Source organism: Mauremys mutica, chromosome 10, assembly GCF_020497125.1.
Source record: "Mauremys mutica isolate MM-2020 ecotype Southern chromosome 10, ASM2049712v1, whole genome shotgun sequence".
NCBI classification, from domain to species: Eukaryota; Metazoa; Chordata; order Testudines; family Geoemydidae; genus Mauremys; species Mauremys mutica.
Window position 1 is genome coordinate 50,295,470 of NC_059081.1, and position 63,648 is coordinate 50,359,117.

Consider the following 63,648-nt stretch of genomic DNA (forward strand, 5'->3'; position numbering starts at 1 on the left):
CCATGTCAATTCTTCATACTCTACCAGTGACCGAGGACACATCAGGATACAGTGGTGTTCACTACAGATGAAACATGACCTGGCGTTCTGTTTACTTGAATAGATATTCCTTTAAAATTCTTGCCAGAACACAAGCACAGACTTCATTGATTGAGAAGTTATCCAAATACTGTAGTTACCATACATGTAGCTTTTTAGTTGTCAGGTTATTTATTTAGCTGATTTACAGTGATGAGTGCAGTATAAGAACCTGAACAGAATATATACTTGCTGTAGCCTGAATGTAAATTAGCCTTTCATTTAGGGAGTTTGTTTTTAACTTTTGGGATCTTAAATTTTAAATCTTAGCATTTAGTCAGTTTGTTTTAAAATCAGCTCTGAAACACACTCATAATCTTAACATCAGCTTTTAAAAAATGCACATTCTTTATAAATGACAGGCTTGCCAGCTGTGTTCATCTTCCTCATACCATTTTGTGGTGATAACCAAGCTTGCTGTAATAATCAGTTAGCTGGATCTTGTAAAATGAGAACTGCTGAGTCACTTCTAGCTATAGCAAGTAATACATCGTATCACTTCCTCAGATTTATCTTGCATAACCGCTTTTTCCTCTTTTAACAATGTCCTTCAAACACTTAAACAAAGCTGGTCACATGAAAGTATATTGTGGAAAACAAAGCCAGTACTATAATACAGTGTAGCCAAATGAATTGTTCACAACTGTTTTATTACTTAAACGTATATGACATACAAGCTTTTCTTGCGCAATAAGTGCATTCTTGGCAACATTTAAAAAAATTAAATGTATACTCAGCCATTATTATAGCAACCAGGATAACATAGGATTGTCCTTTTTTAAAGTGTTTAACAGAGGATTAGAAATGTAAAAGCTGTTTAATGAATTTATGTCTCACTCTGAAGACAAAAGACCAAAAAGGTCACCAAGAAATCTGTTTTTTTAGTGTATATAGCATCTACATCAATGATTTCTAAAAATAGGTGCTCATCATGCTTTTCAGAGTTCATTGTATTAGAATTTTTATAATGCACACAGGGTCAATAATCCCCTCCACAGTAAAGCCATATACACACAACTCCAGGAAACTGAAAGTTTCAGCTCATGCAGTTGACATGGAATCATCTTGTTGGGGTGGATGGGTGGAGGAAATAGTTAACATTTGCACCCTAAGGATTAGTCCACCAAACCCACTGATGTCATCCATAAAGGGCTAGTGAATTCCCATGGTGGAGCAATGCCTCCTCACAGCTCCCTGGGGCCGTGGCAACAATGCTCCTTCTAGACCCTTCTCCCCACAAGCAGCTGCCCCCCATTCCCACAGGGAGGTATTTTGGAGTACACAATGGGAATCACCATAAAATAAAGCTGACAAAGGATTAAAATGGACAATGCATAAAAATCACACACAGGATAGGAGATGTTTAGGAAACTTACAAATAAGGAGCAATTTTTGTCAGAGGTTGGAGTGGCTAATCCTCAATGGCATCATCCATCCTGACTGCATAGAAGCCACTTCCATGAGTTTGGGGCTCCATTGGCCTGGAGGATTCTGGCTGGATGAAGGCTGTTATCTATTGCAATATCTTCCTAGGGGATTTACAATTAGCGTAATCTTCTACTGCTTCCCCCCTCTGTGGCTCTGAAACACAATCTCTGTGGTTGAATGGGGAACCATCAACTGGACGTTAGACACCATGAGAGAAAGGGATGCAGAATCAGTGTAAACTACAGTATACATATGTTTTTATTGATCACCCAGATGTTGGCCTTTGTCTCGGCTGCCTACTCCTTCTTGTTCTATTTCTCCTCGCTGAAGTGGCCACTGCCTGACAGACACAGCCTGGACAATTAGGGACCCTTCCATCAGTTTCTACAATTAAGCTCCATCTTCTTGTTTGGGCGGGCTGTTCTTTTTTGTAAATCCAAAGGGCAGACATCACTGGCCAAATTTTTCCACTGACATCACAGTACTTATATCCGGGATGACTGTAGCCCCACAAGCTCACAAAACATCACCTCCCAGGAAAGAAATCCAACATGAGAACAATATCCCTTTCTTTTCTTTTGGCTGGATCTGAGCCTGGTAACACCGAGTCGAAGGACAGAACTAAAGGTTTTCAAATGTTTTGTCTGGAGCTGTTCTGTGGAAATATAGAGGACTTCAGGGTCCAGTGCTGAGGTTGGCACTATTCACCAGTGCTTCTCTCACTAATACAAACATTCAAGGTTTTGGAAAAGAGAAAGGAAAAACCTTTACCATAGCATAAATAGACATACGATTCTATTGTCAGGCTTCTATCCCAAGCCCCATGGGCATCTGAATTCCAAGTCTCCCTTTGTTCTGCTTTCAAGTGTCAGTACTGTAGCTATGATCAGATATAAGACCGATACAGCATCACTTTGCCTTTGCCTTAACAAAAAGGGTTTCTTGCAAAAATGTGGGACTTGCACTTGCACTTACAGTAATATATAAACTGTAAAGCTAAATTAATATTTGATATTTGTCAACTATGCCTTAATAAAATGGCCAGATCTTCTTGTGAACAGACACTTTACCTCTAATACTTAAACATGGTCATGTGTAAGCATTTTTTTTCAACAAAGAGTAGGAGAGGGGTAAATGGCAACCGTGACATTCCCCAGGGTACAATCTGAAGGACAGCTGTGTCCCCTCAGTTCTCACCTGGGGTGCCTTTTACACTGCTTCACTGTGAGAGTAACCACTCCTTGGCCTGCTTACACACAGCCTCCAGCATGTAAATCACTCCCAGCTATAATGCATGAGTGCTCTAGCCAGCCACTCATGAATTACATTGCAGGGTAACACTAGCAGACTCCCAGTCCCAGACTTTCTGCCCAGAAATGTCTGTCTTGTACTGCCCAGCACCCTCCTGGACAACAAGAGCTCATATGAAGTCTGTCATTTCATTAATAGAAAATGATACGCACAAATCTTATCTCAAATGGAGTTTCCCAAACACTTCACTCTAACACACACTGGTTTAGTTAAAACAATAAAACAAGTTTATTAAGAGAAAGATAGATTTTAAGTGATTACAAGTAATGTGGCATAAAAGTCAGAATTTGTTACAAAGAAATAAAAGGTAAAACACAAACTAACACCTACCTGAACAAGCTAAGTGATTTCAAAGCAAAAGTTTCTCTCACCACACGCTCTGGAATCCTTTCAGCCAGCATCCCTTCCCAATCCAGTGATGCTTTTTGTCCTTCAAGTGTTGTCGGTGCCATGAGTAGAGATGAAGGAAGAGATGATTTGGGGCCTCTGTTCCTCATTTTGATCCTTTTCCTATTCTTTGAGAATCCTTTCCAGCTGGAGTTCAGGAGACAGAAAGTCTTAGGAGATGGGAACCTCCAGCTGATTTTTGCTAACAAGTAAATTTCTCGCTCACATCCTTTTTCCTATCAAAGAATGGCTGCTTAACCAGATGATAGTCCGTTTGATTTCGTTGACACCTGGCTGAGCATGAGTTTGCCTTTTGTATAAGGAACTGGTTTGTGCCTGCTTTTTTTAAACTTTGAACATGTCTTAGTAATGTTTTACAGTAAAATCTTATAACTTTGCATACAATGTTGCCACACATATTTTACCAGGACAATAATGATCAGCAAATTATGAGTTTTCAAAGAATACTTCACAAGGCATACTTGTGTACAAAATCCATTATAGTTTTTTAAAAGGGGTGAGCATATGGATATAGACTGTCACAGCAACCCATCCTGGGTTTTGTGCATGTGGTTAAGGGGATAATGTATGTACTTTGGGGTAGGGACTGTCTCTTATTATGTGTATAAATAGCACTTAACACATATGGTTCTCATTTCAGTTGGGGCTTCCAGGTATGACTGGAAGTAATCACAAAAATGCTAGTCCAGCACAGAGTTCCATAAACTCTGTATGTACAAAATAATTGCTGTGTTTGTATAAGGTCATTTATAGCTTATAAATTATTATATTATGCCTTGCACAGACTGAAGAGAAAAGTTATGGTTTAAAAAAATAGCTTCATGACACAGATGCATTTGTCAGATATTTCAAATGGGCAAGGAAGCTTGTTGCAAAGCTTCTAGAGGTTCTAGGTACAAAAGAACTACGTATCTCTTCCCCTGAAAGGAGCCCTTAGGCATGACTGGGTACATGTCACCTCAGGACGGGATGCAGAGATAAAGTTTCTAGACACCTTAAATGACTGCTTCTTTGAGCAGCTGGTCCTGGAACCCACCAGAGGAGAGGCAATTCTTGATTTAGTCCTACGTGGAGCACAGGATCTGGTCCAAGAGGTGAATATTGCTGGACTGCTGGGTAATATAATTAAATTTAATATCTCTGTGGCAAGAAAAACACCACAGTGGCCCAACACTGTAGCATTTAATTTCTGAAAGAGGAACTACACAAAAATGAGGAGGTTAGTTAAACAGAAATTAAAGGGTACAGTGCCAAAAGTGAAATCTCTGCAAGCTGTGTGGAAACTTTTTCAAGACACCATGATAGAGGCTCAGCTTAAATGTATACCCCAAATTAAAAAACATAGTAAGAGAACCAAAGGACCCATCGTGGCTAAACAACAAAGTAAAAGAAGCAGTGAGAGGCAAAAAGGCATCCTTTAAAAAGTGGAAGTTAAATCCTAGTGAGGAAAATAGTAAGGAGCATAAACGCTGGCAAATGAAGTGTACAAATACAATTAGGAAGGCCAAAAAAGAATTTGAGGATCAGTTGGCCAAAGACTCATAAAATAATTGCAAATTATTTTTTAAGTACATCAGAAGCAGGAAGCCCGCTGAAGAACCAGTAGGGCCAATGGACGATCCAGGTGCTAAGGGAGCACTCAAGGACGATAAGGTCATTGCGGAGAAACTAAATGAATTCTTTGCATCAGTCTTCATGGCTGAGGATGTGAGGGAGATTCCCAAACATGAGCCATTATTTTTAGGTGAAAGATCTGAGGAACTGTCCCGGATTGAGGTATCATTAGAGGAGGTACTGACTTCAGTAATGGGCAAACTGGTTGAAACTATAATAAAGAACAATATTGTCAGACATATAGCTGAACATAATTTGTTGAGGAAGAGTCAACATGGTTTTAGTAAAGGGAAATCATGCCTCACCAATCTACTAGAATTCTTTGAGGGGATCAACAAGCATGTGGAGCAAGGGGATCCAGTGGATATAGTGTACTTAGATTTTCAGAAAGCCTTTGACAAGGTCCCTCCGCAAAGGCTTTTACGCAAAGTAAGTTGCCGCGGGATAAGAGGGAAGGTGCGCTCATGAATTGGTAACTGGTTAAAAGATAGGAAACAAAAGGTAGGTATAAATGGTCGGTTTTCAGAATGGAGAGAGGTAAATAGTGGTGTCCCCCAGGGATCAGTTCTGGAACCAGTCCTATTCAACATATTCATAAATGATCTGGAAAAAGGGGTAAACAATGAGGTGGTAAAATATGCAGATGATACAAAATTACTAAAGATAGTTAAGACCCAGACAGACTGCAAAGAGCTACAAAAGGATCTCTCAAAACTGGGTGAATGGGCAACAAAATAGCAGATGAAATTTAATGTTGATAAATGTAAAGTAATGCACATTGGAAATCATAATCCCAACTATACATATAAAATGATGGGGTCTAAATTAGCTGTTACCACTCAAGAAAGAGATCTTGGAGTCATTGTGGATAGTTCTCTGAAAACATCCACTCAGTGTGCAGTGGCAGTCAAAAAAGCGAACAGAATGCTGGGAATAATTAAGAAAGGGATTGATAATAGGACAGAAAATATTATGTTGCCTTTATATAAATCCATGGTAAGCCCACATCTTGAATACAGTGTGCAGATGTGGTCGCCCCATCTCAAAAAATATATATTGGAATTTGAAAAGGTTCAGAAAAGGGCAACAAAAATGATTAGGGGTATGGAACAACTTTCATATAAGGAGAGATTAATAAGACTGGGACTTTTCAGCTTGGAAAAGAGATGGCTAAGAGGTGATATGATTGAGGTCTATAAAATCATGACTGGTGTAAAGAAAGTAGATAAGGAAGTGTTGTTTACTACTTCTCATAACACAAGAACTAGGGGTCAACAAATGAAATGAATAGGCAGCAGGTTTAAAACAAATAAAAGGAAGTATTTCTTCACACAATGCACAGTCAACTTGTGGAACTCCTTGCCAGAGGATGTTGTGAAGGCCAAGACCAGAACATGGTTCAAAAAAGAAATAGATAAATTCATGGAGGATAGGTCCATCAATCGCTATTAGCCAGGATGGGCAGGAATGGTGTCCCTAGCCTCTGTCTGCCAGAAGCTGGGAATGAGCAACAGAGGATGGATCACTTGATGATTACCTGTTCTGTTCATTCCCTCTGGGGTACCTGGCACTGGCCATTGTCAGAAGACAGGATACTGGGCTAGATGGACCTTTGGTCTGACCCAGTAGGGCCATTCTTATGTTCTTATGTACGTCTATGCTACACCAAGTGTGATTTTTTTTTATGGGTTTTCAATCAGAGATCCTCCTGGTTGTCCTAATAATGAAGATGGGATGTTTCCCACTCCTCAAAGGACTAGAATTTGGTTCCATCCTCTCAACCCGCTGATGCCCAGATTTGTGGTGCATCCTAAGATTTCCACAAGGCTTCTGCCAAACTCCCTTAATTTAGCTTCCTCCCAAAATCAGCCTGAAATTAGGTGCCATGTGGACCATGTTGCTAGCTCCTCCAATGCTCCAGCAGTGGAATATATAATGCAGTCAGACAAAACAAAACATCCATACACAGTGAATTAAAAACAATTTTCTCAGTATGGGTTTGCTCAGTTTTCTCCCTTTGAATCTTTAGTCAAAGTTATACCATAACAGTGGTTTCTGTATTTTATTGTTTTGTTTTTTCCCCACATTACCCCTCAAAGGATAACTGGAGTTCAGGGCATTTTATACTATAATCAGTAACTTTAACTGGCCTCACTCCAGGAACAGCTGAACAAATATTTCTAACATTGGCAACTTTCCTCCTTCCTGCTTCTGCCTGCCTTCTTCAGTCACTGTTTATGTCTCGCATGGTCAGCTTGTGGAAATGAACTGCCAGTAATAAGAGGATGAAAAATCTAAGTACTGTTTTTATATGTTAAAGGGACACTTATCTTAAGACCAAAGATGTACTTTGCTTGAAGCATCTCTGGAGTACACCTTAAAATATTGTGTATGTAGACATATAACATACATAGTCTAAGGTCCTCTGCAATGATATTATGGCATTTAAAAGCAAAGCATATTGTGAAATACTTTCTGAAGGTCAGTCAATAGATGTAGGACAATGATGTTTGTGCCTCTGCTAACAAAGGTATGCCCTCATGCTAAGCAATAATGAGGCAGATCCCATTTATTTTGAGAATGTTTACAGGTTTCCCATGAAACGTACACATAAGGACATTAGTCAGAAGGCATCATTCTGATTCCTTGGGCTCAAGATAAAATCTCTGAAGTGGCTTGACCTATATTAAAGGTCCTACATATGAGAGAAGACTCATGCATTATTTTCTGACCTCAGCTTACTTGCACAGCCCAGAAAGACAGAGAATCCTGCTTTAAAAATGTCTTTACATAATGAAGGGGATGGCACCTCATTGCTCTTGTTCTTTTTGTAATTAGAGGATTTTCACACCAGAGCCTGCCTTTGGTCCTTCTGATTCAGCATCCTGTCTTAGGCAGTGGCTATTACCTGTTTTTTAGAATAAGGGTCTGCTGCATACCTGCTGTGGGAAATTTGGCCAAGGTACACTGCAATGTGGGGGTAGCTTTGACTAAGGATATCAAGGCAAACCTCAACTCTTAAAAAGTGTTTCCTGAAATCTTTAATGTCCATGCAGAACAGACTTTAATAGCAAGTTTCACAGACTGCCTATAGACTGCCAGCTAAACTCAGGATCTTAAATGGAGACAAAAGCTACATTTATTGGAGCTATGAATAGGGCAAGCCATCTATTAGACAGAACTCTGGAAAGTAATTGACTGGTGGTTACCAAGCGTGAAAAGTCAATACCTGAATTGGCCCACAGGCTGTACAGTGGTTGTGGAGGCTAAACAGACTATGAAAATATGCTACACTTTGCAGTTTTAGCAAGACTATAGGCTTTTTATAGATCTATTACATATACACAAATTTTCTTCAGACTCTGTGACATAGTATATGTTGGCTAGATGGTAGCAATATTCTATAATCTGTCTTTCCCTCTTAGAAATAATAGACACTGGCTGAACCTGTATTGCTAGCTGCATATATTAAAACATTTCATTTATGGTTCCATAGAACTCTCATAAATGGCTGTTTGTTAATTCTATTGAGTATGTCTTTTTTATGTTGCAGATAGACTGAGGGATGTTTGGTACAGCATAGTGATCAATAAATCTCTAATAGCAATGTTTGTTATAATTTCACACTCATTCCCTTGACTGCCTTGGGATCAGGAATAGGCCCTTTAAGTATAAACGTAGAGAAAGATACTTGCCTTGTAACAGAGTTAGAACCCTACACTTGCATGCGTGACATGTGGATATCCACTTTATTACATGTATTTGGAATAGGATTGCTCTCTGCACTTTGTTGTGTACTTTTCTTCCGGCAAAATGCAATAAAGGAAAAGTTTAACTACAATGAATGTTGACTCACTAGGACAGGTTGAAGTATTTGTATAAAGCATTGCATAACAGCATGCACTTTGTCCTCACGGTTTGCCTGTCTTTAAGTAAACACACTTGTTCAGTTTTCTGTCCTCCACACTTTAAACACTAAGTCTACCTAAGTTAAGGTAGAAATGGAGGGTCTAATCATGCTACCATTTGAAGTCAGTCAAAACTCCCATAGATTTAAAGGGAACAGGAACAGATCCAGAAATGATTCACCCATAGTGAAGTCAGGGGACAGATTACAGACGTGTTGGTTGTGCTAGTTTGACTTCTCTACCAGAAACTTAGCCCCAAGTAAGCTTAGAGTAAAATAAACCTCACTTGCTTGTAGCTGTGAAGCACTGTTTCAGGGCTGTGCTGGATCTAGTCTTCCTGGCAGCTACCAGTGAATGATGTCCATCAATCTTGCAGTTTTAAAAAGCACTGAAATTCACTAATTGTTTGAACAACCAGAGAGGAAAAAGCAACACTCGGATTGCCTATTTCCATTACTCTGTTTGCCTTTAGGTAACTTCCTTTAGGTAGGCTAGTATGACTGGTAACTGAAGAAGTGAGTAGCAAAGTCTGTGAATGCTCCTTAGTACTTGGAGCATACTCTGCTCCCAGGTGGGTGGAAGGGCTTTATGCTGTTCCAAAACCAGCTAAGTGTTAGGCTCAAAAGAGTTCTCTCCACTCTTCCACATGGTGGGAATGGAATGGTGAATACTGTGATGGGGATGATTAAGGGACAAAGTGGGGAGAATGCAGAGGGTACTGATGGGGATGTGGCCAAAATAATATTGAAAGTGCTTTTTGGAAACCAGGTAATTATATTATACATTCTATAGAACAAAAAGCTGCAGTTACAGGATGTTAAGTGAGCTTTTACCCAGCAGCTTTACTCTTAAATTTCTGAACAGTAATAGACATTTTCTTTGAACCACAGGCAGAGAGAGGAGAGAGAGAGAGAGAGAGAGAGAAATTTGAGTGAAAGGGAACAAGTTCATTATGTCCTTTGCTTTTTACCACATTTCAGTTTTAAAACCCACCTTAGAATGATCCCAGGTACAAAACACTCATCTTTAAATTTTAAAAAGAAAATGCATCAAAGTTTCCATGCTCAAAATCATCAACTATGGAATATGGTATTATTATTGCAGAATAGTTTATTGTTCATGGGCTGCTTAGCTTTATCACAATCAGTATATATTTTGATCACACTTCAGAGGATGCACATGGATGTGGTGTATTGAATTCCAGGGGACTTTAGGAAACTCAGCAACTCTCAAGCTTAGGCCTTATGATCATCACTTAGGGGAAGAAAAAAAATCCACTTACATCATTTTACATTATATATTATGCATACTCTGCATGTGTGAAGCACAGCATATTTAGTATTCCAATATTTTCTAAGACTGGAGTTTAATCTTCACCACCACCTCTTAAGGATTGAAGTAACTAACTGTAATTTGACTTTGCAATATAAATTTAATTCCTAAATAACAGTCCTTGTTAGATTCTTCTTTATGGTATACATGTTGATTTCTTCTATTCATATCTTAATTGTGCAACAACTCTAAATTTATAATATTCTAATTCTCATGTGGCATAATTGACTTATAGACTTTAGCATGATGTAACTTTAGAAAAACAGCCAATGGCAGGTTTTCCTAAATATCTGCTCTAGCTCAGGTGTTCCCAAACTGGGGGTTTAGACCCCTCAGGGGATCATGAGGTTATTATATAGGGAGTTGCAAGCTGTCAGCCTGCACCCCAAACCCTGCTTTGCATCCAGCATTTATAATGGTGTTAAATATATTTTAAAAGTTTTTTTTAATTTATAAGGGTGCAGGGAGAGTCACACTCAGAGGCTTGCTATGTGAAAGGGGTCACCAGTACAAAAGTTTGAGAACCATTACTCTAGCTCAAATAGGAAGTATTCAGAAAAGCCCTATGACTTGTGTTATATCAGCAGTCAGACTTGATCACAGTAGTCCATTCTGGTTTTCTAATGTATTTGTTTTTAAATGAATATAACATTTAAGAAGAAGAGAAGAGGCCTTGCATAAAACATCCATGCTCTGTATTAAAGTAATGTGTAATTTTAAGAACACACACACAGTCTGGAGAAGAGGTGTTTGTCTCCATTTGTCTTAATTGTGCTTTAAAGCACCATGGCACATACACATATACTTAAATAGTACATTTGTCTCCTGACATGTTTAGGCTAGGTCCAAAGCATTTTTGTCTATGAAATAATGGGAGTAAGAAGGGTTCTTCAGGATTATCTCTTGGCATCTAGTTGCGCATTGCTTGCCTATCCTAAACTCTCATTCAAATCAGTGGGAGTTTGGTGTGTGCAAAATATATCAGGCCCCTTAACGATACAAAGTAAAGTTCTTAACAAAATGTATGGAGTAGCATTTTAGGCCACAAGTAGTCCCACTGACTAATGAGCACACTAGTAGAGCAAGTAATCTTTATTCACATTCAACATTAGAATGTAGCCTCAACTGAGATTATAGATAATCAGAAATAAGAGGACACATTTAGCAATTCAGAGATCTAAGTTTTATTGTTTAGTCCACTGCCCCAAGTGGACATTCATCTTTAGTATAAATCCATTGTCTTCAGTGTCTAACATTATAGGTATCCATTCTATAAAACATGATTAGACAGTCCACACAAACAAGATCTGATTTAATTTCTTGCCTGAAGAAGTTCTGTTGATGGCAAAACTCAAATTTCCTTCAGGAGTTATAGCCCAGGATTGAGCCACTGATTTATTTTAAAAAAAAATTAACAATGTGACTTTCATTACAGTGCAAAACCAGATTCTTTCTTGGAAAGTAGGAACAATTATAAATCTAATGAAAGAATCCCTGAGTGCCATTCAGAAAAGAATCATCAATGATTAATATTGATCCTTAAGAGGAAAAAAAAAGGGAGGGGGGAGAGATTGTTGTTACAAGCACTTAGTGAATTTTGAGGGCTACTACTTCATTTAAAGTTGAGATTTGATATGGGATCCTCACGCATTCACTTCAGATTTTTTCAGAAAAATATTGGTCAGAAACAAATTCTATTTTAAATAGAATGTAAAAAATTTAGTAATACAATACAAGTTATCACAATTTTGAGGAAAGTGACCCAGATTCAGCCATGGTGTAAACACCAATAGTTTCAATGGAGTTGTGCCTGCTTACATCAAGGTTGAAGTTGGCCAACACAAGGCTATTTGAAAAAGATAGTACAAAAAAGTCGAAAGTGAAAAAAAAGTTTTTTTTCCCCCAAACATTTTACAAAGACTTCTTAATATTGTTTAAAAAAAAAAAAAGTCATACCATAGGAAACTCAGAATACTAAAGCAACATTACTGCAGTTGCCACAAAAGTGCATAAATGGTTAATATAAAAGCTCTGTCCCTACCTGCACATTGAAAAATGACTTTAAAAAAAAAAAGTAAACTCTCCACTGTTCTCCCCAAAATTGCTTTAAAAGGGTCATACAGTCGCAGCTTGTTTTTGTTTTACAGATGTTTAAAAATACAAGTTTCTAGTAATTTAAAAAGTGTAAGATGTTTTACAAGAGAATTTAGAAAGATGTATCAATGTTCATAAAATATTTTAAATTGTCCTTTACATTTTGTTTAGCCTGGATTAGTAATTTTCTAATACGCCAGGCTGATGTTGGGGTTTCTTAAAGCAATGGCATTAGATTAAAATGAAACTCAAGCTGCTCACATTCTGATAATTTTCAGAAAGGCAACCAGTAAATTTAGCCCTTAGCCTATCTTTCTATATCCAAACTCATGACCCTTAACATTATCTGCTCTGTCAAACCTTCTTTAGCACATTTGGTGTGTTTTAATAGAAAAAGCTTTGCTTTACAATGCTACATTACATTTATAGCTTTGGCTTACTTGGTTATACTGTACTTAATGTTATGAAGTGCTACATACATGTAATACAATATTTTGAACTTATTTATACTATAGAATAGTATACGCTAAACTTGCAAAGGTGTTCCTCTAAAGTTAACCAGACAAAGGCAAAGAGATATTTTAGGCAAATGTCAGATTTTAGACAAACATAAGAACTTTAAAATAAAATTAAAAATACACAGTACACACAACCTGTTTGTTAGTATAACATTTCAGCCAGTTTAGAAAAAGAATCCAGTTCTCTTACCTGGAGCAGCATATAGGCAGAAACCACAACATTTATGTAAAGGGGAAAAACCCAACAAAAAGATAAAATAAGTTTTACTCAAGCTAACAAACATGAACTATATTGCTCAATGGGCAAATAATTGCTCTAAAGTCAGGTGAAGACTACACATGTACATCAGCTAAAGAGTACCGTATGTATTTATGCCAGTGAGGCCATAGGCTTCATCATGGTTAAAATGGAAGAAATTAAAAATACAATTATGATAAAATATTGTTGCATTCCTACACTACATATTTTGGTGATTCAGTTTAAACCCTCAACTTAGCAGCAGAGTAATTTCCTTGTAATCCAAATTTGAAACATATGGATGAATTTGGCCAACTTTCTTATCTGGTTTGGAGGTCTCCCTTGAAGTGAGTGTACTATGACTGTGTTAGACTGTAGAGAAACACCTTACTTTGCCCGTTATGGCTACTTTGAAGCATCTACCTGCATACTTGAATTATAATTAAACAGGGGGTGGCAATAGTTTGAGACCCCCCTAAACAGTGGATGTATTACTAGGTGGTGAATCGTTAGAGACTGCTTTGGATTTAAGACCACAGCAAGCAAAGACCTGATTCCCCAAGGTTTTTTGGGCAAATCGGAAGTACATTATGTGGCCCATTGCAACAAAGGACACAGAAATAAGCACCAGTAAGCCGAAAGCTTCAGGGTTGGGGGCCAGGATGACCATGATGAAATGCAGCAGATCAAGAAGGTAATTCATGGAGTTTTGGACACCGTTTATAATGCCTCTTTCAGACTCTATCACATTTTCTTGGAGCAACTGTGTGACAGTCAAATCAAAGGACCAGAGGCCTATGGGGAAAAACAAAAAACAAAGAAAAACCTTAATTTATATCAAAGGTTAGATTTTCAAAGGGTCTCATTCTACAGTTATTTCTTTACCAACCCAATCTTCATTATAATAAGCACTGATTTGAAGTCAAACATCTGGGTCAAGTTGTGCTCTCATCTGACTTGAATAGATTTCCCACCAGTGTAACTAAGGGCAGAATTTGGCCCTTTGCTGCTATTTCTTATAGAGAGAACTGGTGCAACACTGAATCAAGTATGCCTATCAAACAATGCTTTGTACAACAATCCTTTCCTTCTTAAGGAGAGAATGGAAACAGTCTAGGATTGTGAAAAAAAATCTGGATTATATGACACCCACACTAAAACTGAGTAAGGTAAATATTGTACCTTTAACTAGTTTAAATTCCCCATGTGCAAAAGAGAAAAATGTACAGATACAGCAAGATTAATTTTACTTTGGAAAAAAGTTAAAGAAATTTAGAGCACATCATGTAGACTATAACCAAAGTCTACTTATTGTTTAAAGAATTTTTCATTCCAGTTGTCATCTCCATTTAAGGTTTGTGACTGTAATAAATAGTTCTGTCCTGTGGAGAGATTAATGTGTTTGGTGAGGGGGCGGAGGGGGGAGAGAGAAAGAGTGCATGTTTTCAACTGTAAACACTGCAGGAAAGTTTGATTTCAAGGAGAAACTTATTGTAGTAGCTCCTGTGCCTGATTAATCTGTTTATTTAAGTTTTGAGGGTAACCCTAAATGCATGCAAGCCAAGTATTTTTCTCCTCCCAAAAGAACAAAAGTATAGAGAAGCTGTAAGAGCCATACTATAAAATGATAGTTATACGTTGTTTCATTCATGCAATTAAATTGTTCTGCTCTTTGATTCTGTTGAGGTGTTAATACTAGGCTGTCTAGCAAATCCTCAAAGCTTTAATTAGATGTTATCAAATATATAGCAATTTTAATTAAACATCTGCAAATACTTAACTCCATCTCATGAGAGATTATACTACATATGTTTACAAAGGGTACTGAGTAAAGAAACTTACGACTTAATGAAGGCATTGTGCAATATTATACACAAGAAAGTAGGTGCTACGGTAACTACATAGACAAGACTACTGCAATATCGAATACCACTCATAACAAGTCTAAAACTTGTAAGAGTCATGCAGTCAATCCTGGGTTCTTTATTAAAATCTGAGTTTAACAAAAAGGATCTACAACTAATAAAGCTCTAATAGAATTAAAAATAAGCACAGATTAGAGATTTTAATAGACAGACATTACTTACCAACTCTAGCAGCAATGACTCCTGCAAACAGAAGACTAACAGAGATTAAAGGCACAGAGTCAGAACTCATCTCTAGGTCACTGTTAACAGAGCTAGACCTGTTTAACCAGTTGTGCATTCCAGTTGTAAAGGATATTTCAGACATATCAGCTGGAAGTGCAGTAGGCAATGATTGTCCTTCCAATAACCTGGTACGGATGTCAGCAAATGGGGAAACAGTCAAATCCAAAGGACTACCAGGCATGAACACAGAAATCACACATAAGACCAAGCAGGTAAACTGGGCTATTCCAGAGATGAAGCCTGTGCGAACTAGGCCACATTTGCGACGGAGCCAGGTAAAGGCTACTGTTCCCATGATTCCAGTTATGGCCGAAGCCCCCATCAGAAGGCTTAGCACAGAACCACTCAAACCCTGAGTGTATGCATAACCCGTAGTAATGCAATCAAAGCCCAGAACGGTCATATAGAGGAATGCAAGACCCAGGCCTGCAAGAAACACAGGTTGGTTGTAGTATGCAACCCATCCATCACGAAATGTGATGAAAGGTTCAGCAATCCGGGCACTACAGCTGATTTCCTTCTCCTGATGGGGCTCAAAGACTGTTACATCTTTCTCACCAATTAACTGGACTCCTTCAGTGGGCTTCAATTCGCTATCTGTAAAACAGAAACAACTATTAAGTGCTTTCCTGCAAAAGAACAATAGGAGAATAGCTCATTATGTTGTATGTATTTAATAAAGGTGCTTCGTTTCTAGGGAGGTTTGTCATTTTAAATATATTCTGGTTAATTATGTTACAAAAACAGCTTTGTTAAAATTATCATATTTCACATTCTACCCATGCCCTTAAATCCAGAAAGGAATAGGGGAACCAAAAAAAAAATAAAGCTAATTTCCATTGATTTAAAAAGCAGCTTGTTGTGTCACATTGGTGAAGAGAGAGTAGCCTACTCTCTCTTCTCACACTAGGTTTCTTGTGAAATGTGAACACTAAGCAATGGCTTGTGTGAAATAATTTGCTTAATGATGACACAACTAGGTACTTATATATGGGCTTTTAGTGTTCAAAACACTACAACAATTAAAAACGTTCAATGCCCCATGGGGTAGGTAAGCAAATGTTGTTATTCCCCATGTTACTGGTGGCTAAAACCAACATAGAGAAGTTAAGTGACTTGCTGAAGGCTACTTATGGAATCTGTGTAATAGCTGGGATTTTAATACAGACATTCTTGATTTCCAATCCTAGACACTCACACCATGCCAGGTTCTCATTTTGTTGCAAACTTAAAGCCAGGAGAGTTGGCAAAGGTTGAAAAAGCCTTTCAGCTAGAGTGGAAGCCATCTGACACTTTGTGGATGGCTGAACTTTAGTATGTGTTCTGGAGTTTTTTTGAACGTAAAGCTTTGCACAAATCCCTGCAAACTGGAAGGCCTGTGTGAGGCATATTTACAGTCCTAACAAGTCTAGTTTTAAACCAAGTCAAAATAGTGGGGAATGAGACAGGTTTTCCAAACACTGCCAGTTGCTAAGTTTGTCCTTAGTCTTAAGGACCTCAAAGAAGCCTCATTCAGAGCTCCAAGGAGCTGTACTCACCTTTTAACCTCTTAACTTCACCCCATCAACCTGTGTTGTCACCAACCTCTTGGCATAGGAGAGGTGACAAGGTCTGTTTTTGGAGCACATCACCACTGCTCCAGTATTAACCCCAAGGCACTCTCCTCCACAGAGGCTAAATGTGCTCTCTCAGGAGTCCCATGCACTGCTGGTTGGGGAGAAAAGCACTCAGGGAATGTTACTATCTGGGATCTCCTAAACTGTAGTGTGTGGTTCTAGCAGTAGACTGCTACATGGCCTCATCCTTCACCATCTTTTTACTCTAACATTAGATTATAAATCATCCTAGAGTTTACAAAGAATGTATTTCTTCTTACAATGGCCGCACCCATATGTCCCCCAGGAACTACTCTGGGTCCCTTCTTAAGAACCCTAATCAAACCGTAAGTCTTCGAAAGGACAGTCCTCATTTAGTGGTACTCTAAATGTGAGGTATCTTTTTCCAGCTACTGCAACAAATTCAATATCCTTGGTGGGTGTTTGGAAGCTCTGTGTTTCTTAGGTGCTTTGAGGGGTATTTCCCTGATAGACATCTCCCTTTTTCCAAAGGGAAAAATATTCTTTAGACTCCATATTCCAACATCTTCCACATTTTTGATACATTCTATAATTAAAACTGGCTAGTTTAATAAACCAATTCAAGGAGAGAGTACCAAAATGTCCATTTTTTGGCTGCTGTTTATGGGGTATTCCAGCCATCTGCAACCTCAAATATTGTTACTCAAAACTAAGTTAATTGGTAATGACACCCGACACTAAAACAAGTTGCTCTTAACAGTAAAGAATAAAATCCTGAAAAGTATCATTAAGCAAAAACACTAAAATGGTCTATCTGAGAATAAAATGGAAAATCAATAGTACCAAAACTGGAAACCATTCATGTAGTGTATATAATCAATTTTAAAGATATCATTGATACCTTTCTGTACATTCAGTTGTTTCAGCTCTGATTCCTCAATTTTTGAAGTAGCTTTCAAAGCTAGAGCAGGGGTTTTCTGGTAGACTTTCCAGAGCAGCAGATATTCCAAACACATAGACAACAGGTTCCAGCCAGAAATGAAGCCACAGCCAATCACTGGTGAGCCAAAGGTCATTATTTGGCCAACTGCCATTGGGGCCAAGATATTGGTCAGCTGGTCAATTCTTCGTATTGTAGCATTCATATCTATAATATACAATTTGATAAGCAAAATATTAATGAAAACTTACAGCAGAAGTATTCATTTTAATCTTCTATTACATATACATAAGCCAAATCCCAGTCCCTACAAAAACCAATAGCAAAGCGCCTATTGACTTCACTGGGACCAGGATTTAGCCCTTATGTATAATACTTCTGTCTCTGATGAAAATTAGTTTAATTGTATTGGGCTAATCAAACTAAACTCCCACTGCGGTCACAGAGTTTTGTCAGAGATGTTCATGATTGGGCATACTGGGATTAAAGTAAGCGGGATGAAAAATTATCAGATGTCTTCAGAATAATACTCAAATGATTCCCCTTTCATCAAAGATCACTATGTACTCCTGGCCCGATTCTGAAGCAAATCTCCTGAAATTAGTGGGCGCACCAAATACAGAATGGATCATGCCCTATGAAAAAAAAATTTCTGTAATGGACGACAGAAGTTTCTTAAACTATCTGTACAATACTGAAACATGTATTACTTGGCTTCCTCAGCTCACCTCTCTCCAATTACAAATGACCATATAAATACCCATTCTGATAGCAACAGACCTTTGATATGACTAAGTTTCCTTACTGAGGCACGCAGTGGTCATCAATCATTCTTCAATTTCAGAGAGCAAAGTTCTCTCTCTCCCTTCTGTTCCACTCATGCACATTTAGATGCAGTCCTCTTGGGTTTAGATATTAATATATAGCTCATGGTTCCATTCTAATAATGGGAAGAAGAGTCCTCCCTCTTCCCTCCCCTGACCCCATAAACTTTTGCCTTACTTTCCCCACCAAGTTGCTGTGCATATAGCAGTGACTAATCTTTATTTGCAATGAACTGGTGCCATTAGGAATAACTTTATAACTAAAAGCTCTGGAAGAGGCTTCCATCTTTAACTAAGGAGGTAGTGGAATCCCCGTCAATGGAGCTTTTAAGAACAGGTTGGACAAACCTGTCGGGGATGGTCTAGATTGACCTTGGTTCTGCCTCAGTGAAGGGGGCTAGACTTGATGACCTCTCGAGGTCCCTTTCAGCCCTACATTTCTGACTGTTCTGTGGCCAACAGAAGTCACTGCATGCTCAACTCTCTCCACCCCTCTCAACAGGCCACACATGTAGGTGCTTAAATACAGATAAGAGCCTAATTTTAGAGTCCTATTTTGGAAAATCTTGGCCTAAGATTTCTGTAAAAACATGAACCAAGGATAAACCAATATACTGAGGTTTCCCCGAGTCTGCAGACAGCCTGAAATTGCTTGTTCCTTTCAAGGAATTAACTCTGAAATCTAATGATAAATTAAGTGTCAGTATTAATAGCCAATTCACTGCTGATCAAAGCACACAAGACAGAGGTGTCTTCACACATGAAGACCTGCCCGATCTACTGAGAGAGAGAGAAGATTGTTTCAGCAAGAAGCTTGGGAAAGTAGTATTCCCCCCCACCCCAAATGAGTTAGAAGGGAAGCCATATGGGAATCAAGATGGAGAGAACCATCTGGGATATGTGAGGAGAGAACACAATAGCTTTTATTTGCCTGTTCTGCTAAATTACATAGCTGTGTGCCTTCTTTGTGAAAAGAGTATGAACAGAAATATGTTCTTTTGGCCTTTGGTCATTCTGCATATTTCACAATCAAGGTAAATATTTTACCGATGTTCCTTACAATATAATCTTTGTTTTGTTTTAGATACTAGTATAACTAATTAAAAAGAAAAGAAAACCACAGAAACAAAACCCTCCTTGGGAGAAGTTTATAAAATTAGAACAGGTTTTCTGTGTGAGGTATTTGTTTGAACCAGAGTTGCAAGAAGGAATGTGCTGGAACCGATTGCCTCATTTCCGAGGCAATCGTACAGAACACAAATGGTCATATGATGCTGCATTAATCTGTCAGAATTGAGGAAGGACAAAAAAAGGCAATACTGTCTCTATTACATTACACCTATTACATGATAGGTCTCCCCAGGGGTGACATGCACCTCTTCTTGTGTTAGGAAGCAGAGAAGGGATGCGATTTGTCTGTATACAGACAAGAAAGATTATTGAGAACCATAAACATTAAGGCTCTGCAAGGGAACTTCCAACAACTTCTGTGTGTTTGAAGAAACTTAAAGATATTAAGACACTACTGCTCTACAGAAGGTAATTGCTAAGAAACTACTGCAAGGTCAAAATAGGGGACTAAGAGGGAGTTTGTAATTTGAGAAATTAAAATTATACATCAGAAAAGGTTACAAATTGTGCACTTTCTTTGCCTAATAAGAAGGTTACTCTAATGTTCTCTGGATACGGGAATCCCTTGGTAATAAATGTTGATAAATCTTAATAGTAAATGCATTGACTAACAGGATATGATTGAATATTAAACACTAAACACAGATGATTTGATGAAATTATATATTTGGTTTGCAGAAATAAAACTGATCTCTCTCAATAGTGTTAGAGTTGGATTAAAACTAGAACTAGATAGTTACCTAGCCATAAAACTATGTTGTAATCAGAGTTTTACAACAGTCATTTCTAATCTCTGTAAATATAGTGAGGAATATGGTAGGGGGAAAGCTGCCCTTTTAAACTGTTGTTCTCTCACAGCTCCTGGAACATGGAACAATGTGCTGACTTCAGGGTAAAACTGCAGTCTGTTAAAAATCAAGCCCGCATGTTAAGACACTTTTAGATAGTAGAAATAATGTATTTCACCTGCCAATTTGCTTCTGTCTTCACCTGCAACCACAACAATCCAGTCTCTCTGAATTGTGATTGTTGTGGCAGTGCTGGCCAAATTTGCAATATTTGCTATTGTGATAACCAGGATATAGCACATGGTCTGGAGGAAAGGAAAGAAGACGTGTTAAACATGAGTAAAATGATGGACCAAGTTAATGACTGAAAAGACACCATGACTTTCTTGGACAACCAAAATTATAGTTCTGTATTTTAAACCATTTCACATAAACATTACTTTTCAGACAGTACAATGATATGAACATTTAAAAAAAAATTATTAAAGAGGTATGTTCCCTGTGCCCTTTTGCAACAAAGCTAAAAACAGTAAGTAGGATTTAATGGCCTGATCCTGCATCATTGAAGCCAATGGCAAAACCTCCATTGACGTCCATGAGTGCAGGAAGAGACTCACTGGGCAGATCCTCAGTTGTAAGAGCTGTATTGGAGTCAAACTAACTACTGGTAGTTACTTTCCTTTATTAGTGACATGTAAGGAGTCTTAAATTTGAGCACTTACAAGAAGCCATCCAGAGTATAAGGTCAAAAGTTGGGTCTTAAACAAGAAGACAATCATCAGGATGATACCACACAGGATGACAGATGCATTCTGTACAACCAAGGAAGTCTGAGCCACTGTTTCAGATAAAAAAAAAGTTTATAGAATCTGTGGATATTCCCCATCTTCATCTTTGGAATTATTTTTTTCCTATGAAAGCTATATTCAAGTCCTTCTCCCTCCCTCCCCATTTTCTCTTTTAAAAATTAAGTTATTTACAAGGTAAACTGTTTAGTGTTCAGAGATCTCATTTTAACTTTGAATCATCTACACACAGAATCAAATTCATTCTTCATGTCGTTCCACTGACCTAATAGTGTAATACAATAAGAGAAAAGTAGGCATTTTCCTCCATTCAGCAGGACTTCAAAACAAACACTGTTTTTAAAAAAGCGAGTATTATTGTGTAAATACTTTAAAATTAATTTTAATTTTACAGAACAGATTTTCAATTAGCTACATAATATGTACTCTTCAGTCACCTCAACATTCAAGAGTAACAAATTACAAAGGCAGTTATAATATACAGTGTGGAATAGACTCAGACTTTAAGGTCAGAAGGGACCATTATGATCTAGGCTGACCTCCTGCACAAAGCAGGCCACAGAATCTTACCCACCCACTTCTATAACAAACCCCTAGCCTATGTCTGAGTTATTGAAGTCTTCAAATTGTGGTTTGAAGACCTCAAGCTGCAGAGAATCCTCCAGCAAGTGACCCATATTTCTAGACAGATGGAATCAGCAAGGAAGTGTTAAATTATGTTGTCAGATTACTGGATTCCAGAACTGATTCTGCAGTCCTTATTCAGGCAAAATTCACATGGATTTCACCTTCTCTCTCTAGCTACAATTAGAGTTTTGTATGAGGAAGGAATAGATCAGAGCCTAAAATTGGTGTTCTCTTATCTTTGAGATTATCCATATAGAATTATTTAGTCCATTATTATTCTGAAATATTTATAGATGTTAGTAAATTAAGCCTGGTTTTCATATTTAACCAGAGGATCTTTCTAGCGTGCCATTATGCAGACAGCTGCTTTAGATGGCTTCCTCTTCTGACTCTGATTTGAGTCACCCCATAATAGGTAATAGCAGCCTTAGTGGAGGCTAACCTTTAAGCCTTGAGTTCTTGTCCACCCAATCTCCGATAATGGCTCCCAAAAGGAGAACTGATCCTGCCACAACCAGTCCATAGACAGCAGTCAAGAGTAGGCTGTTTCCATAAAGTTCAACCAGAAAGACAGACACTGCAAAGTGCCACATCCGATCTCCCTTTAATAAGAAAAAAGTTGATATCAGTATTTGCATTTTGCTAGATGGTAGCTGATTTCCATGTTTTAATAGCTCCACAAAGAATACCTGTGCTAACATGGCATTTAACAACTTGGTTACTTCCTTCCCGCCCATCCCTCCCGCTCCTAATATAAGCCCTTTCTGCCATTCTGTGCATGGAGCACCCTCCAATGTCAATGGGAGCTTGGGTCCAAATCAATACTATTACTGGTCCCAATTAATGTTGGTTATCCTCAATATGTCATAGTACCAAAGGCTTTCTATGGTAATATTATGAGCCAAAATTCTGTCCTCAGTTACAACCAACAAGCCTAAGAAAGGACTAAGTTTCATGAAGATTCTTCATCACAGAAACTTATCCTCATCAATGCTCTTTTAGAAAATGTAACTTTGTCCATGTGATACTAAAGTTTCCAAGGGTGAAACTAAGCAACTGTCATCTATTCTAGCTGTTCAAGTTTAAAGTAATACTACCAACTTTAATCAGCACTTCTGTCTGAATACATTTCACCTACAAAATACCTTCTAAGACAACTGTTAACTGAAAGAGAGCAGAGAATAAGTTGATTTCCTAGGTAGTCCGTTTTACTGTTTCTGTTGTGTTGTTTCCCCTGTAGAGGGCCAGACTCTGGCATTTGTATGGAGCTTCTACTTAGGAAAATGTGATTGGAAAACCACAAGTTAGTAGGGAGATGGGTGGTAAGTTTTGAACATGAAATCTAGTCAATTTCTAAAATCTGGTTTCAAGTTAAGCATCCTTAAGTTTCCAACAGAAGAGTGGTATTTAGAAATAATTTATCCTTCCTGTATTGTAGTACCAAAAACTATTGCAATTGCTATCACAAGTTAAGAACAACTAAGTGTTAAAGATATTCAAGGATCTAGTGTAAAGGCAGCCATTCTTAAATTTTATTCAAAACAAGTTTCCATTATTGTGATTTAATAACAATGCTGTGCAATACGCATATATCCACAGCTCGCCATTGAATATTTTATTTTCCCTTTATTTAGGCCACAAAATTTAGGTCATTAGCTCATTTTACTTTAGAAGTATATTGCAACAACTGCATTACAGAAGTTGTAGTGTACTACTGCAGACATAATTTGGTTAAGGAGAGTCCCTAATGGTAATCTATTATAGAATATATATTCTTCAGTTATCAGCCTCTTGAAATCATTTTCTGCGCAGTACAGAGGACTCTGAAATGCAGAGTGTTCCAAGTTTGTTCCAAAAAAAAAAATTTTTTTTTAAAGACCAGAAACTGAGTAATCTAACAAATTGAACAAGATGGCAATAAAAGAAAAGGCCTCCAAAGTGTCACTCAGTTTGGGACCAAATTAATTGTTGCTGAAAGTCCAGGGAAGTAGCAGCAGTATACCCCAGTGATGAATTTGGCTTTTGGGATTTGTTAGAATACATGAACTGAGGCTCTTCTGGAGATGGGTTGCTCCAAACACTCACAAATTTAAAAGCTTTATCATTTATGCAATTGCCTGTGATGGCTGTCAGAAGCAGGGCCACATAGATTTTTGGGGCTCAAGACAAAATCTGAAACTGAGGCGCCTGTGGAGGGAGGGTTGGAGAGCAAGTCTACCCCACATTCACCTTGCAATGGTAGATGTCCTGGGGATCTGGGCCCACTCACTCCTGGCATTGTGATCTTTTGCACAGAATCACACCACCACTCAAGTTTGGTCTTGCCACCCCCACCGTAATGGACATGCAGCTGGGATAAACATAAGCAGTGATGTGACTCTATACACCAGATCACAATACCATTCACTCAAATTCCACAGACTTGGGACCTCTCAGACAGGCAGACCCCCAACAATTGACTTGATTTCTCCATATACAAGGACCAAAAAAAAAATTCCCTCTGTAACATGCTATGCTTACTTTCCTTATTTGGGAGGGGTATGTGTAAAACTATGCATAATTTAATTCTTTCATAAATGGAAGTTAAGTGTCTTTCTGAATCAAGAACTCAATACGATTCAAGCTACAGTACTTCTTATTCAACTTTCACATGTATGTAGGTGGTCTCTGAACCCTAAATTCTGGCTACCCTATTATGAAATTAGTGCTTTCTTCTGAACTAAATTTCTACCTGAATGAACAACAATGCAGACCTGATATACTTCTATTCCTGCATCTAAGTTTTAGTTGTTGAAATTGATTAATTAAAAAAGGAGCTTTATGGAACCCCCACTCCTGTCCACATACACCTTTTTAAATATTGAAAATGATGCACCGTGACAGCTATTACTCTCAAGGTAAAACCCTGGCCTCACTGAAGTCATCAGCAAACTGCAATTGACTTAAATGCACTCAAGATTTCTCCCTCAGTATCTGCAGGCCAATATCTTGCTACTGGAGACTAAGAACCCAAATACATATTAAGTGTAGCCTTCTCTTGGTTCCCTACGCCTGTACTACATTGTATGAACATGGACATTACTCTTTAGCTTTTATTAACGCAAAAAAATTAAAAAGCAGTTTTGTCTTGTTTACACTGTGATTCTGTAGCAGTAGCTTTGAGCAGCCTCAGCAGTTTAGGAGTTCATTAACTGGGCATTTTCATCCATTGTGTTCACCCACAGTCCTTTCATGCTACTCCACATTGCCTCAACTTCTCCAAAGCTAGCTGTTTTCAACGGGGGAAGCACACTGGTTTTCGTTTTGGGGCTGTGTTTTTTACTATCAACTTAAAAAAAAAAGTCAGAGATCAATTAATTGCACAGAACAAGAGGGAATTGAAAATTAAGCAGCACAAACAGAAAGTAACAACCCAGTTATGCATTTTTAAACTACACCCAGGACTCAGGGAATTTTGATAGTAAATTTAGCCTTAATACACGGGTACTGGAACAATTTTTATAGTGGGGGTGCTGAGAGACATTGAACCAAACTGTAAACCCTGTATATAAGGGAAGCCATTTCAAGTCAGGGAGTGCTGCAGCACCCCTCCCCCCCTCTAGTTGCAGGACCTATGCCTTACTGAAAAGGCAGAAGCACATAACAGGCTTAATCCTGCTATTCTTGAGATCTTTCTAATCATTCATAACATGGATATTAAACCCTATTTATTTCTGCATGAATGACAGCTATTATCCTAACCATTCCTCTTTTAATGACAGTTTGATGATTTTAGCACTGTATAGTACTACTGCATATAGTTGATAGAATAAAGTTTAAGGCCCTGATCCCAGAGGTATTTAGGTGCCTAATTTCTATTGATTTCAAAATACCTCTGTGGAACTGGGCCTAAGGCACCAGCTCAGTAGAGCACTTAGCTTGTCCTTGACTTCTGCAGTACTTGAGCACATGCTTAAGTGCTTTGCTGAACTGGGGCTTAACAGTCTTATTCAGGACCTCCTTCAGGTCTCTGAATGATTGTAGAGCAGTGATTCTCAAACTTTTGTACTGGTGACTCCTTTCACATAAGCAAGCCTCTGAGTGTGACCCCCCTTATAAATATATAAAAAGGTATTTTTAATTTAACACCATTATAAATGCTGGAGGCAAAGCAGGGTTTGGGGTGCAGGCTGACAGCTCACAACCCCCCACATAATAATGTCCCAACCCCCTGAGGGGTCCCAACTCCCAGTTTGAGAACCCCTGTTGTAGAGATAAGAAACAAGTATGTTTAATCAGTTACAGTTTCTTCCTGTAAGCAGGTGCTTAACATGGAAGCTAATTATGTTTTCCCCAACTAGAGTAAAAGAGGTTTATCTATACAAGATTAGATATTCTGAATACATATCACTGATATTGCAGAATGAAAGCTATACAAAAGCCATCTCAGAGATCTGGGTTGATATGTTTCCATCTTGAGGGGCAGAGAAAAAAAAACAAACAAAAACAACTTTCCCCTTCTCTATTATTGAAAGTCTTATTTTAGGCTCCAAAGAGGAATTACTGTGGGTTAAAGAACTTTTTAGACAAGTACAGGACTGAGTCTTAAAAGTTAGACTAAACGTCTGTTGCTTAAAAGGAGTTTTCCTGATTAAGGCCAGCGGATTCAGACCCTCAATTGGGTTTTTGAAATCAATAAAGGTGTATAGTGTTTAATACTGCTATAAAGCTGATGTTTTTCACTCGACTGTTTGCAGTAGTCCAGATTATCCTACATTCTGAGTCAGTCACCCTTATTCATGTTGAATGATACCGTACCTTAATCTGTAAGTAGCCCCTTTGATGGATTTCAGTGGGACCATTCACATAGTAAGGTGCCACTCAATGTTAGTAGAAATAACTAGCAGAACATTGAGCCTGATTCTGCTAAGATGTGCATTTTGTTGACTGAACATACTACTTCTCATAACAGCAGTAGCACCAACGAAGTCTTTGGACTAAAATAATTCTTTGCTATATTGTACGCATTTAAACCAAAAGTTTACTGTCTCTCTCCAGGCCTTCTTAGGAGAGACACAACTGTGATTCTTTACATTAATGAAAGTGAGTTATACAATCTTGTACTCCTAGAACAGTGTGCTCAGTGCTGTACAAAGTACATACCAAGCCAGTCTCTGCCACAGAGATTTTACAAATTAGTACAGACATAGAAAGACAAGTTACTTTAAAAAAGTGCTTTTACTCATCTTCATAATTAATACTTGTCATTCACTTGCAAGATACTGGATTAAGATGATATTAAACAATGTAGCATTTCTCAGGCTAGATTTTGCCACTTTGTATGATTTTAATGAACTGGGAGATACATTTAATCCAAATCAATTTCTAGATCTAGTTCATTCACCTTGTTAGCAATTTACATTGCTTCAAAGGTTGGTTTAGATATAGGTGAAAGTGTTTCAGTAAATAGGCACTGTGTTACAGGTAAGGATGTTACAGTTTCAGAAAAACAGAGGTTTCTTAAGTACTGATGACTAGGAAATCCATTGTACGACATTCAGTAATTTACATTGATGAGCAGATATAAAAACCCTTCAAATTATAAAAGTCAAGGACAAAGCAGTAAAAATATACTTTGATTAGTAGGGCTCAGTTTTATTGTTATCCTCCACTCACTTTGAGTAGCATTTACTCTCTAACAAACCTTACTGGTTTCAATGACATTCTTCAAGGAGTAAGGTATTACTCAGTGTGCGTGAGGGTAGTGAATCAGGCCCTTAGACAATTGTGAGCACTGCACTTTTATTTATTAGAATATTGCAAATATACTGTACCATACTCTGTGAAGATTACACAGACTGAGATCTCACCACAGCACTTTGCAATTAAGACTTTGCCAAAGACCACCTTCTGTATATAAATTATAGCATGCAGTGCAGTCAAAAGCAGATTAAGGAGGTTCCACTGCATGATGTAACACACACACACACACACACACACACACTTTCTTTTAAAAAATTGTTTTTAACTTACCCAAGTGGACAGTGCATGTCCAAGATAAAGAAGAAACTTTGCAGATGTAAAATAATTGACACAGGATCCTGAAAATGAAATGAGAGATAAATGCTAAAGATGATTCAGATGCATTTTGCCTATTTGGCATCTTCCTTGGTTGCTACTAAATTGTATTAATTTTTAAGTCAGCAATCTCTACACTGCAAAAAAGTCTTTTATCGCAGAAATAAGATAAGATGTTTGCTATACATGTTTTAATTCCACACACTGGAATAGCCACAGCATAGCAGTTGTGCAAGAGAAAAAACATTATACTAAAATGAAGAAACACTGAATGTATCTTAACATGTCTTACTAGCTAAATATGCACAAAGTTTTGCAGCATATTTACATTGTGCAACCTGATTGTACCCCATCCAACTCATCCCACATGCAGTACCAGTGTTTCTCAATGACCAGTCTGCAGAGTCTGACAGAGTTTAGGAAGGCCGGTCCCTGGTATCAAAAAAGGTTGAGAAACACTGCACTACTCCACCAATGCGTGCACCCTTTCCACACAGCACTCTATACACACACACCACACAGACATATTAGGCTCTGGTTCAACCACAAGTCACTAGACTTGATTCAAGAATTAGAGAATGTAATTCTGTGGCCTCTGTTACAGAATCACAGAAAAGTAGGGCAGGAGCCTGAGCCAGCTCAAGCCCCTGGTGGATAGGGGGGCCAAAGCCAAAGCCCAAGGGCTTCAGCCTCAGGCAGGGGGTCTGTAACCTGAGTCCCAATGCCCAGGTCTGAGGCCTTTGGGCTCTGGTCACAGGCCCCAACAAGTCTAAGCCAGCCCTGGCAACCCCATTAAAATGAGGTCCTGATTCACGTTGGGGTCCCAACCCACAGTGTGAGAACCGCTGCACTACATGATCAATAGGAACCTTTCTGGCCTTAAAATCTCTGTATTACCTCCTGCACAGCCCACTGCAGCAGAACCACACGATGCCACGGCCCCCGTAACCCCACACATGTAATGTCACACATCTGAGCGGCATGGGGTGAAGCGCTTGCAAGTGCCATAGCCGTGCACACCCGCACTCCTTCCTGGGCAGCGTACCCCGCAAACGTGCTGCGTCCCTGCTCTACCAGCCACCTGCGGGTCAGCAGCCCCCCGGGCTCCCCGCACGATACTGACCACAGCATCCTGCGCCGCCTGTCTGCTCTGCTGCCCGAGTCATGTCCGCTCGCGCTGCCAGTCCTGTGCCCCAGCCGCGGGCGCAGAGGAGGGGATGCGCGGGGAGCAGGAGGCGACACGGCTTCTCTGAATGTTTGAATTTCCCAACTTAGCTATCACTGTAGCTGAAGTTGGGAAGCGATAGCCTTATGCGCGGGGGCTGGCGGGGCTGCGCTCCACCGGGAACGGGCCCACCTCAGCGCCCAGCTCCTGCGGCCGCTGCGACAGCCGCCTAGCGGCTCGCCACGCTTTATAGGCAGGCTGGGCCGAAGGCGGGGGATGAAGTCCCAGGAGCAGCCTATCAGCGTCCGCCTGATCTGCATGTCTCCACCCGGCAAGTGTAGTGCGGCGAACGGCTCCCTCCGGGAATGTGCTGCTTATGGCGTAGGGAGCATGGGCACAGGAACTGCGCATGCTCAGTAACCGCTGCTGAAGCCCTGTCATTAGTGGAAGATTCTGCTGCCTGCTTTTTACAGGGGCTAAAAAGGGGCAAATCGGAGGAGGGGAATGGCCAGGGACTGCGCAGGGGGGCGAAAAAAGACCCGCCCCTGCCTATGGCCGGGGGCACGGAGGGATAAAGGAGCGATGCGGCGGGACGTTAGCCGGTTGTGGAGGGGAGTTGCGCTGTGGGTGGCGCGCGGGGCGGACGAGGAGGGGCTGGAGAGCAGGTGTAGGGAGCGGGTGTCGCGCCCCACAGGCTCCAGCCAGGATCTGTGTCCCCGCCCGAGGGACAAACCTTCACGTCTTACAATGTTGTAACCCTGCTTCGCAGAGTAACGCGGATACACAACACACCCTGACTCAGCATGAAGCAGGTGATGGCTCGGGACGGGTCAGGCTCAAGGCTTTGTCCCGTCCCCCGCCTAGACTCCTGAAGGACGTAAGCAGGCAGCACTTTAACAACCTGTCTCGTGTATTGATTGCTGGTTTCCCCCGCTTGAAAACCTACTGGCGTTTGAGGTTAGGAAGCCTTTGCTGTAACTCACATTTATTAAGAGGGGACACTAATATTAAGTAACAAGGTAAAGGAAGAGAAAAAGGAAAAAGTTCTGCTACTATGCTGATATATATATATATATAAATATGTAAGTCAGATCTCATGAGTCCAGTATTGCCAACCCCAACACAATCATGAGATTGGTTTAGAAAAATCATCAATTAAAAAAAAAGTTGGGTTCTTATTTTCCTTTGGGGTTTTAAGCCTTTAGGGTTCTCAAGGTTTTCTGAACCACGAGGTCTAAAAATTTACTTTAAAAATCAAGCTGAGATCACGTAATCACATGACTCAAGAAATTGGGACTTAAGAGAAAACACCAAATGTAAGACCCATGCTAAAATCACAAGGGTTGGCAGTACCGTGAGTCCGAGCTTTCAAAGTGCATATATAGTCAAAGCTCCTCTGGAGTATGAAGCAGGGGACCAACAAAAAATTGGTTGCTTAACACAGTTGCTGTAATTGTCTAATAAATATGGAGCAGAACTGTACTCAGTACATTCACAGATAGTTGAGGTCAATGGTTTTCAAACTTTTTTTCTGGAGACCCAGTTGAAGAAAATTGTTGATGCCTGTGACCCAATGGAGCTGGGGATGAGGGGTTTGGGGTGTGGGAGGGACTCAGAGCTGGGGAAGAGGGTGGGGGTGAGGGCTGTGGGTGGGGCTGGAAATGGGTTCAGGGTGTGGGGGGGCTCTGGGCTGGGGCAGGGGACTGGGGTGTAGGAGGGGGTCAGAGCTCTGGGCTGGGGGTGCAGGCTCGAGGGTGTGGCCAGGGATGAGGGGTTTGGAGTGCAGGAGGGACTCTGGGTTTGGGGGGGGCTCAAGGCTGTGGCAGGGGGTTGGGGTGCAGGAGGGGGTCACAGCTCTGGGCTGGGGGTGCAGGCTCTGGGGTGGGAACGGGAATGAGGGGTTTGGGGTGCAGGAAGAGGTTCTGGGTTTGCGGGGGCTCAGGGCTGTGGCAGGGGATTGGGGTGTGGGGTTGGGCAGGCGGATTTACCTCTGGTGGCTCCCGGTCAGTGGCGCAGCCGCCGTGCAGAGGGAGGCAGGCTTCCCGGTTGTCCTGGCACCATGGCCTGCGCTGCGCCTGAAGCGGCCAGCAGCAGGTCCAGCTCCTAGGTGGAGGTGCACAAGCAGCTCTGTATGGCTCTCACCCACAGGCACCGCCCTCCCCAGTTCCCATTGGCCAATGGGAGTTCGGAGCCAATGCTCGGGGCGGGGGAAGTGTGCAGAGCCCTGTGGTTCCCCTGCCTAGAAGCCGGACCCACTGCTGGCCACTTCTGGGGAGCAGCGCGGTATCAGAGCAGGTAGGCACTAGCCTGCCTTAGCTGGGCAGCATCACTAACGGGACTTTTAACGTCCCGGTCAGCAGTGCTGACCAGAGCAACCCAGTATCTTACCTGCCGTGAGTCCGTGACCCAATCCCAACTTTGAAAAACACTGGTTTAGGGGGATATTTTAAGACCAGAGATAGCCCAGTAAAGATGGTCTCTACTACAGGTTTCGCTGTACTTCTTTCCGTACTATATGGGCAACCTGAAGCATTCACCGTGAGCAGAAATTACAGAAACAAATAATTTTGTAGACTTTTTAAATGGTAGATATTTAAATAAACATTTACAATATGCAGTTTTTCTGGCTAGGATGTCATGCAAATGTTTTACAGTTCATGGTGATTGCTCCTGATGGCACCATGTGGGAGATTTATCTTCCCGTTGTAGAGCAGCAGTTTTCAAACTGTGGGATGGGACCCGAAAATGGGTCATGACCCCAAATGTGTCATGACCCCATTTTAATGGGGTCACCAGAGCTGGCGTTAGACTTGCTGGGACCCAGGGCCAAAGCCCAAGCACCACAGGACTGTGGGATCAAGCTTTGTCTTCAGCCCTGGGTAGCGGGGCTCAGGCTTCGGCTTCAGCCCGGGGCGGCGGGGTTCAAGCTACAGGCCCCTCCTGGGGCTGACACCCTTGGGCTTCGACCTCCCCCTGCCCAGGGCAGCAGGACTGGCGGGGGGACTTGGGCTTTGGCCCCCCACCTGAGCCGCGGTGCTCGGGCAGGTTTGAGCTTGGGTGGGTTCAGGCTTTGGTCCCCCCTCCTGTGGACATGTAGTAATTTTTGTCATCAGAATGGGGTTGTGGTGCAATGAAGTTTGAGAACCCCTGTGCATTGCAAAATTGGCCTGGTGAATTTATGGGAGAGGGTTTTCTTCCCCAGAAATATTAGGTACACCTCTACCCCGATATAACGCTGTCCTCGGGAGCCAAAAAATCTTACCGCGTTATAGGTGAAACCACGTTATATCGAACTTGCTTTGATCCGCCAGAGTGCACAGCCCCCCCTTCCCTAAGCGCTGCTTTACCATGTTATATCCAAATTCGTGTTATATCGGGTCATGTTATATCGGGGTAGAGGTGTATATAGGTCATTGCTGGAGGCAAGATACCAAACTCTATGGACCAGTAATCCATTCTGGTATGGTCACGCCTGTGATCCTGTTCAAAGTATTTCTCTATTAAAGACGTGGCTACATTTTTTATCAATGAATCACAGTTTATTCTTTGTATAAAAAGAACACTCGCCTTGGAAAAAGTAATACACCTGCACATAAAAAAGGACTACAATTACTATTTTTATGGGGATATTGTACATCCTGAAATTAGTTTAGTAGTTTTCCCACAGTGTTTACTAACTAGAAAATGCACCAAATCTTTCTCTCAGGTTGGGCTCAAAGGCAGAGGAAGTTTTGGGAATGCCCATATTACAAAGCCTAAGTGCCTTCATTGTACTGTACTTCATCAGCTGGTAAAATTTCTTTGTTACTATTATGATATATTAAATAAATATATATAAAAAAATAACCAATATTTAGTTGATGATTAGGCCTATTTACTAAAGGCTTGATTCTGCATCCTTTACTCACAAAGAATAGTACTTTACTCTTTGAGTAGTCCCATTGATTTCATGGGGAGTACCTGTGGAGTAAGACATTACTCAAGAGATATTAAACCTTGTGCTTCAGTGTTTAAACCAATCTCTAGCTATATGACGCCAGGTGAGACCTGTGTGAAAGGCAGATTATCCCATATCTGGTTTCTAACACTCTCACCTCTGCAGCATCTAATTCTGACCACTGTCAGAGAGAGGATACTGTCCTCAAAGGAGGGTGGTTCTGATCTAGTATTCAATGTTTCTGTGTTTGAGAGGCAGAACTGAGCCCTAAATATTTTTCTATTAAATTGCTATGATCTTTCAAATACATTTGATGCCAATGAACCAGGTCAGGAAAACACTACTAAACCAGAGTTTTGTTCGTGCTTTTTTTCTTTCCTGAGTTTCCCATGATGAAAGCTGGATGAATTAAAATACAAAAACACAAATACAATAAAAATACAATATAAAGAATACAAATAACAAGAATGACTCCATACACATTACAAATGGTGCATTATATTGTAAGATTGAAAACAATATCCTTGTTGTTTCTTCTGCACCTTTACTGCACAGATGACCCCCCCCCCCAGTTTTGTGGTAGAGTATGAAATTTGGATTCAGAAAGCCTAGTTTCTGTTCCTGGATCATGTGTCTGTATTTACCGGGGCCCAGAGCCAGTGCAGAGATATAGGCCCTCCTTGCAGTTGGCCCCGCCTCCCACAGATCACCTGGCATATGTATATTTATGAGCAAACTCCACCCTCCAAATTAATAATCCAGATATTTCCTCCCCTTTACTCCATCATGTGGGTTTTCCCATAGGAAGGGTTGATTGGGCCATTTCCTTTTAATTAAACCAAAACTGATACCATCATGTAGATATTTCTTCACATGAAAAAAAAAATCTTTTGGAGTTTCTGTTTAATACCTACATGTAGATTATGCAGAGGAAATTTTAAAATGCTGTCCTTTGTTTTGAAAGCTCTTTTAATTCTACAAAGCTTTCTCCGAACAGGCACAGGAATAAACACAAATAAACTGTAGACACATTATAATCTTCCTAGATAAATTGTTTATTGGATCAACAGTTCTAAAAGCTCTCAGGCTTTATTTAACAAACAGATAAAGTTGTTTTCTCAGTTATAGCCTAAGTGAAGAAATGCAACTGTTGAAATGGTTTTGGATTTTTAAACTACAGATTAATAACTAAAACAATTTGCAGTTCACACACAATAGAAAGGACTTCTCCAATGAGCAGAAGATATAAAATACACTGTGGCATATCCAAACTGTCTCCAATTAACAGTTTGTTGTAACAATAACATTGCAAAGGTGCAAAAGGAGAAAGTGTTTTAATTATTAGTATGTGTGTAATTGTAACATAAACTAGATTAAAGGGATATTGAAATATATTTCCTGGAAAAATAATAACATAAAAAGTATTTGGGGATAGTATGTGCTTTTGAGCCATTGCCCACATTGGTGGCAGTATCTAGAAGCACTGAGGCTGTAGCAGAGATGCTGCAACCTAGAGCCCTATCTATGCTAGGGAATTTTACAAAATAATTCCCACCAGTTCTACCACTGATTCAGAAGAAGTCTTAGTGTCAGCGTGAGACTTCATGTAGAATAAGATCCTCTGTCCAGATTACTTAAAGATTTTAGTAAGTTTATTTAACATGATGGTAAAAAGCACCAGAGGCTGCTGGAACCCTTTCTGTATTAGGGTTCCCATTCTAATGTGAGTTTTTCTGTGAACTACGCTAGTGTAGACAGAGCTTAGTAGTGCTGGGGAGCTATGAAACTCCTTACTGTGCTGGCCCATGTGCGGAGGCAGTAGTGCTATGGCTCTGTCCTTGTCTAACTTTATGGATTTTGCTATCAGCAGTAAGTCTCCTAGTCCATTGACACCTGGAGCATGAGGACCAAGAATATGCCTAGCCCCTGTATGGGGGAAACAAGAGGGGTGGAAAAGTTCCTCATGCTCACCAGGCCTCCTGCCCAATGTGCTTATTCAGGGCTAGGCACATTCTTCTTATCAACTGTTGCTCTCTAGAACATAATCTGCACACCTCTCTGTTCTTACCTCTTTTCATATCTCACGTCCCTCCATCTACCTTCTTCATATCCTTCTCCCCATCTTACCAATGGGCTTTATTCCATTCAGCCCGTATCCCTGGAGCCTCATCTCTGACTGAGGTCACTATGTCTCTATCTTTTCCTCCCTGAAATACACTTCTGCCAAACAGCTTAGGACCCTACTCAAAGAAGTGTTAACAATAGAGGTAACAGGGGGTGAGTGAAAAACAAAGAAATAAAACTGAACAAAAAATCATGGAACTAGCAAGATGCATGACAAGTTCACAGCTCACTCACCCTCTCTTGCATCCATTTCACCCCCAAACTTTGCTTATGTGTTATCAAGACTCTGCCCCTGCAGCTGACAGCATGGGTAGACCCCTAAACCTGTGCAAATCCCCACTGAAATCAATGGGGCTCTGTGCAGGTACATACTCACATGGATTCAGTTGCAGAATTAAATCAGAATCCAGCAATAGGATTAGTAGAGGTAAAGCTTGTACCATCAGCTGAACGTATATTCCAGGGGTGGCCAAACTGTGGCCCACGAGCCATTTGAGGTTCTTTTACAGTTAAAGTGTGGCTCGCTGAGCCCCCCACATCTGGCCCCATTCTCCATCTACCAGACTTGAGGAGGGTGGAAGTTCGGGACCTCTGCCTTGCAGCAGGGTTGGGGGGCAGGGGATTCTGCCCAGCAGGGACAGGGGCTCTCAGGGCTTCAGCCCCGCCAGACGTGTCTGCTGAGGCTTGGGGCTTCAGCAGGAGTGGGACTGAACAAGCCCCGAGCCCAGCAGGTGCTTCCCACGGGGCAGAAGCCCTGAGCCCCGGCAAGTGTGCCCAGGTTCTCGAACTTCTGAAGATTGTCGTATGCGGCTCCGAGGGTAAATAAGTTTGGCCAACCTTGGTATATTCCCACCTTTTTCTAAAATTAGTCAAAACCGTGTGGTCTTACCGGATCTGTTGTTCCTCCTGGATTCTTAGATGGCAGTGATGACACATTGGACCTTTCATTTATAGTTAGATGGTAGGCTGCAATCATTCTTGTCTAAAACAGACCTTATAATGGGCATATTCAAGTTTGTCACCACCAGGATAGACTACTGTGATACACTCAATAGGAAGACCATTCAGAAGCTTCAACTAGTGCAAAATACAATAGTTTGCCTGAATTGAGTAGACCTCTCCAAACACCTATTAACCCTATACTAATGTGTCTGCACTGGCTCCTTGTTTGCTTCTGTGTGCAGTTCAAGGTGTTGTTGGGTGAAAAGTGTTTAATGATCAGATTGGAGTGAAATTGATTACCTGAGACTGTCTCTAAGTCCTATACTCTTTGTGGCTGTTCATATCAGCTGCAAGGCTCTTGCTGTCAGCTCCCAATACTGTACCTTCCAGGTCCTCCAGCAGGGCTTTCTCAGTTAAAAGTCTTTGATGTTGGAATTCACTCCCTTTGGTCGTCTGCCAAAGCACAGTACTAGCAGTCTTCAGAATATCAGGCAAGTTGCATTTATTTGGTATAGCTTTGGGTTGATTTTCCTTTCTGTTAAAATATGGTTGCTACTATTCTGACTGCTGAAGCAGTGGTTTATATGAATGCTACCACCACGAGTAGCTTTAGTTAATGTGTTTGAAAATGTTGTAAATAAGTGACTAGTTGTGCTGGCAACAGTGCTCTAGAAACCATGAAAATAAATAAAAGAAGGGACAGAAGTAGCAGATGGTACAAAAAATAGAAGTTACAGAATATTCTGGAATGATATCTAAGCATGTAAGATACTGCTTATTAATTTAAAAATACACATTATGAATAAAAAGAACACATTAGTGTCCAGTATAATGTAATGAACAAGGTTTTTCTTTGAAATTTCACAAAATTAAAAAATGGAATATACAAAGGGTGGCATCAGTGACATAAATCTATGTCCATGACAGTGTGTGACAATGGAGGATGCTTCTCTGAGGAAAAAATTATTGCAGGAAAAAGGATTTGGTTGCTATTTGACTACTGATCATATATTCATTCATAAAAAAAGAAGGCACTGTGCATTAAACAGGTGCAATTTAAGATTCTTGTACCAAGCGTAAAAGAGTGATTAAAAAGAGAGTAAAATGTCACATTTTGTTAACAGTAATGAGTGGACATGCCATATACAAACGACAACGATATTTCTGCAAACAGCTCCCTACATCACACTGTAAACATTTACTCTCCAGAGTCTGAAAGTGATTGCTTGAATTGGAACACTATGTTTGGAGGAAGCAATTAAAATCACTCTTCAGCATTCAGTGACAGGCTAGCTGTAATTCAAGCGTATTTTGTTTAGTTTTCTTTACCGCTTACAGCAATTTGTCCCCTCCAGGGCATTACTGTTCCCTATGACTAAGCAATGCAAAATGTTTAATGATCAGGATTTTATTGACTGGATATATTTTGACCTGCAAAGAGAAAACATTGGGATTTATCATTCATTTTCTCCCCATAACTTTTACACACACACACACCTCCAAAAATACATTTTTCTACATGTGTGTCTTAAACAGTTGTTCAGGAGTTTTACTGCAAATGATAACATCAAATACAAGTACAAACCAGACAAGGTTTTTATTACTTTTGGAAAATGCCTTTCTTGGAAATAATGCATTCTACATGCTTGAAGATCACTCAGAAGTTTAAATTAGTGCAGATCATGGCTGCGTGCTTACTCAGCTAGATTCTGATGTTCCCACTTAACCTCCAGTATTACCTTATTCTTACCTTGATTCAGGAAAACACTAAAGGATGTTCTTAACTTTAGGCTCATGTTAAATCCCACTGACTTCATTGAGGCTTAGGCACATGCCTGAAGTTAAGTATGTGCTAAAGAGTTTTTCTGAATAGAGATGGACTGCTGATTTGGGGCCTCTGTACTTAGCCCCATTGGTTTGAATGGAACTTCTTGTAGTGTAAGGGACTACTCGACAGGAACAATGCAGTAAAATCTGGCCTTTAGAGGCGGCTCCTGTTTGGGGCGTAATTCAGCTGTGGTCTTTAGACTGCACTGGCTATCAGTTTGTTTCTGGTCTAATTCAAGGCATGGCTTTTTATTTATAAGGTTGATTTAGGGACTAAAAGTCCAATAAATTTAAATTAAATTAAAATTTAAAGGAACGTCTCAGAAGGCTGTCTCACTACATTTAAAGCCTGTTTGTACTCGTGCACTTTTATGATAAAGAATTTGACTTCATAAGTGCTGTTTGTAAACCAAGTCCCTTTTTCTTACTACTAGCTAAATAGTGAGAGACAACACATAACCCATCATTAATGTTTGTGGTTGAACAGCAGCTCCATACCCTGCATTCCATGGTAACCACTCACATCCCTTTTTATAGGAGCAGTAAAATTTTTCACCAATGATTCAAGCACAGCATAAAGCAACAGAGAAGTAAATAAGCTTGTATAGAATTACTAAAGGAAACAATAGGAGTACTTGTGGCACCTTAGAGACCAACAAATTTTTTTGAACATAAGCATGAGCATCCGAAGAAGTGGGCTGTAGCCCACGAAAGCTTATGCTCAAATAAATGTGTTAGTCTCTAGGGTGCCACAAGTACTCCTGTTCTTTTTGCGGATACAGACTAACACGGCTGCTACTCTAAAGGAAACAATGATATGTCAGCAAATATTCATCTTAATTTAACAAAGAATCCTGTGGCACCTTAAAGACTAACAGATGTATTGGAGCATAAGCTTTCGTGGGTGAATACCCGCTTTGTCAGACGCATGTAATGGCTATTTCTGTGCCTATGAGGGTAACAATGTTAACCTCATTTTGGTGGCAGGATGCTCTTACAGGTATCAGACAACAGCAGCTTCAGTGCTGGTATCATTGGCACTGATTTTGCAAGCTGCTCAATGTGGGTGAAACCATGTGTTCATTCAGAACCCCACTGAAGGTGATGGGGCTCCCCAGAAGTGCAGCTTGCAAGATTAAGGCCTTAGGTCTTCACAGCATACAACTTCAGCAAGGCAGGTTCTGGAACTGCTTGATGTTATGTTAGTTTATGGGTGTGAATATGTCAGAAATAGTCTCTTTCTAGTCTCTGACTTTGTAAGAGACCAGACCATGTTCTGTATTTGATGGTGACTGGTGATCATCTGTGCTGTACAGCTTCTCATCTTCCTCTGGACTGAGCTGTGGCTGTCAGCCTTGCTTCAGGTCTGCTCAGTCATGTTATCTCTGCTTGTTTTTTTCTAGGGTCTAGTCAGTCATGTCATCTCAAGAATTAAACCCCCTCTCTACTCTCCACTCCTTCCTTCGCTTGGGGCATCATTATTTGTAATCCTTTAGAGACAGGGGTGGTTCCACTAATATAGCCAATCTACTCATTAGCTCTTTCTCTATATTACTGAGTTCTCAGTTCTCATACTTAGCTGCCCGAGTCTTCAAAGAGCACTTCACAGTTTTGCACATCAGTATCTGCCTGCCACTCTTCCAGCTCTGACTGTGGCTGACTTCATTAAAGCTAGCAGACGGTAAATGGCTATTTGTTGTTTCAGTCTTTATCTCTCTGACTTTGAATTTCTCACTCTTAAAAATAAAAAATACTATGTCAATTATAAATACTGCTGCTATCAAATATGTTGTCTGTCTTTAGGCTATTTTCATTAAGTATTAACAAGATTTAGGAAGATAACTAACAGGTTGTATATTTAGGAAGGAGCTTTTGTTTGCAAGCTTCTTCTACAAAAGAATGCAAGTTAATACTTTTGTGTTACTATTGCAATTCATCTAAAAAAAGAATAATAAAATTACTGTAAAGAGGGAAGCAATGGCTATTCCTTTCCCATTCTAATTACCTGTCAGTTAGTGATATCTGTGGCCTAGATGGTGCTTATAAGGACAGTCCATGTTAAAAAGGCAATGCATAGCAGTGTCATCCCAGAGGCATCCTGGGGAGTTGGCTGGAGTGTCCCTGTGTGCTGGTGATCTCCAGCTGCCAGAATAGCCTCCAAAGTCTTTTGGCAGCTGGCACAATTTAGAACTGCCTCTGAGCCACTCCATTCTGTACCAGGAGACCAGCCTTGCTGGCTAAAACCCCATTTGTTTTCCCCTTCAGCACTGTGACAAGCACAGTTCTGCAAAATGGAGAATCTGGTTTACAAGAATTGTAGTTTTCAGTGATTCAGTGTATTATGTACAAATCTACTCACTACCTATAGTACAAAAAAAACCCACAAATATGACTAATGGCTTCCTGCTTCCTTGCCATAAGACTTATCCACCCTATCATTAGGGTAGATGCAAATAGGAGGCCTGAGCGATGATCCTAACCTGCATAGCTAGACAAGGTAAAACGTTTGATGGAATAATTAATGTATGTGATGCTGTTTAATCATTCATTTAGGAAGACTACATTTAAGCACAAGTACCCACCAAGGATTCCAAAAGAAGAGGTGACAGTGAAAGCTTTGTAATTTGTAGAACTGGATCTTTCTTAAGCTGTGGTCTATGGACCAGCCCTTCCTGGTGAGCTGCAAAATGAATTGTTTACACTCAGTAAAGAATTGGGGTGCTTGAAGAGGAAATGGTCTATGATAATTATCTTTCTTTCATGGAGAGGTCCATACAATGAAAAAGCACCTGTTTACAGTGTTTTATGATTATAGACTAGTCTTGTAAAAAAAAAATCTAGCAAATTATCTAGTCCATCTTCCAAGTCTATACATCAGGACAAGGCGGATTTAATATTTCCTGGACCATCCTTTAAAAATGGCCTGGCCACTTTCACCCCTCAGTGAGCTGGATTTTTGAATTGGCACATGGCCCAGGGATTAAAATAGCTAGTTTTGTCAATCAGAATACCTGAATTCTTTTCTTTGATCCTGGATTTTCGTGAAACTTCCCAAACTAGTATGACAATGTGTTCTGAGAGACTTAGCATTCAGTGCGATGGGTACTTGACTTTCAATCAGACTTAGGCTCTTCTGAAGTCCTTTTGAAAATGGGATTTAGCCATTTAAGTTACATAAATGTTGCAATGCTGAGCAAAGCAACACATAAATATCTTTAAAAATATGGACAAAAGTCCAGATACAGATGACAAGTTACATTTGTTTGTTTTTTTATTTCTGGAGAATCCTATGTTGCCAGTGTTAGGAAATATCGTAACATCTTGCCTGGTATGATAGGAGGAAAACCTTAGGATCTAAAGTTCTATGTCGCCCACAAGTTGGAATGAATAGTTGTGTATTAGCAACATTCTTACAGAATGTGTCCATGGTTCTACCCTAGTGTAAGATCAGAATCAGATCAATGGACTTTACATTGAGACCCAGTCCTGCTCCTATTAAAATCAATGGTTGGTTTGCTACTGACTTTTATTGGGGCTGAAGCAGGACCTTGCTTTACTGTAAGTGTAATTTATTTCCATTGCTTTTTTGGATGAGTTTTTAAAACAAAGACTCCTCTACATCTATGGGCTGTTTACTAATTATGGTTCCAATCCTGCAAACACTTTTGCACATGCATAATTTTACATTCGGAATAGTCTTGTATTGAAAGTATGTGCATGTGCCCAAGTGTTTGCAGCCTCAGAGTCTATACCTATGCTAAATAGATGTGGGAAAGCCAAAAAATGTGACATTATATAGGATAAACAAGTAGAGAGTGTTTATCAGATGAAATCGCAACCAGATATGTCAGATAGGTCACAGGCATTGTTGTGAGGTATTTAACCTCAAGCAAACTAAAGGTTCAACGCAACATATAATTATAAAGGAAAATATTTATACAACTGATTCTCTTAACTTTAATTCCTGTTTACAGACTATTAAAACCCATTGTGAGGAATGAAGCTTTATTATTCATCGTTTCCCACTTTCTCCTCCAGTTCGATCAGGTCTGTTACCATCAATGATAGATTCTATACCTGCTGTCTTGAAAGAAATGTTTAGTTTACTCCACTACCTATCACTAATTTCAAAATGATGGTTTCAATATGTTGCTTAGTGGCTGCAAATCATACAGAGTCTGCTAAAGAAATATCTCCTATATTCTACAGATATTGAAGTTGTTATACGTCACTACATATTTAATTATATAATCAGTTGTGCTTCTATAGCACCATTACCCAAGAACCTCAGAGCACTTTGCAAACATTACTGTTCTAAGCTTCACAACACGCTTTTGAGCTAGGCATTATACCTATGCTTCAGGTGGGGAAATTGAGGTTCAGAGGAATTAAGTGACTTGCCCAATATTACATGAGGCTGTACAAACCATTCTAAGTCCGGGTTGAAATGGATTCATTTGTTTCACAATTGGTTTGCTTGGTGCAACACACTGAATCTCAAAAAGGAAAGTGTTTTGAGTGTTTCACTCACTAATTCATGTTGTTGAATTCAGTCTTCTGTGTGTTTGGTCAGGAAGTTCAGTTTAATTAGTAAATCATTTAATTATGCTCTGATATATCAACTTAAACAATACATTATGTATTACAGTAGATTTATTACTAATACTGAAATACACTGGCCAAGGACAGAACCCTGGGGAGCAGAAACCTGGAAGAGGAGAAGGAAGAGTATCTACTGAAGGAAATGCTAAAGGAGCAATCAGCAAAGCTACCGTCATAGAACCCTCAAGGAACACACAGTCTCAGTGAGAAGTGGTTAGGTTTATAGTGGCAAAAGCAGTGGAAAGATGGAGAATGAACATGGAGACAAGACCTTTACATCTGGGGAGGAAGATATAATTAGAGTTTTTGCCAGGGTGATTTCAGTGGAGTGGAGTGGGCAGAAATCAAACTGGAAGGAAATGAGGACGGAGTTGGAGAAGAGAAAGTTAAGACACTGCTTAGAAAGAGGTGTGGTTTAGTGACTTAGCAGAGAGCTGGAAGCCAGGAAGTCTTGAATTCTAAGGCTAGATCTGTCACTGACTCACTGTGTTGCCTTAAGCAAATCTTTTCATCTCTTGCTCTCTCCCTCAGTTTCTCAATCTATAAGCAGTCGATATTTACTTACCCATCTCATAGAGTGTTGTAAATATTAATTAATATTTGTAAAGTGCTTTGAAGATGGTCTAATTTCATGATAATGGCTTTGCAGGTGCCAAGTTGATTTGCTTATTTTTGTCCATCAACAAACAATAAATGCTGTAATACTTATAAAATGTGCACACGACTAATCTATGTCAAAACTATTATCCCTTTTCTCCACTGCCTTGTTTCACCTTGCTGTCTTGTCTTTAACTAAGCCCCAATCCTGCTCATACTTATGTATATAAGACTATTTATATGCTTAAAGTTAACCACATGCATAACTGTCTGTATGATCGGACGTAAGATGGTAAATGCTATGGAGGAGGAGTAATTGTTTACTGCATGTCTGTACTTGGGGCCTCCTCTTGGTTGAAGCTTCTACGCATTACTCTAATACAAATAATAATGAGTGAGTGATTGAGTAGTGAATGAGTAAGAAAGTGCTACTATAAATGTATTTTGTTGTAAGCTCTTTGGGGCATGGACCATCTTTTTGTTCTGTGTTTGCATGGCACCTAGCACAATGAGGTCCTGCTCAGTGCCTGGGACTTGTGTGGTACTGCAGTATTATTATTACTATTTTATTTATAATGTTTTTGTACTTATGCATTTATTATTTTAGCTCATATCGGAAGCCTAGGGCCTTGTGGTACAGTATGGCAGTGTTGTTTACTTGCTTAGAATTAGGCCAGAGTTGAGCTAGTATGGAATTACTTATCTTCCCTTGTGATGCTTCTATTTTAGGCTGAGGTAATTCAGGAAAGCAAAATAGTGTAGTTAGCTACACCATCTGTGTCCTGTAGATAGCTAGACAACGTCAGCCTTGGGTTACGCCCAATTTAACAAGACTACTCATTGTAAGAGCATAGTCTCATCTTGATATGTCAGGATTTACCCATATAACTGTGCAATCACACAACTCGATAGCGAGTCCATAATTCTGAATAGCTGAATAAAGACAGTACTCACTGCAAGCAGTTCACAGTTATCTGTAGCCTGAAATTTGTTCACGATCCACTCGGCAAAAAACTCTGAATAGCAAACAAGTTTGTAAGAGCTATGAACTGTTTGTAGACAAAGCGAAAAAAAGAGCTAATAATTTTACCAGCTCTGATAGTCAATTAAATATGCTTGCATACATAAAATCACAGAATCTTAGAGTTAAGTCCAGATGGGACAACGAGATCCCCTTCTGCACATTATAGGACACTAAACCCCACCCAGTTATCCTTGTACTGAGCCCAATAACCCAGATTAGATGAAAATATTACAGCCCTCAGGAGACTAAACTATTGTGTGCCACACGCAGAGAATAGAAGTGACTGAGGTACACCAGTGCCCGCATGGCCTTTGAAATGGCAGGGAATTGATTTGGTGAGCTATACTCAGATGAACCTATGAATTTATTAATAACCTGACGTGCTACACTAGTCTTCAAAGAATTAACCTAATTTCTGCTTCTTTTAGCCTCTCCATCTAATTAATTTTCATTTCAGGGGAAAAACAAACAACACTACCTTATGAATCATAGCATCAAGAATGGTCATAATTAAAGACCAAAACTATTAGCGAATGCAAAGAATCAAGATTTGTTTTGTTCTGAAGGAAAACAGCTTGCTTGTCTCTACAAGCCAAGAGGCCTGTGGTGAGCATTATTAAATAGGGCCAAGAGGCTGACCAATCGGAAAGCAAACCTATGTTTATTGAGCCCATTTCCAAGCCAGGAAGTAAACAAGTGTGTGATTTTTTTCTACGCATAGTACGTACACAGTTCTTACAAAAGGATGGCATATTGCAAATTATTTTAATTTTCAGAACTTGTTTTCTTAAACAAGAATCCTTCTCTGTTTATGCACTGCTGGTTTATTTTTATATATTAGACAAAGTAACATTTTGCTGGTTTTCATGGTTTGAATTTTGAATTGTGGCTGCTGATAATGCCATCTTTCTTTCTGCCTCATGGATGCCAAAAGGGAGGGTGATTTAGAGTTTAGTAGTTTGGTACATAAGAGTGCTGGACTCTGCCCCTGGTTCTGCCACTGACAGACTATGTTACTTTACCCTCTGTGTTTTATAAGCACCCTTGAATCACTGGATCATGCTGGACTGGAAATCTGGATACCTGAAATCTATTTTTGGCTCTGCCACACACTTTTGTGTGATCTTGAGCAAGTCACTGAACCAGCGTGCCTCAGTTTTTCTCTCTGTAACAGGCAGATATTGACTTATTAGCCTTTTGAAATCTGCAAGTGATAAGTGTCACGTAAAGTGCATTCATAGTATTATTGTCATTTTATAGTCATTAGTATTTATATTTATTTCAGTGTTCTCATCTGTAAAATGGGAATAATAATTCCTTGTGAGTAACTACAAGGGTTTTCAGAGGTTAGATTCATTAATGTCTGTAAAGTGCTTTGAGACCCTGGGAAGGCAGGCACTATAAATATGCACAGAGCAGAAGGAAAAAGGAAGATAGTGATGTTATTGTATCCATGAGCGATGTTAGAACAGCCATTATAACCTGGCACAAGTGTAATAACCAAATGGATCAACAGCTGAAACTCTGCATCATACAATACTGTACTGTATAAATGGTGACTATAAACCAGGGATGTTAAAATGAGGTTAGATTCTGGGCTAGTTCAAATGTCTACTTTCAGCATAAGCTTTGAGAGATACAATCACTTGGTACCCCCTCCTAATTAAAAGACAGATTGTGCCATTAAGTCATTAAGGTTGTTGTTTCTTTGTTTGCCTGTTTGAGAATTCCCCATCCAGGTCAATGGGCAGTTCTGCTTAAAAATGGGGTGTGCTAAGCCGGGGAATTTTGAAAGTGGTCTGTGTTGGACAGGGATGATGTCCCTGGCCTCTGTTTGCCAGAAGCTGGGAATGGGTGACGGGATGGATCACTTGATTACCTGTTCTGTTCATTCCCTCTGGGGCACCTGGCATTGGCTAGGATACTGGGCTAGATGGACCTTTGGTTTGACCCAGTATGGCTGTTCTTCTGTTCTGTGTTGGCTTAGCTTTGTCCCCAGTTATGTCAAAAGGAGTTTTACCATTGATTTCAATAGGAGCAGAATCAGACCAAAGCTGAGACCTTTTTAAAGTCCCCATCTAAACTGGTGCACACTCATGTTTTGTTCCTTATAGAGAAGCAGGGCCGGCTCCAGGCACCAGCCGACCAAGCACGTGCTTGGGGCAGCACCTTGTAAGGGGCGGGCAATCTTGGGGTGACGGGGAGGCACTCTGGGGGGGTGTTGTTTGTTTGTTTTGGCGGGGCGGCGCTCGGTTTTTGTTTCGTTTTTTTGGGGGGGGTTGGAGTGGGGTGGCGCTCGGGGGTTTTGGGGGTTTTTTTTTTGTTTTGTCAGGGTGGGGCGGTGCTCAGGATTTTTTTTGTTTCAGCGGGGTGGTGCCTTTTTTTTTTTTTTTGGCGTTTGAGGCGGCAAAAAGTTAGAGCTACTAATATTGTTGTTTACATAGTGCCCATAGAACAGGGAGCTCTCCTGTGCACAAAGTATCTAGGTTGGGTGTGGAAGATCTGGCTCTCTATATTTAGCCTAAGCTATTCAGAAATATTGATTAATATTGGGTATTTAAGTACCAACATTTCTAAATGACTATTTATTATTTTTCAGCACCAGACCTCACAGTATAAACAAGTCAGATGTGTTCTCCAAGGAGCTTGCTGCAATCTAATTTCAAACATGACACAGGATAAGGAGTTACAAAACTGAAGGGAAGAGTTGCAAGAGGAAGGACAGAGTGAAAGCGCTAAGATTACATGGTTTCTCAACAAAGGTTAGTGCGCATCACCAGGAAGCAAAAAGTGTGTGTGTTAGGGTTGGGGGGGAGGGTATTAGTATAAATAAAGATTGAAATGTCATTGCTGACTCATTTCTTGCAGACAAATGTGAGCAATAAGGAAAGGTTTGAATTTAAAAGGTCCAGGCAGACCAACTTAGAGAGAGCAATCCAGAGAGGAAAACATGAAGAAAAGCACAGCCATGGCTGTGGGAGAAGTCGATAAACAAGGTGTCACGTATGGCATCATTGTCAGACTGGAGTGGGCAGGAATTATGTGATAGGAGACTAGATTCAATAATGGGCAACACACAAGAACATTAAGAGTAAAATGTAATGGAAACACATGGAAGAAAAACCTACATTTAACTTTGTAAAGATCCTTGGGTAAATTTGGAAAAGTAAAGACATATCCTGTGGGTGGAGTGTGATTCATACAATATTCAAATCAGAGTTGGATGCAGGGCAGCGATTCCACAGGGCATTGTGGGGATTGAGCAGTCCTGCAGGAGGCAGGGGGCAATGCAGGGACCCCATACAGGTATGTTTCAGGTGAATCAGTGAGGTGAAGTTCTGGGCCAGATCCTAGCAGGTTCTGAGCATCTCCTGTGAGGTGCTACATACCCTCAAATACCATTTAACCTTGCAGAATCAAGCTTTTCAATTAGGCAATATGCTAGAGAAAACCTGCAAGCTGACCCATCTAACACCCTCCCCCATCACCTCCATCTGCCAACCAAAACAAAAGTATAATGGTCTCAATTTGTTAATATTTGATGTGTCTGAGTTTCCCTACACTAAACTTCCAGAAAGGTCACAGTCAAGAGCAGCGCTGAGCAGTATTAGCCATGCTGTTTCTTCATCTGTCTCTCCTGCAAATAAGTGCGAGTTCTTCTTCATGTTTGCTCATATCCATACCAGTTAGGTGTGTGCATGCCTCGTACACAGTCGTCGGAAAGTTTTCCCTTAGCAGCACCCATCGGGTCGGCTGTGGAGCCTCCTGGAGTGGCGCCTCCATGGCAGTGAATATAGGTCCCTGCTGACCTGCTGCCTCCTCAGTTCCTTCTTACCGCCAGTGATGGTTGTGGGAACTGCGGTCGCTTGCTTCTCAAGTGCTTCCCTTAGCTTGTTATTTGTTATAGCTCATAGTTCTTAGTTTATAGTTGTTAAGTAGTTAGTTGAGTTAGTTAGTGATAGGAATAGTTGGAGTGTTGTGTGTCCCCCCCATATCCTTCCCCTGGGCTATGGGGCATGCCTCTGTCCCACGGGTTTAAGCCCTGCGGAACCTGCCACAGGCCCATGCCAATGGGTGACCCCCACAACTCTTTCCTTAAATGTCTGGGGGAAGCGCACCAGACAGAGAGGTGCAAAATTTGCAGGGCGTTCCGCCCAAGGACAATGAAAGAGCGAGACTTGAGGCTCAAGCAGATCCTGATGGAGACAGCTCTTCGTCCTCAGGCCAACAGGGTCTGGCACCGAGTGCATCCATGCAGAGTGCTCCGGCCTCTATGTGTGATATGGTGCTGAGGAAGGACTCTGGCCAAAGAGACCCTTGACACCAGTGCTCCATGGCATCGAAGCCCATGGAGGCAACTTGACACCGCTTCCACTCCCCAGTGCTGCACAAGCAGCACAGAAAGACGGACAGAGGCTGCTCCTCTGCGCCAAAGACAGCAGTGCCAGCTGGCGCAACCAGAGTGCATCCAATGCAGGAGCACCTGGTGCCGGAGTTGCAGGAGATGGCACTATTGACTTCGTCCCTCAAAGGAGTCCGTTGAGTCCAGTGCCCATAGACTCTCCTGACCGGGAGTGCCAGGTGGAGGTGTTGGAGCTCCCCTCCACCCCAGACACTTTTGAGGCCATGACAGCACCTCAGTTCCTGGCTGGCACAAACAGGCCTCTGGCACCGCAGCGAGCGGCACTGTCTAGAAGAAAACTTGCCATGATGAGGTAGTGACTTTCACCAACATGGCACTTCCCTCCATGGCACTGCTCCTTGACACCGCCATCATGGCACCGTTCTCTGGCATCAGTTTCCAGATGGGGTTTCCCCAGTTCCATTTAGGTATCGCCCCCCTTCACTGGCACCGGAACACCAGTTCCCAGCACAGATGGAGAGGCACCGGTCTCCGGCTCCAGCTGAGCGGCACTGGTTCCCAGCACCAGCCGAGCAGCGCTGATCCCCAGCACCTTCTGAAAGAATCAGCACCGAGAGCCACAGTGGCAAACAGGACAACAGCAGAGAGTGGGAAGGACAGGAGGGCCCGGCGCCACCTCTGGCTTTGTCATCTTCATTGCTGGATGAAGTGCTGGCAGGGCTTCAGCCTAGGGAGCACCCCCCCCATTGATAACAGGGCCCATCAGGACCTGCTACACAGGAAGCCTGCAACATGGGGTTGGAGGCAGAGGAGGTGGTTGAGTCTGAGGACCCCATGGTCAACATTTTGACACTGGAAGGGCCATCCAGGGTCACTTTGCCCCTCATAAAAACAATCCAAAACAATATCAAAACTCTGTGCAAACCCCTGCATCCATTCCCTCGACAGCCAAGAGGGTGGGGAGGATATACTTCTTACCCTCGAAGGTGTATGAGTATCTCTTCTCGCACCTGCAACCCTACTCGTTAGTGGTGTCTGCAGTGAATGAGAAGGCGAGACGGGCAACAGGGACCGACTTCAAAGTCTAAGGAGTCGAAAAAGACAGACCTTTTGGCCAAAAGGTCCATTCTACTGGGAGGCTGCAGCTGAGGATAGATAACCAGCAAGCTATCCTCAGCAGGTACAACTTGAATTCATGGACCTCCATGTTGAAGTTTAAAGCATTGGTGCCACCGACTCGAGATCAGAGTTTGCGGCAATAGTGGAGAAGGACAAGGCAGTGGCATGGACCTCTTTACAGGCCTCACTGGATGCTGCGGACTCTGCCGCACAAACCCTGTCCTTGGGCATCACTATGAGAAGAAGCTCATGGCTTCAGGCATCCAGGTTTCCCCCGGAAGTGTAGCAAACACTACAGGACCTGCTGTTTGATAGTGCAGGCCTTTTCGCGGAGCAAACGGACTCTAGGCTGCACAGCCTTAAAGTGTCCTGGGCTACTATGAAATCATTGGGCATGCACACACCAGCAACCCAAGGTAAACATTTTAAGCCCCAGCTGCAACAGCGCTCCTATCCCCCTCGGCTGAGGCAGGATTTCTAGAGAAAGGGGGGCAGGAATGGCAGGCACAAGCCGTCCCATCCTCCACCCAGCCAGGGCCAAGGCCAGGGCCCGACTACGCCTTCTTCGGGCTCAAAGTAGGCCTTTTGAAGGTGTGCCTGAGGATGGTGCACCAGCCAAAGCACCAGATCCTTACCCTTGTTTTCTCAACTGTCTGTCCCACTTTTACCATGCTTGGTCCCAAATAACATTGGGCTGCTGGGTTCTCCACATGGTAGAAGTGGGATATTCCCTCCAATACTGCTTTGCCCCCCATCCCTCTTCAGGGACCATTCTCACAGGCATCTCCTTATATAGGGGGTGCAGGTGCTCTTCACCTCAGGGGCAGTGGAGGAGGTTCCTCAGGAGCTATGGAGCAAGGGATTCTACTCCTGATATTTCCTAATTTCCAAAGCTCAGACCCATTTTAGACCTGCGAGACCTCAACAGATTCATGAAAAAGTTGAAGTTCCACATGGTCTCCCTAAGTGTGATTATTCTCTTTCTGGATCCGGGAGACTGATACACTGCCCTTGACCTCAAGGATGCGTACTTCCACATATCCATACGGCCTGCTCACAGACAATTCCTCTGGTTTGTGGTCAACCACAACCATTACCAGTTCATGGTCCTCCCCTTTGGCCTGGCAACAGCCCCCCTGAGTGTTCACCAAGTGCATGTCAGTCGTAGCAGCCTTCCTCCATCGGAGGCAGGTGCAGGTATACCCATACCTTCATTACTGGCTGCTCAGGGGTTGTTCCAGGGAACAGGTTGAGTCTCAGCTATGCTTCATCAAATCAACCTTCAACAGGTTGGGTCTCCTTCTCAATGTGAACAAGTCAACCCTGCTACCGACCCAAAGAATAGAGTTTATTGGTACAGTGTTGGACTCAGTCTGGCTGGGGCGTTCCTGCCGGATGCTCGCTTCCAGCAATGACTGACATCATACAAGGCCTCAGATAGTACCCTACCACTACAGCAAAGGAGTACCTGAGTCTACTTGGCCACATGGCGGCATGCACATACATGGTACAGGATGCCAGACTGAGGCTCGGACCTCTCCAAGCTTGCCTTGCCATCCGAGGTGCGACAGCCTAGACTCTGTGGTCACCATTCCGGTGCAAGTACTCGAGTCCCTCCGATGGCGGCTTGACCCTCAAAAGTGTACTAGGGAGGCCCCTTCAACAGACCTCAGTCCTCTCTGTCCCTGGTAACGGACACGTCAGTGGTGGGATGGGGCACGCACCTGGGAGATGTTCAGATATAGGGCCTCTGGTCTCAGGACGGGCCCTTGCTTCATATCAACATCAAAGAGTTGAGGGCGGTCCAACTAGCGTGCCAAACCTTCCAGGCCCAGCTGCAAGGCCAGTGCGTGGCAGTTATGACAGACAATACAACTGCGATGTTTTACATCAACAAGCAGGGTGGAGCCCAGCCCTCCTTTTGTGGGAGTTCTGCCTAGCCACTCCATTCACCTGGAAGTGTCCTACCTCCCAGATGCCCAGAATGAGCTAGTGGACTGCCTCAGCAGATCATTCCACAACCGTGAATCGTCTATCCACCCAGACATCATACACAACATTTTCCAGAGGTGGGGAGCTCCCCAGGTTGATCTGTTCACCACACGAGGCAACAGAAAGTGCCTGTAATTCTGCTCTTTTTAGAAGCACAACCTAGGCTCACTTGCGGACATGTTCCTCCTCCCCTGGATGGGATGTCTGCTGTATGCATTTGCACAGTTCCCACTCGTACACAAGGTCCTGCTCAAGATTCGCAGAGACAAGGCGGACGTTATACTGGTGGTACCAGTGTGGCCTCGCCAACACTGATACACCACACTCCTGGAGCTGTCAGTGGATGCCCCGATCATGTTGGCCCTGTTCCTGGACTTGATCACCCAAGACCATGGTTGCCTTCACCACCCTCAACCTCAAGTCCCTCCATCTTATAGCCTGGAAGCTTCATGGCTAAACCCCATAGAGCTCATGTGCTTGGAGCCAGTGAGGGAGGTCTTACTTGGTAGCAGAAAACCCTCCACTAGGGCTACCTACCTGGCTAAGTGGAAGAGGTTTACATTCTGGTGTACTCAAGGCCGCACCCCACCACTACAGGCGCCCATACCGCTCATCCCGGAGCACCTGGAACAGCAGGGTCTAGCACCATCATCCATTAACGTGCACCTGGAAGCCATTTTGGCCTTCCACCCAGGAGCAGCTGGCATTCCTTTGCCAACCCCATGGTCGGCCATTTCCTTAAGGGTCTGGAAAATCTGTACCCGCAAGTTAGACAACCGGTTCCGGCATGAGACCTTAACCTGGTCCTCTCCAGACTAATGGGGCCCCCATTTGAACCACTGGCGACTTGTTCGCTCCTCTACCTACCATGGAAGGTAGATTTCCTGGTAACCATTACCTCAGCGAGGAGGGTGTCTGAGTTAAAGGCCCTCACCTCTGAACCCCCCCAACACAGTTTTCTGTAAGGACAAGGTCCAACTCACCCTGCCTTTCTTCCAAAGGTGGTGTCCCAATTCCACACCACCTGACATTTTTCTACCAGTATTCTATCCTAAGCCTCACAATAGCCTAGACCAGAGGCTCTATGCACTGGATGTTCGTCGAGCACTGGCTTTTTACATCGAGCGCACAAAGCTATTTCGGAAGTCGAACCAGCTGTTCATATTGGTGGCAGACCAGATGAAAGGATTCCCGGTCTCATCACAGAGGATCTCCTATTGCTCACGTCTTGCATCTGGATGTGTTACGAGTTAGCTAAGGTTCCAGCCTCAGCACTAATGACACATTTCACAAGGGCGCAGGCCTCAACGGTGGCGTTCCTCGCCCAGGTTCCTATTCAAGAGAACTGAAGGGCGGCAACATGGTCCTTGGTTCATACATTCACCTCTCATTACGCCATCACCCAGCATGCCAGAGGTGATGCAGCATTCGGTAGAGCCAGTGGTGGCTCCAGACCCCAGCACGCCAAGCGCGTGCTTGGGGTGGCATGCCGCTGGGGGCGCTCTGCCGATCGCCGGGAGGGCGGCATGCCTGCGGGAGGTCCACCGGAGCCGCGGGGCCGGCGACCGGCAGAGCGCCCCCCGCGGCATGCCGCCCTGCTTGGGGCGGCAAAATGTCTAGAGCCGCCCCTGGGTAGAGCAGTGCTTCAGTCAGCGATTCCATAACTCCGACCCCACCTCCGGGGTAGGGCTTGGGAGTCACCTAATTGGGATCAATATGAGCAAACACTCAAAGAAGAAAAAACGATTACTCACCTTCTCATAACTGTTGTTCTTCTAGATGTGTTGCTCATATCCATTCCAAACCCACCCTTCTTCCCCTCTGTCGGAGTAGCTGGCAAGAAGGAACTGGGGGAGGCAGCAGGTTGGTAGGTACCTATATTCACTGCCATGGAGGTGCCTCTCCAGGGGGCTCCACAGCCGACCCGACAGGTGCTGCTAAGGGAAAAACATTCTGACCACTGTGCACATGGCGCACACACACCTAATTGGAATGGATATGAGCAACATATCTCTAAGAAAGACAGTTACGAGAAGGTGAGTAACCATTTTTTTCCAGCTTGGAAGCCAGTGGCAATGTCTGCTCCTCCACCCACTTGCAGTCATGTTAGTAGCCTGTGCCTGCTCTTCTGTCCTGTCAGTGGGCTATAATTGGCTGAGATTGGCTGAGTGTTCAGATTCGGCATGTGATAGATGGTATGGGATATAGCAATGTGACACATAATAAGAACACAATTAAAGTATGAAGCAGCAACATTTTAAAGTGACTTTTAAAAACCTTTGTTCTTGAAATTGTAAAGCAATAGCATATGGCACTGCTGCCCCACAAAGCTAAACCATTTCTGTGGTGTACATGACTCTTCAAGTCTCTTGGCTACCAGTCACCTGGGTGGGTGCTGAGCTCATCACCCTCAGCTCCCCCTGACTCCACTGAGTAGGAATCAAAAGTATTCTGATCCTCTTGAAGAATCAGTACTTTGGTCTCCAGGGTCATTTGATGGAAGGAGGGGAAGCAGCTGTGGGAGCATTCCTGCCAGAATAATAAGCATTAACAGGAACTCTGGAATAAGAGGTCATGTAAAGTAATGCACATTGGAAACCATAATCTCAACTACATATATAAGATGGTGGGGTCTAAATTAGCTGTTACCACTCAAGAAAGAGATCTTGGAGTCATTGTGGATAGTTCTCTGAAAACATCCATTCAGTGTGCAGCAGTAGTCAAAAAAGCAAACAGAATGTTGGGGATCATTAAGAAAGGGATAGATAATAAGAGAGCAAATATCATATTGCCTCTCTATAAATCCATGGTACGCCCACATCTTGAATACTGCATGCAGATCTGCTCACCCCATCTCAAAAAAGATATATTGGAATTGGAAAGGATACAGAAAAGAGCAACAAAAATGATTAAGGGTATGGAAAACCTTCCATATGAGGAGAGCTTAATAAGACTGGGACTTTTCAGCATGGAAAAGAGACAACTAAGGGGGAATATGACAGATGTCTATAAAATCATGACTGGTGTGGAGAAAGCAAATAGGAAATGTTATTACTCCTCATAACACAAGAACTAGGGGTCACCAAATGATATTAATAGGCAGCAGGTTTAAAACAAACAAAAGGAAGCATTTCTTCACGCAATACACAGTGAACCTGTGGAACTCTTTGCTGGGAGATGTTATGCAGGCCAAGACTATAACAGGGTTCAGAAAAGAACTAGATAAGTTCATGGAGGATAGGGCCATCAATGGCTGTTAGCCAGGACGGCAGGGATGCAAAACCATGCTCTGAAGTGTCCCTAGCCTGTTTGCCAGAAGTTGGGAATGTGCAACAGGGGATGGATCACTTGATTACCTGTTCTGTTTATTCCCTCTGAAACACCTGGCACTGGCCACTGTCGGAAGACAGGATACTGGGCTAGATGGATCATTGGTCTGACCTAGTATGGCCGTTCTTAGGTTTTTATGTCATGCATTTTGCTTTCTGAGCAGCAGGAGAAACTGAATAAAACAGGAGCAGCAGCTGGGGAAGGAGTCAGGGAAATATATAAGGACTATAAGGTATTATACCATGTGTATTTTAATTAAATGTAGACAAACTTTTCCCCATAGTATAATTTACATAGTCTTTAATGAAATAACTCAAATACTTAAAGTTAAAAACTGCCCAAGTTTTCTCAATTGTGGCCAGAGTGCTCAGCACTGTGTAGACAGTGCCGGCTCCAGCTTTTTTGCTGCCCCAAGCGTCGAGAAAAAAAAAAAAGAAGAAGAAGAACCTGATCGAGTGGCCACCAAGTGCCGCTGAGGAGCAAGACAACGAGTGAAGGACCTGCCGCCGAAATGCCGCCGATCCGGATGTGCTGCCCTGACATGGATGCACTGCTGCCCCTTTTCATTGGCTGCCCCAGGCACCTGCTTCCTTCGCAAATTTTGTCATTTGTTTTCTAGACAGACTAGTAATGGCAGATGCTGTTTTTATACAGCGAGAGGGAAATCCTGCCCAGCTAATAACCTTGCCCAGATATGCAAGGTTTAAAATACAGTATAGTCACAGCAGTTCTGCCGTGCTGGAAAAGATGACAGGCCATGGAAAGGCCTCAGAGGGGGACGCTACACCCCTACATGCAAAGAAGTGGTGCTCTGTGTTGGTTCTCTTCACAGCAGCACATATAAAAGACCCAGTGCAGGAAACAAAGGAGTGCCATAATGGGTCAGACCTAAGTCCCATCTAGTCTTGTTGAGTTATTAGCCTCCATAATCTTATGCATCGGTGAGTTGCACATTGCATTAAAATATTTCTTTTTATCAATTTTTAAATTTGTCACCTTTCAACTAACTGAGGGTCTGCTTGTTTGCAGTAAAGCAATGGGGTGAACACAAAGACCAAGCCACTTACTTAGTGGTGACCTTAACACTAACATGTTCCCCCTAAATCTCCCCATCTTCCTTTTTGTGGAAACATTCAGTACAACCATGTAACAGGATGAGGACTCACCCCTGCGGCACCTCCTGCTGGTCATCCAGGGAATTAGCTCACCAGCCTCTGGAGCACCCTCTGCAGGCCAGTGTCTCACCTTGCTGCTTGCCCCCATGTCCCTCCCAGACCCCAGTGCTCCTTCTGCCGGGATTCTTCCCCCTGCAGTACCCCACAGTCTCTCTGGGTCTCCCCTCCCCTCCCCAGGGAACCCCCTATCCCCATCTTGCCTCAGTCTTTGGCTACTGCCAGTCACCATCTAGCCCCCACTCACTGGGGTGGACTACAGTATAATTGCCACTCATCATCAGCAAGGAGGGTTTGAACCTGCTGCCTCTGCCTACCCTTGGGCTGCCCCTCTGGAACCCCAGTACCTTTTCCAGCCTTTAGCAAGGCCTGCAGTCTGGGGGTTTTCCAGTCTGGAGCTCCCCAGCCCTGCTCCAGTCTAGGTACCCTGCCCAGCTCCCAGCGGCCAGGCCCATCCCTCTCAGCATCTAGAGAGAGACTGCCTGAGTACTTGGCTCCCAGTCTTTTTTAGTGCTAGCTGTGGCCTGATTGGGATGTGGCCCCAACTGTGGATGCCTTCCCCTAGGCTTTTCCTTCAGCCCCAGCCCTCTCTCAGGGCTGGCTGTAATCCTTTCAGGGCCGGAGCGGGTGACCACCCTGCTACAAACCACCATTGCTCAATGTGATGGGGTGTCCACGCCACACAAGCCCTGAAGGGGTTAAGGTGGCTAGCTGTGCCGGTTAACTCTCCAGTGTGCACATGGAGGAGGAGCCAGGGAGCAGGGATAAATTAAATGAGGCTTATATGGACAGGATGGAAGAGGGGCTGTATAAAGCCCGGTAGCTGAGAGCAGCTGGAAGAAAGGCTGCAGACACTCCCTGGGAGAAGGGAGGTGTGTTTGGGGCTACAGAAGCAAGTAGCTTACAGCAGTGACTCTCAACCTTTTCAGGAGTCTGATTTGTCTTGCATGCCTCTAATTTCACCTCCCTTAAAAACTACTTGCTTACAAAATCAGACATAAAAATACAGAAGTGTCACAGTGCACTATTACTGAAAAATTGCTTGGTTTCTCATTTTTACCATATAGTTATAAAATAAATCAATTGGAATATAAATATTGTTCTTACATTTCACTGTATAGAATATAGACCAGTATAAACAAATCATTGTATGAAATTTTAGTTTGTACTGACTTTGCTAATGCTTTTTATGTAGCTTGTTGTAAAACTAGGCAAATATCTAGATTAACTGATGTACGCTCTGGAAGACCTCTGCATATCCCCAGGGGTACGTGTACCACTGGTTTAGAACCAGCAGCTTACAGTTACTCCCTGGGAAGAGGGAGTTGTGAGGTTGGCAAACCCAGAGGAGGGGGGAGAGATAGAAGGTAAGGAAAGGGCTCAGGGAAAGGTAGTAAAGCTGGAACCGACCTTGGCTGCAGATTAAAGGGTCCCTGAGCAGAAACCTGGAGTAGAGGGTGGGCCTGGGTTCCCCTGCCAACCACTGAGGCATGGGGGCAGTGAATGGGAAGATGGCCAGAGATAGATAGTGAGGAAAGACTTTGATACCCCAGATTGAAGAAATATGTAGAGTGACCTGGCTGGAGGGCCAAGGCACAAAGATGGAGTTGCTGTGAGAGAGAGCGGCAACAGAGCATACAGCAAGAAGCGGAAGGGGGCGTTGGAACTGAAGAGAGCTGATTCCCAGACTGACCAGCAGGAGGTACCATCTGCGGTGAGTGGACCCCATGACAATCACTTTTACTTCTTTTTCCAGGATTTCAAGCTCTCGGGCAGGACATATTGGAAATGTTATATAGTATCTTGGTGCAATGCTGTGGTACCATTTTATAATGTAAGATTAACTACAAGAGAATGATAATCATATCAAACCATTGTATTATATAGCATTACTAGATCTGAGGCTGACTGATTTTAGAGGAACTCTCAATGCAGTGTCAGAATATGTCCTGTCCAAAAAAGGCAGATTCATGCTGTTCCCCTTTTCTGCCAGTGGTTTAAATAGTATGAAGGTAGGTGGGCTCAGCAGAGAGAGCCATCAAGATGTGTTCTCCTTCAGTGAATAGACAAGAGTATTGAAGGCAGACAGTCCACAACCTTCTTTCTTGCCCTCACACCTATCTTGAGGTAGAAGCCACCACAAGGGAGTTGTGCTCAGGAAAAGACCACCAAATAGTGTTTAAATTCAGTAGGTACCCTCATTTGTTCAACCAGAGGGGACAATAGAAAACAAGGAGCCTTTCCTGTAGCGAGCCCGGCACTGAAAGGAAGACTCTTAAAACACACACTTTGATAGAAGTGTTGTATATTTTCATTTTTAAGAAACTACCGCACTAATTCCAACTCCATCAAAAGAGTCAGGAAAGAGGATGATCCTGTTTTACCAACAACTAATGATGCTGATCTCAGGGCATGGAAGTCAGTCTTAAGGACTTTGGTTGGTTCCTTCAAGAATTTTTATTACTTAGGGCTTAAAGGTATGTACAGTACATTGTGTTACAGCTAATACTGATTGCCATGTGACCACTTTTACTAAGAAAGATCTTTCAATCTAAGTTATTCTTGGCAATAATTTCACAGCTACTAGGGTACTAAAGAACATAATACCATAGGTAAAAGAATTAATATAAGATTTAATAAATATGTACTATATGCTATACACCTATTTTTCATATGCACCTATTTATAATATTTTTATATTATATCCAAAAACATTGGGCTAAACAAACATTATTAAGGTTGCAAAATCAAGCACTCAAAAGTTAGGAAAAGTCAGAATTCAGGTTGCCTGTGCAACCATAATTCAGTCCCTTTCTTCATATGCATTATGATAGTTTTTAATTATATGACCACAGGACCACTGCCTTATGCAGGTTTGGAGATTAAAAAGACTTTGTGTTGAAAATTTTTAACCAGCTATATTACCAACCTCATAAAGCCAAACATTCTTGGAACGACTTACTTCTGCTATCCTCTTATTCCATTAACTCAAGGCATACACATATTGAAGTTACACAGAAGCACTAGCTCAAGAAGACTGCAGCTTTATGAAAATGGAAATCAATAGAAAATATGTGACTAAATATTTTGACTCTTCAGAATCACCCATAGAAAGACTGACTTATAACAGAGCTATTGATAGAAGATCATAAATCTTATAACAAAAAACTTCTAATGACAAACTCGTCCATGGCTATGTCCTCCCATATATGATTAGACCTACCACATGGCGGGGGAGTCCTGTATTTCATTGAGCATAATGCGGTGAGTGGTACAGCCTGAAATAAACATATCCTATTACTCTGAATAAGGGTGGAGTATCATCTTATTGAGCAGAAATTTGATTACTCTTATACCACAAGATCAATTAATTGTTGCTTGATTTCATGACTTACACTTGGAAGAGAAAGCATCTGCTAGCATTTTTTGCCTATGAAAATTTAAAATACTTGACACAGTTTCCAACAAACTCCATGCAATTGAAACAGACCAGAGTAATCCCAGGAAGTTAGATCATGCTTTACAACCAGAATGCCAAGAAAAGTGCAATATTATGCAATAATATTATGCAATATTATTGAGTTATCTTCTTTGCCTAGTCTATTGCATTAGGCAGTTTGGCTCTTCACCAGGCCCATATTGGCAGTAGTGCCACTTGACTCTCTGAAACAGTTTTGTACAGCAACAGCTTTGTAGATTTTAGCAAATGATCCAAATCTAGCTTTATGAACCAGGATGTTTCCTCAGCTTGTATCATCAGAGCTGTTTGGAGATAGGCTTCTTTGGGTACCTTTTGTAGAGGTTTGTGATTGGATGGATATAGAATCATAGAATCATAGAAGACTAGGGTTAGAAGAGACCTCAGGAGGTCATTTAGTCCAACCCCCTGCTCAAAGCAGGACCAACATCAATTAAATCATCCCAGCCAGGGCTTTGTCAGGCTGGGCCTTAAAAACCTCTAAGGATGGAGATTCCACCACTTCCCTAGGTAAGCATTCCAGTGCTTCACCACTCTCCTAGTAAAATAGCTTTTCCTAATATCCATCCTAGACCTCCCCCACTGCAACTTGAGACCATAGCTCCTTGTTCTGTCATCTGCCACCACCGAGAACAGCCTAGCTCGATCCTCTTTGGAACTCCCCCCTTCAGGTAGTTGAAGGCTGCTATCAAATCCTCACTCACCTCTTCTGCAAACTAAATAAGCCCAGTTCCCTCAGCCTCTCCTCATAAGTCATGTGCCCCAGCCCCCTAATCATTTTTGTTGCCCTCCGCTGGACTTGCTCCAATTTGTCCACATCCTTTCTGTAGTGTGGAGCCCAAAACTGGACGCAGTACTCCAGATGTGGCCTCACCAGTGCTAAATACAGGGGAATAATCATTTCCCTCGATCTGCTAGCAATGCTCCTACTAATGCAGCCCAATATGCCATTAGCCTTCTTGGCAACAAGGGCACACTGTTGATTCAGATCCAGCTTCTCATCCACTGTAATCCCCAGGTCCTTTTCTGCAGAACTGCCGCTTAGCCAGTTGGTCCCCAGCCTGTAGCAGTGTATGGGATTCTTCCCTCCTAAGTGCAGGACTCTGCACTGGTCCTTGTTGAACCCCATCAGATTTCTTTTAGCCCAATCCTCCAATTTATCCAGGTCACTCTGGATTCTATCCCTACCCTCCAGTGTATCTACCTGTTCCCCCAGCTTAGTGTCATCTGTGAACTTCCTGAGAGTCCAGTGCAATCCATCCCATCATTCAGATCATTAATGAAGATGTTGAACAAAACCGGCCCCAGGACTGACCCCTGGGGCACTCCGCTTGATACTGGCTGCCAACTAGACATGGAGCCATTGATCACTACCCGTTGAGCCCGACAATCTAGCCAGCTTTCTATCCACCTTCTAGTCCATTCATCCAGTCCATACTTTTTTAACTTGCTGGCAAGAATACTGTGGCAGACTATATCAAAAGCTTAAGTAAAGTCAAGATATAGCATGTCCACCGCTTTCCCCATATCCACAGAGCTAGTTATCTCATCATAGAAGGCAATCAGGTTGGTCAGGCATGACTTGCCCTGGGTGAACCCATGTTGACTGTTCCTGATCACCTTCGTCTCCTTTAGGGCAGCGTACCCCAGGACAGAATTTAGCTCTGTCTGCATATAGGAATCACTTCATCCACAAGCAAAATGCAGCCATTCTGGGATGGAATGTAGCAGCTGTTCAATAGTGCACATCAATACTACCCAAAAGTTTAGGACAGGAAATGCATAAGAGATGGAGTGCTAGATTAAAATTTCCATTTAATTCTCTGGGGTGAGGTTTTATTTCACAACTTAATAATGTAGAGCAGTAACTCCAATATAAAAAAATAAGAAGCCTGCTTAATATATGAAAAATATTTTTAAATGAAATATAATATAAAATAACTTGAATACAACAGACCAAAATTCAACCCTGGTATAACATTAAATTCAACCACTGAGTTCAACCATTTTCAGTAGAGTTACACTAAAGATGAACCTGGCTCATGGAATCATTCATTTACCATACAGGCTGATGAGTAAGCAATGATTTCATTAACAAAAAAATTACTGTCTGGATGAAAAAATGTAAGAATTATAGAATAAAATATCAGTGAATCACTTTTATTTCCAGATCACCTTTGCATGCATCAGATAAGGCAAATGCCATTTCAAACCAGCTTTACAGCTATTCCAAACACCAGAAATTAAGTAGGAAACTGCACCCCATTGCTAATTTGAAAATTGAACTATTGTGTACAGTATAATAGAATCTTATTTCTGAATATGAATAAGTGAGGGATTCATTAGAAATGTGAGTGATTAAAACTCCTCCAGGCTTCATTTTTAATATCTTTGTTGCTAAACAGTGCACGTTAAATGTTTCAGTAACAAAAAAGAAAAGAAACAAGGAAACTCTTTAACCTCAAAATTTGATTGCAAAAGAACACTGATTTGAATCCAGTTATTTTGTAATCACTCTGTTTAGTGCACTGGCAACCTCAGAATTAATGATGAATTAAAAATAGTGTTGCCAACAAGTGCCAATCTTTTTATGTGAAAAGAAAGAACTGTTATTTATTAAAATATTTCATTGTATTTACTTAAGAATTAGCTTGATGTAGGTCCAGCCCAAGTCCACAAGGCACAATATAGGATTGTCCCCTTCTGTTTCCTTTGCTTTTTGCCCTTTTAATAGAAACATTAGCTACTGGAGCATAGGATTTGTCATACTGGATCAGAACACCTGGACATAGAGTCTGGCATCCAGGCTCCAGACTGACCAATAGCTGATGCTACAGAAGCAGACGGAAACTTCTGTTAGTGCCAACTATAAAATTCAATATTTTTACATGCATGTATCTGTGCAGAGGGAGGCCCAGGAGATTAAAAAATTCCTTCCTGACCCCCACAGCTGATCAGCTTATACTGTATCATGAAGCATTACGTTATTTTACCCTTATTTTAGCCTACAGAATGAAAAAATGTTGGTAATGCTTATAAAATTAATTAGCTTATATATTTTTAATCCATACTTCACCATCTTCTTTGCTACTTACACCCATGCTGGGGGGCAGTGTGTGTATGCATGCTATGTGCTGCCAAAAAAAAAAACCCTGCAGTGTAGATGCACCCATAAAGTCATGTGCAGATTTTGCAACTTTTCTCCTTTAAATCATTAATAAATATTTTATATGATATTGGTCCCAATACCAACCTCGGGCTTATTTCATAAATAACTTCCAGATTCCTTGCTCTGAAGACCAGCTATTCATAATAGTGGTTTCTTATCATTAGGACCTGATCTTGCAAGGAGCATCACATAGACAGAGCCCCAATAACTCCAATGTACTCTACTGTTAATGCAAAATTGTACACAGCCTTGCATTACTTTATGTTGTTTCAGTGTTGCAGGGAGAATGGGAAGAGAAACAAAGCTATCACATGGTGTGGTTCCTCATATGTCTTGGGGCTAATAACATTGCATAAAACACCTACCTTTTTGCAGTAATCTCTTTATCAAGCTATTAGCACAAAATTCAACATTGTTTAAGGATTTCCTTGAAACCCAGGAGTCAGAACTTCTCAATCCACCACTCCCAGGCGATGAAACAAGATTCTTTTGAAGTGTTCTTCTGTGTGTCAGAAAACTTGTGGGTCTCATGGGGATATGGAAGGTAAGATTTACAATGTAGCTAAATATATTTAGGAATCTCCATTCTCAAGTAAAAATACCCTCATATCAAATACAGATTTAGTTAGGGTTTGAACCACAGCCGATTCAAGTCAGAAGGTATCTTTCTATTGCCTGCCCTGGTCTCTGGATCAGGACCTAACTAAAAGCACAAAAGGTTTGGAATAGGGTTGAGTTTGAAACATAGATTCTAATCTGTTCTGATTTTTATCTGAGCAAGTTTGTCCATCCTTCATCTAAATATTACGTAAATAGAGATGTTGCCCTACAATCAAGCTCAGTATCTCTATCACATAATCAGCTATATTTTAATTCCTAATGATTCTCCTGGGGCTCTTCTTAATGTATAATTTTATTGCACCATTTACAACTCCCACATTATCTTCCATCACTTTAATGTGCAATATTCTGTATTGT

The 63,648-nt window shown here is 41.6% G+C and overlaps 1 protein-coding gene and 1 long non-coding RNA gene across 2 annotated transcripts; one reads left to right on the forward strand and one right to left on the reverse strand.

The window, feature by feature from the left end:
* Nucleotides 1-11,239: 11,239 nt before the first annotated feature.
* SLC40A1 (solute carrier family 40 member 1) lies at nt 11,240-29,224 on the reverse strand. The gene is made up of 8 exons (XM_045032266.1): nt 28,953-29,224; nt 27,785-27,852; nt 22,215-22,374; nt 21,062-21,177; nt 20,518-20,644; nt 17,558-17,803; nt 15,017-15,676; nt 11,240-13,724 (listed from the first exon to the last, which is right to left on the reverse strand). Exons 1-8 carry the CDS (start codon nt 28,993-28,995, stop codon nt 13,405-13,407), a joined length of 1,740 nt encoding a protein of 579 aa, XP_044888201.1. The 5' UTR covers nt 28,996-29,224; the 3' UTR covers nt 11,240-13,404.
* A 441-nt stretch (nt 29,225-29,665) lies between these two features.
* Nucleotides 29,666-41,855, forward strand: LOC123343356. The gene is made up of 5 exons (XR_006572214.1): nt 29,666-30,013; nt 31,483-31,532; nt 32,701-32,784; nt 40,378-40,499; nt 41,799-41,855. It is a non-coding gene; the product is annotated as an uncharacterized LOC123343356 (long non-coding RNA).
* Nucleotides 41,856-63,648: the final 21,793 nt, after the last annotated feature.

Excerpts from the sequence above, each read along its gene's own strand:
- SLC40A1 (XM_045032266.1), bottom strand. The coding sequence starts at position 28,995 with ATGACTCGGGCAGCAGAGCAGACAGGCGGCGCAGGATGCTGTG. Across the intron at positions 27,853-28,952 it reads AGGCGGCGCAGGATGCTGTG|GATCCTGTGTCAATTATTTT; the intron begins GTCAGTATCGTG and ends TTTCATTTTCAG. Across the intron at positions 17,804-20,517 it reads AGACAGAAGCAAATTGGCAG|ATATGAATGCTACAATACGA; the intron begins GTGAAATACATT and ends TGTATATTATAG.